The sequence below is a fragment of the Hevea brasiliensis genome, chromosome 4 (assembly GCF_030052815.1).
Source record: "Hevea brasiliensis isolate MT/VB/25A 57/8 chromosome 4, ASM3005281v1, whole genome shotgun sequence".
NCBI classification, from domain to species: Eukaryota; Viridiplantae; Streptophyta; class Magnoliopsida; order Malpighiales; family Euphorbiaceae; genus Hevea; species Hevea brasiliensis.
In genome coordinates this window covers 17,713,567-17,774,514 of record NC_079496.1, presented here as the reverse complement: position 1 = coordinate 17,774,514, position 60,948 = coordinate 17,713,567, and the positions used below count along the sequence as shown (strand labels likewise).

General features: G+C 32.6%; 4 protein-coding genes across 5 annotated transcripts; 2 read left to right on the top strand and 2 right to left on the bottom strand.

The window, feature by feature from the left end:
- Nucleotides 1-11,276: 11,276 nt before the first annotated feature.
- On the top strand, nucleotides 11,277-14,153 carry LOC110666279 (protein RICE SALT SENSITIVE 3). Of its 2 annotated transcripts, XM_021826709.2 has the most exons (7): nucleotides 11,277-11,768; nucleotides 11,865-11,915; nucleotides 12,398-12,526; nucleotides 12,698-12,803; nucleotides 13,000-13,041; nucleotides 13,143-13,199; nucleotides 13,314-14,153. In XM_021826709.2, exons 1-7 carry the CDS (start codon nucleotides 11,638-11,640, stop codon nucleotides 13,992-13,994), a joined length of 1,197 nt encoding a protein of 398 aa, XP_021682401.2. In that variant the 5' UTR covers nucleotides 11,277-11,637; the 3' UTR covers nucleotides 13,995-14,153. The 2 variants fall into 2 exon arrangements, with proteins under 2 accessions (XP_021682401.2, XP_021682402.2); XM_021826710.2 differs by lacking the exons at nucleotides 11,277-11,768; nucleotides 11,865-11,915 and having other exon boundaries at nucleotides 12,400-12,537.
- A 2,258-nt stretch (nucleotides 14,154-16,411) lies between these two features.
- Nucleotides 16,412-17,312, bottom strand: LOC110666278 (probable membrane-associated kinase regulator 3). Its single transcript, XM_021826708.2, has one exon. The coding sequence runs from the start codon at nucleotides 17,275-17,277 to the stop codon at nucleotides 16,540-16,542; it is 738 nt and encodes a 245-aa protein (XP_021682400.2). The 5' UTR covers nucleotides 17,278-17,312; the 3' UTR covers nucleotides 16,412-16,539.
- A 2,891-nt stretch (nucleotides 17,313-20,203) lies between these two features.
- On the top strand, nucleotides 20,204-24,964 carry LOC110666277 (probable protein phosphatase 2C 39). The gene is made up of 5 exons (XM_021826707.2): nucleotides 20,204-20,374; nucleotides 22,292-22,537; nucleotides 23,515-23,791; nucleotides 24,348-24,502; nucleotides 24,632-24,964. The coding sequence occupies exons 1-5, from the start codon at nucleotides 20,342-20,344 to the stop codon at nucleotides 24,767-24,769; spliced, it is 849 nt and encodes a 282-aa protein (XP_021682399.2). The 5' UTR covers nucleotides 20,204-20,341; the 3' UTR covers nucleotides 24,770-24,964.
- A 1,204-nt stretch (nucleotides 24,965-26,168) lies between these two features.
- LOC110666298 (squamosa promoter-binding protein 1) lies at nucleotides 26,169-28,418 on the bottom strand. The gene is made up of 2 exons (XM_021826741.2): nucleotides 27,936-28,418; nucleotides 26,169-26,726 (listed from the first exon to the last, which is right to left on the bottom strand). Exons 1-2 carry the CDS (start codon nucleotides 28,274-28,276, stop codon nucleotides 26,483-26,485), a joined length of 585 nt encoding a protein of 194 aa, XP_021682433.2. The 5' UTR covers nucleotides 28,277-28,418; the 3' UTR covers nucleotides 26,169-26,482.
- Between the last annotated feature and the right edge of the window lie 32,530 nt (nucleotides 28,419-60,948).

Sequence of the window (60,948 nt, the reverse complement as noted above, 5' to 3'; positions counted from 1 at the left end):
TGAGCTCGGTCACTATACATTTTAATTCAAAAACCATATTGGCTAAATTTTAACATGAATGAAGCATGAATATGATACCCAAGCTAACGGATCGATGGAGTATAATTATGAAAACATTTGTTTGCCATGAAAATTCTATCATTTTAGCTTATATATTCATATTTTATGCTCACATCTCAATAATACGACATATACATACACACAACAAAATGTTTCATGTCACGAACCAACCTATGGGCCGGACCGGCACTAGGACCTGGGCCAGCCTAAAGCCCCCAAGGCCCGTAGTAAGCCTAACTGTTCATTAACCCAACTCTAAGGCCCATTTGGGCCCAAATTCAAGAAATCAAACGGACAGAGTCCGGCCATAAAATGGACTTTCCAACGGGGAGTTTTCGGCTCATCCGACCTGTAAACACAATAAATACTCAATTGGGGAGCTCAGCTCACCCTCCACATACTCATCAGCATAAAAATAAATGGGAGCTCAGCTCCCTCATCCAATCCATCAAACATGCATAGAATATTAAGTTTACAGGTCCAAAATAATAATTTAGTTTACAGACCCAAATCAAATAAACATTTCTAACACATGCGGAAATTCTAGGAGTAAATAAAATTACACAAATATTGATAAACAACCTGTGAGGAAAGGAAGCAGGTTAACCTCAAAAATATCCTCCTGTGGCCTGGAAAAATATTGAACAGGAGTGAGCGTTCGACTCAGAGAGTAAAATATCAATTTTAACCATAATCTCTATAACTATCTAAAACTAATGCACCTTGTAGAGTGAAATGCAACATCAACATCATTTTCACATCATAACATCAAAAAGGTAATTTGGAGCACTCACGCACCCTGTAGCATCAATCATAACATATGGGAGCTGATCCCCTATACAGCTCTCTTAAATCCAACCTGCTGCCAGCGAAGAACTCAAGCCGGACTTTCGCTTAATAAACCAAATCGAGGGTCCCAGCGAAGAACTCAAGCCGTGACTACCCCTCGAAGGATCGGGTCCCAGCGAATAACTCAAGCCGTGACTACCCGTCCTATACATAGTCCACACCACATCACACGCACGCCAACGCACGCACACTGCTCCAAATTACCACAACAACATCATGGCACTTTAACAGTTATCAATGCATCATAAATCGTGCCTAGAGTTTAACTACATAAATATATGCATATAAGTGATGCATGGGCATGCTGAACATATAATAATATCGAAATTACAATTAAAATTAATATTTTACTCACGCACTTGACGACAATCACTGGCGGCCGGGCGGAGGAAGAAGGTCCCTTTACTCACCGACAATTTTATTTCAATCATTTAATAAATTTGACTCAATAAAAACAAACAAAAGACCAATACGTCCTAAGTCGTGCGAAAATCCACAGAGTTTCCCTATACCTAGGACCTACCCAACTCGCAAAATGGCTCAAAACACACTTCTATATTTACAATCCATATATCCACAGCTCAATCATATCACACTTCTCCCGGGCCCATCAAATAAATCAACCATCACAGTATGTAAAATTTCAATTTAGTCCTAATAATTAACAATTATTGCAAAAGCGCCCAAATAAGCTCTAAAAATTCTAAAACTTTGCCCCGCGGTCCTTAGCAATATTACTAAGCTATTGCAAAAAGAATCATAATTTTCTAAGCTACCACAAATATTTTATGGATTTTTAACCCTATTTAAGCACTAGAAAATTATGAAAAAGCAAGGTTCGGGTTTACCTTTGCCGATTCTGACTTTGGGAACGCGCTCGGGACGTCTAACAATGGGGGGCTAGCCAAAACCTCGGTCCAATTCGGAGACTTTTCCGGTAACGGGTCTGTCTGGCCGGAATTTCGCAGACCTGGTCAACTGTCGAATTTCCGCGAATCGAGGATACCTACACGAAGCCCATAACATGGGGGTTAGTACATAAATTTTTCAGAATTTTCTAAGCTCATTAAATGCTCGGAAAAACACTGCGAAGTTCCGTGGGACCCACCGAAAAAACGGTGTCGGAAAAATTTGAAATTTATGTCGCCGCGAAGCTCTCGACGAGTGGAGCGTGCTGGTACTCTCGGTTTTCTCGTGGGATTCACGGTTTACGAGAAATCTAGCCCAAAAGTCGAAATGGGCTAAAAACTTCCCGAGCAAAAATTGGACAAACCGCTCAATGGATTTCGGCGTTCTTGGTGTCTATGGAAAGCTCTCGCCGAGTAGATGATTTTAGACACAAGACCCGGTCCAATTGGTGGCCGGATCGACCGGATTTTGGCCGGGGAAGCTGAAACGCAGCGCTCGCGAGGGAGGGAATTCGCGCGTGGTTTCCGGCCGCTCAGCGGCCTACCGTCGGGAGGTCGGGTGGCGCGGCCTACTGGGTGGTGGGAGGTCGGCCTGGCCAGGAGGGAGGAGAGAGAAAAGAGAGAGAAAAGGAAGAGGGAACGACGCGCGCGGGGAAGAAAAAGGGAAGGGAGCCGGTCCGATTCGACCGGTCCGATCCGGTCCGGTTCGATTCGGCCGGTTCGATTCGAAATACAAAATTTTGAATTTTTTACTCTGCCTCGGGACCGAAAACGAGGTCCAAAAATTCTGAAAAAATTCCAGAAAACTTAGAAAAATACGTAGACTCCAAATATATTTTTAGTTTTGCCACGTGGTCTTTAAATTAATTTTTTAAAATCATCAAAGTTTATATTTTCGGAAAATCAAACCCGATTTTTAAAATCCGAAAAATCTCAAAAAAATTCCTAAAATTTAAATAAAATTAAAATACCAAAAATGCTCATAAAATTTAAATTTTTGGGGTGTTACATTTCAATTTTGAATATTTCATTGATTATTGGCAATACTAAAAATGTCCTTGAAATCAATGAAATCTGGTAGTGCGACTTGTTTCTCTATTGATATTTGATAGTTTAATTTCTTCAACGGCCACAAAGGTAACAAGTTCCCGCAAGAATAGTATTGCAGAAGGTTTCTTTGGTCATCCAAAATAAAAAATGATCAATTACTACATGGAAGATTATTCTGCTATACCTAGATCATTTCTTAACATAAAATTTTAATTGTTTATATTTATATATTTTTTTTCTCTTATGAGAAGATTATGTTGTGCCCATCTTATAAATCTTATTAATGAATTCCAAATCTTATTTAAAAAAAAAATCCTTGAAATTTTGCATCAACAAGCTTTAGTTTCAATAACAAAATTTTGAATTTATATTATTTTGCTATTGTAAAATTAGTAGGATTAAATTGCATGTCTTAAAATAAGAGACTAAAATATTATTAATGTAAAATCATTTTTTCTAAAAGAATAACTGAATAATTGAAATACAAATTTGTTGTAGGTGTAATACCCCCATATTAAGTAGTCTATACATTTTACTATTTCGGTGACTAGTGTCTATCCGGACAGTCAGGATGTCTAGAACTATGTCTATGTTATCTAGAAAAGTCATGAATAAAAATTAATAGAAATTATATGAAGGTGAAATATAAATAAGAAAAATAAAGCATAAAAGGTTAAATGAGCTGAAGTCTCGACGATGGGTAATCGAACCGGAAAGTGACTGCGAGCTCATTTGCTACCCTAAATTCGTGTGGGACCCTATGACACTTCAGGCTTAAGGATAATTGCGAAGTTAATGGTAATGTGAAACCACAGAAAAGAATAAAGAATAAGTTCAAACAATTGAAACAGACTTTAGGAAGCAACTCAGTACTATTGAAGAAACTGATCAGACCGATAAGGGGCAATATGGTTAATTCACCCTTAGAAGTGACTCTTGGCCTAAATGTCCATTAAAATGCAGGAAATTAAAATTATGAAAAATAGATTAAAAGTAAAGAAAAAAGGAAAAGAAAAATTTAAAAATTAAAATGATTATGACATCATGTATAAGTAAGCATGACACTATAAAAACTTATTATTTAATTTAATTATTTTGGGATAAGTGTAAAAGGATAATTTACAAATTAAAAACAAAAAAAAATTTAGTCTTCTTCCTTAGTTGAGTCGTCCCATTCTCTCTCTCTCTCACCATTTCTCTCAAAACCTCCATTGATAACCATTTGAAGCTTACAAAACCTTAATTTTTCTTCATAATTCTCACAATTCCCAACATTAATTCTTGAAATTACACCTTAGGGTTGAATATTGAAAGTGAAAGAAAGGAGAAAAGTAAAGATTAGAAGAGTGAGGAAAAGCTCCAATAAAGGTAAGTGATTCCAAGCTTTTCTTTTTGTATAATTAGTTGAGTTTAAGTTGAATAAGTGGAAATTAATGAAGAAATGAAGGACATTTTCCATGAACCCTAAAATTAATTTTCAGCCAGCCATGGGATTTAAGGGTTTTGGTGTGTTCAATTTAAATTGAACATGGAATTGAACCTAAAGGAACTAATATGTATGATTGATGGGGTGAAATTGCGTGGATTAGTAAGATGGCAAATTAGAGTTTATGGAAATTAGGGGAAATTGGGGATTTTTGAGAATTCTTTACCAATTAATGTGTATAATGCTTAATTTTGATTAATTAGTGTGCTTATAAGTATAAATTGATGAATGGAATTGAGATAAATTGTGGATGGTGAATGGCTAAATTCTAGACCAATGAGTCCAGCAAGTTTAGATGGTTATAAGTTGAATTGTGTTGCTCCAATTGGTGTAAGGCCAATTGAAGATGAAATTAAGGTCATAATGCTACATTTTTTATGAAGAAACTTTACCAAAAAACTGACCATAAGTGGGTCTAAAATTGGGTTGAATCCGGAATTGGTGCCCTGATTCTAGGCAGAATTGACTAAATGAACAGTACATGTTCAAATGGTTATAACTTTGTGTAGAGAAGTCCAAATGACCTGATTTTTAAACTATTGGAAAGCTTAGACATAGTAGAACAACTTTTATGAAGAATAGAAACCCAAATTATAACCATAACCTAGTCAAATTACTAACCAAAATTAGGTCACCAAAACTGCCAGAACCAAAAACTTACCCAAAAATCTGGAATTGATCAATCTGGCCAGTTATGGTAAAAATGTCATAACTTGAGCTAAAAAACTCCAAATGGAGTAATTCAAAAAGAGAATTAAACTAGACACATTATGGAACAACTTTGATGAAGAAAGTTTAGCCAAATTTCTACTGTAAATTGGTCCACTGGAACAGTAAACCTAAGTGGTTAAATCTGAAATTTTGAAATTTTATCTAATAGACCTTGAATTGTAATTGGCAACCAATGCCAATAAATTTGTGACCCAAAATGTGGTATGACCATATGTTTAGAAATTATATACCAATTAATTATGAAAAAGAAAAAAATTTGCATGAATAGTAATATGAATAGTAACCACAATATTATCAAATACAAAGAATTGAACCTTTAGGATAACTTATAAGTAAAATTTGGTATGCAAAATTTAATGGTTGGATTAATTAGTAGAAATGAATTGGATGAGTATTGAAACACTTTAAATTATATGTTTTAGCTGGAAAGGAGCCTTCAAGGAAGGAGGAAGAGTAGACTAAGTCAAAGCAACCTAAAAGGTTTATGCATAATAAATTTAAAATTCTTTGTTTCTACTTGACAATTCTTGAAATAAATGTTGTTAATAATTTTGATTGTTATGACTTTGAAAATTTTATTTGAAAAATAGTGTGTTGCCTACTTTGTAAATGAAAAATTTGGAATGAAATATGATTTGTGAATTGTATGAAATATTTGAATGATTTGATTTTGAATTGGACTTTGAAATCATACTTGGCATGACAATATTATTGTATTTCTCCTCCATCTATGGAGTTAAGATTGAATATATTCTTCCCTCTCTGGCTTGCCAGTTTGAGGTTGAGATAGGATGAGTACTTATATAGCTAGCTAGCCACCTCCCTCATTGATTTCGATTAGTGAGATTGTAGATTGCTTTATTGTGGTGTACAAAATGGCATTGATCGTGAAATTTTGTGTTATGACATAAGTTGTGTATTAATTGGCAACACCATTGTTTACAATTTCTTTTGATAAATTGTTATTAAAAATCTTGATATCAACTTTGTGAATTGTGATTGTGAAAATTTTTAAATTCTTATTATCAATGAATGATTATATTTTTGATGATTTTATAAATTATTATTGTGCATCACTGAGTAAATTGCTCAACGATGGCTTCTTCTTGCTGTCGCAAATAAAGAGAAAAATAAAGCAACAGAGTGACCTGCTATAGTTGCAGTTGTAACACCACTTTGGGATCTTTTAATGGTATAATATTTTATACTCTTGTAAATTTCTTTTAATGTAAATTATTGTTTATATGTATTTATAGTACTAGTTGAGCAGTTGTACAATCAAAATTGCAATATTAATATTTTGTTCTCTTTCTAGAATTGCAAAGTTTTGTATTTGAGTTGAATCGAATGTAATGCTATTAAAATTGCTTGAAATTGTGTTGATTGACTTGGATCGTGTTGACTATAAATGGAGTTGTGGGTATTATAAGCATATTGGAAGTATTTTAACAGGTTTTGAAGAACTGTTTTCTCAATTTATAGCCGACATTCTGCCGAAATTTCTATAAAATTTTCGAAATATTAAATTAATCAAAATTTGAGTTCATAACATAAACTTCAATTAAAGGATTTTAATAATTATTTAAAATTACCTACTATTTTAAAATGGATGGAAATTGGTTTAAAATTTATTGTAGTATATTTAGTGGATTATTGGTAGACGAAATTCGATAATTCATTAGGTATACTATAGGATCATGTTATGCCTTACAGAGGGGTAAGACGTGACAGTAAGATTTTCTAAAATTTTAATAGGTAAATCTACTAAACAAATTACGTGGGACCCTTACATTTAATAGGTAAATTCAATATATATTTTGTGTTTTAAATCTATAATAAATCAAATTTAAATAAGAAAAACCCTTAATGGATATCTAGTGTTTAGTTTATTTTCCAAAACCATCTTTGATTAATTAAAATAGGTTAACAATAAGATAATTTAGTTTGCAAAAATGATAGGATTTTTGAACCCCACAAGGCAAATGGCAATTAAAAATGAAAATTTTATTCATATTAATTGAGAATTATGGTTATTAAATTCAAATTAAGAAGAAATTAGGACTCAAAAATAGAAGCTGCTAGAATTTTTTTTTTTTATCAATCTGTACTATACTATAAGTTAATGAAGTAGATTAAAAAAAAAATAAATTGTACAAAAATTAAAGTTCTGGGAAAGTAGATGCAACAAATTTATTAGAAGTTGTACTAAAATTTACGTTTTGGATGGCATCAAATTTATTAAATGTACTAAAGTTTAAGCTTTGGTAATTAATTTCAAGTCAAGCGAAAGAATAGAAAGTCAATATTGTTTTCTTTATCTCTCAAATATAGGAATAGATTATTATGGGGCTGGAATTTATTAAAAAAAATAATATATTTTTCTGGTAAATTTATTAAGTCTCATCTTCTAAACTCACTTTTTCTTCCTCCCTCTAGCTTTGAGATTTCATGTAAGATAATTTATATAGAATGATAAACTAATAGTGTGTAAAAATATAGAAATGAGTGGATCCCACGATATCATACCTTCTAAATAATTTTTTTTAAAATAAAAATTATATATATATATATATGTCAATCTATAATAGGCTTGCCATTCTATATAATTTCCTTACACAAAATCACAATATTATTTTCCCTTTTATTACTATCTATCTTAAAAAATTTTTATCTAAATCTGATTTATTATGTACTAAAAATTTAAATATATAAGATTTATATATTTAATAAATAAGTTTCATCATACATTTTATATCTTAAATCTCCTTCTCTCTCTCTCTCTCTCTCTCTCCATGTCCTATTACTCTCCTCACATCCTTCTCAATTTCTCTTTTTAACTGTCACTCTCTTTATGTCTTTTCTCTCTCTACACTATTACTATATTTATATTCTTAGTATAATTATAATAAAATATATAAATAAATGAATTGATATAAAGTGTATACATTTGCATCAAAAAACGATAAACTTACAGAATAAATGAATTGATATGATGAGTGTATAGAGTGCAAGTAAGAAACTAAGAATATTTATTATTTATAATACAATGAAAAGTATGATACATGAATTCTATGATATATCATATCATAAAAATACTAAAATTTACAGATAATATAATTAACGAATTAAAATTAATAAAATTTTTTAGAAAATAACATTATTTCATTAGGTGTTACAAATTCATTAATTTAGCTTATCTATAAACTTAATATTTGGCTCATAAATTATTTGTATATGTATTTTATTATAATTTATTATTTTAATAAATATATATATATTTATTTATTAAGTATATTAATTTTTTTATGATTATATAAATTAGTCTCCTAGTAATTGTTAACGAATATTATAATTTTATATGGGGTATATATTTAATGAATTAGTATGTGAAATTTTATAATTTCTTTATTTTTTTATAATCTTTGAATTTTTATTTGTTATTATATTTTTTTCCAATTTTTGAATATGAGTTCGATACTTTTTTTTTGAATTTTTAGTAAAAATATAAAAACAATTGGATTTAGTAGATTCAAGTAATATGTGAATAATAATTCATTTATAATAAATAATAACAATAGAATTTAATTAGATTTAGCATAAATTTAAATAATATTGTTATATGAGGTCAAATTTGAATAATTTTTTTTTTTATCAAAAGTAGAAATATCATTGATTAAAAATAGGAAAACAGCACCCCTGAGGGGTGAGATGGGATGGCAAGGGTCATTTCTCTCTTATCCTGTGATCTCGAGCACTTTTAAAACTTGGGAATGAGCGTTTTGTCCCCTTTGTGGGTCTGCTCGATACTAATCTGGAAGTCAGGCCAGTGAGTTTCGGATCCCGAGTGATTTCAACCCAAAAAAAAGGACAAATAGCCAAATACAAGCATAATTCATACAAGCCCATGGCTCAAATCAAAGACAATCCTAACTCTACTTTGCAACTAAAGCTCATTAACCCCAAGGCCTCTTCAACCAACAAACCCTAAGGCACCCGAATCTTGTGACCCTTAAGGGATTCGATGGAAGCTACCATCTAGGTTGCTATTATAACTACTTAATAAGCTCCAAGCAATCACCAAGCTAGAAGATGATCTCCTAGCAAATCATCGCCATGGAGGCAAGAAGACAAATCTAAAACTACAAAATAATTGCAAAAAGGAGAAGGTACCCACATTAAAGCAAAACAGAGGCCATGGAACTCATAAACAGACCAAAGGATGGTTTAAAAGGGAAGCCACCAACCACCTTGACAAAGAATAGTGGGTGATAATGACTATGCACTTTATCATCCCATTCGTGTCCTACCCACCGAACAACACCTTAAAAACAACACTACTCTCACACCTCTAGCTTGACAGATGATGGTACACAGCAGATCTATGCCTGGCGGCAGCTTCCTCCTCACTATTTAGCACAAAACCCTTGACTAGCTACTCGATCTGCAACATCACAAACAAAAAAAGATCCCAAAACTATTTGCACCCCAAGTGATGGTGGGGAAGGTGAAACCCGTGGTTGGCCAAGGATGAAAGCTTTCCCTTGTTTGGGATGGGCAAGGGAAGGCCATAGAGGACCGGCAAGAGACTCCTTCAAGCAAAAATCTGACGTCAAAATGAAAGGAAATTCTCTTTCTAAAAACTTAGAGAGAGAGAAGATAATTGCATAGCATTATGCAAAACTAAGTTAACAGACAAGAAAAAAAGAATCCTAACCCAAGAAGCACCACCCTAAACTAAGAATTCCCAACAAGAAAAAAAAATTGCCCTTGGCAACAAATCAAAGCCAATTTTTCTACCCCACCCGCGCTTTTCTTGTGTGTTGATGGTGGAGGTCGCCGGGTTGGAAATTAGAATTTAATTAATAAGGTTTTTGGTTTAGCTGAATACAGTTGGTAGTTGATATACATCCAAACAGCTAAACCTAGGTGTTTGATAAAATTTTAGAAAACATAATAATTAGATGACAGACAGCAACAACTGATAGGATGTCTATCAGCTGTTTTTTATATTAGCTCTAATTACATAGTTGTTCATGAATAGGTGTATAATATTTTCATTGTTTGACAAAAGTAACCCTTACTCATTCATCCAATAAAACTTAAGATGTTCAAATCTATATTCAAATTTTTAGATATTAAAAAAAATAATTATATTTTTGGAATGAGTTTAACGATACATACTTCAAATATAATTTATAAATATAAAAATTTATTCTTCTTTGATACCTTAAACACTGCAACATGCGAATCTACAACAATGATTTTAAATTTTATTAATAAATGTTATTTACTACTATTTTAAATTTAAATTATATATATTTTAAGTGCATTTAAATAATGAATTATTTTATAATTATATTTTTTATTATTTAATTTTTATATATTTATATAATAAATAATATGATATAATAAATCAATAAGTATATATTTATTTTAATAATAAATAAATAATATGATATAGTAAATTAATAATTATATGTTTATTTTAATAAAAAAATATATGTTAGTAATAAATTAATAATAATAATAATAATCGATTTTAATAGTAAAATAAAAATATTTTATATACCCTTATTAGTCATTTTACTTATCAATAGTAATAATTATACATAATTTTATCAAATACTTAACATAAATAAATTATTATCAATTATTTATGAATTAATTATGTATTTATACCAAACAAGTCAAAAAATTAATTTAATTTCATTTGACTAAATTTTGAATTAAAATTAAAATATTCTTTTTAATTTCTTTTAAAAAATTAACTATTAATAAAAATGAAAATCGATATCAAAACTAAAATTAAAGAGATCATTAGATCAATATCAATTTTCCTAAGTATGAAACTGAAATTATCAGTTTTGGCTTAAGTCAGGGTGAGGGAAAGAAGATAAATAATGCCTATATTGAAATTGAAGTGTCAAAATTGTTTTTTTTTTTAAATATTATTTTAAATATTATTAAAAAATTATTTTATTATTTAATATTATTAAAATTAAAATTTATTAAATTTAATTTTAAATTATATTTTAATACTCTTTAATTAATATATTAAAAAAAAAACTATTCTCAATGACTTGAATGCCACCCTTCTCTCTCTTTCTTTCCCTCTTTTTAATTCTCCTCTCCTTGATCAAGAATTAAGATCACTTGTGGACAAACAAAGGGAATAGGAGAGAGAACATGAAAAGGTCCATTTACCTTCGTGGTTGATAAAGAAAATTCATTACAGAAAGTAACATATAAGCATATATAAATATATAGGATGATGACGAGGCAACTGGGTTAGAATTATAATAATATAAAGAAAGATAGGAGCGGTTGCAGTGTGAATTGTGATTTAAAGGCGTCAAGAGAAATAGAAACAGAGTTCTTTTAGAAAAGAAAACAAAGAAGGAAAACTTCTGAAGGGGTTTCTTAGGATAATTGTCAAGTGCGAAGTATAAGTTTTAAGGGCTAAATTTAGATGCAAAGGAAAGAATATACAGATAATTTATACATACATATAGACAGACCCAAAGGAAGACTTTTGGAGAGAGAGAGAGAGAGATGGTGGGCTCAGGAGGAGCAGATAGGAGCAAAGAAGCTGTTGGGATGATGGCCCTTCATGAGGCCCTTAGAAGCGTCTGTCTCAACTCAGACTGGACTTACTCTGTCTTCTGGACTATCCGTCCTCGCCCGTACTCTCTCTGTGAAACCTTCACTTTTTAATCTGCATCTGCCTTTGATTTGAGATCTTTCCTTGAATGGGTTCTCATATTTTTCTTATTTTGCAGAAGAGTCAGAGGTGGTAATGGTTGCAAGGTTGGAGACGATAATGGGAGCTTGTGAGTATGCTTGTTTATTTGTTTGTTTGTTTCTCTACTTTTGTCTTATATCTTCTATTTCGTCACGGAGAAAACAGAGCAAAATGGGGGAAGAAACTGTAATTTAACTATAATAACTTGCAATTCTCTTGGCTTTTGAGGGTAAAAGATTTTACTCATGTTACAGCTTTTCTGCTTCTTTCCTTTCTCTAGTCGTTTCTCAGTTGACGAACAGAGCAGTACTAGCTTTTGCCTCCCTCTCGTAATAGGGTAAAAACGTAGGAAAAGAAACAGTGACCATTCAATTATTGCAAATGTTTTCATGGACATAATGAGTATGTAAACGGTAACGAGAAATGGGTTTTTGGTAATTAGTGATATGGAAGTTTCTATTTTTCAAACAATTTTTTTTCTCTTCTTAGTTTGATAAGGATTTGTTGAACTGATACACACACAACACAGGCACACATATAATTAATAAAGCTTTGTGAAATTTTGTGAAGGATGTTAATGTGGGAAGATGGTTTTTGCTGGGGAAGAGGAGGAGATGGTCTGGAAGAGATTGATGGAGAAGATCCTGTCAGGAAAGCTTTCAGCAAAATGTCTATCCAGTTATATAATTATGGAGAAGGGTGGGTGCTGGGTAGGTGTTATTGTTTTGGTTTCAGTTCTCTCTCTCTCTCTCTCTCTCTCTCTCTCTCTCTATGGAAGCTTTGTAGGAAAGTGGTTAAGGTGTGAAAAAGATGTTAATAATTGAAGCCTTGCATTTTGCATTTTTTTTTTATTTAATTTCCTTTGTGCAGGTTAATGGGAAAAGTTGCTTCAGATAAGTGTCATAAATGGGTTTTCAAAGAACCTTCTGAATGTGAACCTAACATCTCCAACTACTGGCAGAGTTCTTTTGATGCTGTATGGAACATAACTTTCAAATCTAATTTTTCTTCACCTAAGTAATACTGGTATTTGAGTTGTATTCAACTTTAGGGAAAAAAAAAAAGAAGATCTGCAAATTAATTGTGCTACATTATTGGGTATACTTATTGGATGGTCGGAACCTTATTTATGATTTGATAGTAACTTTCCCAAATTATGCTATTAATTGCAGCTTCCTCCAGAATGGACTGATCAGTTTGAGTCTGGCATTCAGGTCAGTGCCCATATGGCCAATCTCATTGTTGTTAGTGTTGTCCTTTTTCTTCACTCCTTTCTAGTGGTAATATTTTTCCTCAACACTTTTATGTCTACTAGACCATTGCTGTCATTCAAGCTGGCCATGGACTTCTACAACTGGGTTCTTGCAAGATTGTGAGTTACAGTATTTGTTTCAATTGTTTGCATATCGTTCAATATGCTCAAGAACCATTAGTTAGTTAGTTGCATGGTCAAGTAGAATCTCACCAATACATTGTCTATTTTCAGATACCTGAAGACCTTCATTTTGTGCTAAGAATGAGGCATACCTTTGAATCTTTAGGTTACCAATCTGGTTTCTACCTTTCCCAGCTCTTTTCCTCAACCCAAAATACTTCTGCATCTTCAATTCCTTCTAAGCAATCTGTCATTCCAACCTGCCTACCTCCACCTCTCTTCAACAGGGGTCAAATGCCACTCCCATCTGCAGCTTCTATGCTTTCTTCGCCAAATTTTCAAAACCCAGCAGCTAGACTTGGATTTCCACAAGCCAAAGATGAGCCCCATATGTTCATCCTTCCTCATTCAGCAGAAACCCGAATGGAAGAAATGATAGGAGAGCCTGAAAATGACATTAAATGGCCTAATGGGTTGTCTCTCTTCAATGCTTTAACCGGAAGAACTAATGATGCCAAGCTTTTGTTTAACCCTGAGGGCTTGGGGAACAAAGCAGACCAAAACCACCATAGTGCAAGCAGTGCAAATCCCAACGAGTTCTTGAGCTTGGACAGCCATCCAGATAGTGCACGAAAAATGGAAAACAAGTTCGAAAGGAGCTTTACTTTGCCTGCAAGAATGGCCACATTGTCTTCTTCCACTTCAATTGATCACCATCAGCAACAACCTGCTGAGTACAGGAATTCCGAAGCAGGGATGTATACGGATGTCATGGAGACTTTCTTGGAGTGAAATCTACAGAAGGCCTGTATTAGAGCGAGAAAGGGTGAGGAAGTTGTATCTAGGAAAAAGCTTTTGTGAACTTTTGCTACTGGGATTCTTGTGTTTGTTTTCATGTTCTTCAAGTACATTGTGTTCCTTTTATCAGTTTAGTACTGAACTTTTTGATCATTTGTTGTAGTTGATCCTAACATAAGTTTTTCCTCTCAAATCATTTAGGATTGCATAGGGCAGGTTTAGTTGTCAATTCTCCCTCTACCTCCGCCGTTCTTCAAGATCTAAAATGCCCCAGCAATCCATCCATCGACACCCATGGCAATCCCTCCAAGCAAAACTCTTCCATCGATGTCCAATAGAAGAAATTTGCCCAAGTAACAGTCATCGTATGCTCACAATCGAAGAGATAGAGAACAACAAAGATCAGAAAAGGTAGCCAAAATACTTTCAACCAATATTCCGAGGAATTGAGAAATTGAGAAATTGTGAAATTCGAATTCCTTGCTACATAAAGTACAAATCTGTCAAGCTTCCATACTGAAATTTGAGAGAATTGTGAGATTGAGTGATTTCAAGAGTCAAATTGCAAGGACAAAATTTAGGAATTTTGAAGATGCATCAACTCTAGAAAATTTAAGCAAAGGAAAACAAAAAGAAAGCTCAAGATCCAGTTGGATCTTGGTTCATTGGGGAGTAAGGGGGTGATCATCATTGGGTCAAAATTAAAACACTCCTTACAGTGAAAAAAGTTGGCCAAGTAAATATAGAAGGAATGGAGGCAAACTTGAGAATAGAGGCAAAATCAAGGACATGAAAATTAAAAAAACAAACGTACTACCGAGGAAGGGAACACCCGGAAGAACAATCAACAGATGTGATGGGTCATTCTAGGCCAAGCTATCCCACGAAAATCAGCAGCTAACAAATCAACAAACTTCCCTAGGAGGGTCGCGCAAAATATGAAAACCAAGCTCAGATCAATTCACTTTCAAGTTAGCCAAACGGTCAGCCATCACGATAGCAATGCCTTGAGGAGACACCTTATGCCCGATTAAACAACTGACGGCATTGACACAACAAATTGGCAAACCTAATATAATATTCGACCCATCATTCCCAGAAACCAAGCATAAAGAAGCTTGTGAGTCAACCTCCTCCTAAACCTGCCGAAAGCCCAGATTCCAAGCCAACTCCAGCCCATGAACCAGCGCTTGAAGCTCCGCTTGCATGGCACCTCAACCAGCCCCGCTTGGCGCTTTCACATCAGATTGCTTTCTACATTGGATAAATTATTTTATTTTAAAATAATTTTCATGCATAAATTTCTCTATTCGCTAACATTTTTTATTGGGATTTTACAGTGTAATTTAAAAATAAAAAATTTAATTCATTTGATTTTAATTAATTAAACTCATTTATAAGAAGGAACTGTGGCAACACTATAATTAATTATATACTTTTGAATTTGCCAAAAGTATATGTCTATGTATGGCTTTGCAAATCTAACAACACACACCCATCAAATTATCCACTAATTGTAGGATATTTTACAGCACTCAGTTAATTAAACAGAGCTACTATATATTATTCTCGTAGATCTACACTTTTTAATTTAAATAAAATTTTAAATTCAAAATTTTCTTTTCTTTTACATTATTTTTTCTTTATAAATTTTTAATCTTTCACAAAAAAAAATTGCCCTTCTATATCTATATATATAATAATAATAATAATAATAATAATAATAATAATAATAATAATAATAATACAACGCTCAACAAAGGCTCTCACTCACTCATAATTAATGATTTTTTCACATGACAAATCATGCCAAAATCATTCCACAAACCATTAATAATGTCTTTTGTCTTTCTTTTTACAATATATATATAATCATTCTTTAAAAAAAATATATATATATATATATATATATATATTTTTAGTTATAATTTCAACCTAGCTCGCTAGATTACGAGAGTTTAGAAGCTGAAAGCATCACTAGCATACACTTTGATTCAAGTATTATGGGGCACATGGGATCTCACGTGAATTAGTAAGGACTCTCTTATAAGGCTAAATACTTCTAAGTGATCGATGATCGATAATGAAGTAGTATCGTGAATGAATAGTAAAAAGAATCTCGGAAAGTGAAATAAAACACCGTAGTTCTTTTTTTTTTAATTGATTTATGTGTATTTATAAGTATTATAGGATGAGATAAAAAAATAATTAAAAATTTTTTATTTTTTCAAGTTGATCCTTTTTTTGTTTTGAAAAAAAAATCTCGTTATTATTATACTCTTTCTTTTAGACAATTTTTTACAAAGGATTTCAATGTCACAATTAAAAATCAACATTTTTTTAAGAAAAAAATAGATTAAATTCACAAATTAATAATAATTAAAATAAAATTACTCAAAATTCCAACCGAATCATGTGCCGATTCATCAATACTCTCCAAGAAAATAAAGGAAAAGAGAGAGAGTGAGAGAGAGAGAGAGAGAGAGAAAAGCCCCATTAATATACTATAATACAAAAGTGAATAATATAGCCATAACTATTATAACTTAACACTTCCCTGGAAGATATCATCTTCTGTTGAAGGTTCCATGGCATGGCATTCTCTACATGCAACCAAAAATGACCTGAAAAATCTCTGGCAAATGCCCGATGACTTGTCTTTTTTCCCTTGTTGATGATTACCTTCTTTCTTGTTTCTCATCAACCCTTGTTTCGCCGCAACTTCACTACCTTTTTTTCTCTTGGAATCCTCAGGTTTCAGGGCTGGAATAGGCGTGACATGTTGCCACCGTTGAGAAGAGCCATACAGCTGCGCCATTACAAGTTTACTAGCCATAGGAGTTCTGCTTGCAAGTTTTGTACTGTGATATAGTAATTTCCTTTCAGAATTGTCACTACTCCAACTTGGTCTTGAGCTGCTGCAGCTAACACTGCTTCTACTGCTATTAACACTATTGCTCCTCGATGACATGAGGGAATCTTTGCTAGACACGCTGCTGGTTCTGCTCGATGCTCGAGAGATAGATTCGATGAGAACCATGGGGGTTGTTGGTGTTTGTTGTTGCTGTTGAAGTACAACTGGGAAAGAATGAGGCAAGAGACGGCCATTGTAGAAAAGATGATCAGCCGGTGAGGTCTTGTAGGAATCAACAGTCGAAGGAAAATCTGGTGTGAAACACCCGAATTCGAATTCAGAATCTTGGTCTTGACTTGGAGTGCTAGGGAAGGAGAAAGTGTCTCTAGAGCTAGTCTTTTGGTGGTGGTGGTGGTGCTCCATGGGAGGTTTTTGTACGAGTTTTGGTGGAAGGTTGTTTTAAGGTTTGTATTTATATCAAAGGTATAATGTAAACGATGAAGACCAATATAAAAGAGAATTTACATTATATTAATTCTAATGAAAAATAAAATAATAAAAATTTTTATATGCTTTTTGGTGGGTGCAAATCATGAGGTCAATACTTGCCAACTCAACCTTGAATATACTTACCTTAAATATACTTAATTAATATAAATGGTTGGTGGTGTTGTATAATAATTTTTTTTAGTGTGGGATGTTCCTAAGACTTGGTGAGCTAAATGATAGTGCATATGCAAATACCTTATAATTTGGAAAAAAATATTTATTTTATGGGAAAATTCTTATTTAGACCTAATTTATCATTATCAAAATATAATAATGTAAGATTCATATTTAATAAATAAATTTTATTTTATATCTTATATCTTGGGTTGATAAACCAAATTTGGAAGAAAAAAAATCTTGTATATTGACATGAACACTTAATTATAAAACTAATTAAAAGATCTAAATATTTACTAAATAGTAATTAGTTAATATCAATATCGTTTAATTCAATATATGCTTTTTGGGTAAATTTCAATAACTATCCCTAAACTTATATGGTTATAACATTACAGTCTTTAAATTTTAAAACGTAATAAAAAACCCTCTAAACTTTTAAATTTTACACAGTAAAATCTCTCTAATTTTCAATTACTGATTTTTTAGTTAAAAACTGATGAACAGCTCCTGCATGGCTCTTAGTCAACATTTCTCTCTCCTCTCTTATTCAAATTATAAAATTATTCTCTCTGCACCTGAAAAATTATTCTGTTTACAACGAGAAAAAAGATTCAATTTACACATAACTTGAGAGAGAAAAGAAAAATATTGATTAAGTTCCACGCTAGAACTGTTCAGGTCAGCGTCTAACTGAAAAACTGACAATTAGAGGTTAGAGTGATTTTACTCTACAAAATTTGAAAGTTGAAGGAGTTTTATGTTATATTTTTAAATTAAAAGATTATAATATTATACTAGATAAGTTGCGGACGGTTATCAAATTTTATCCTATGCTTTCCTTTACTCGATGTCCACAGTCCACTTGCATTGGTTTTTCTTTTTCTTCAAGGACACAGCCTCCCAAATATACTCTTCCATATATAAAGCAAAAAAGACTAGATGGGGATTAAGATAGGAAGGTGGTCAAGCTACACGAGTACCAACAACAAATTGGGGTGTTTGGGCTTTAACTAGGGCATAAGCTATGATGGGATCAACTAAAGGATTTTCTTTTCTTTTATTTTCTTTATGCGGTGGGGCAGTGAGAGCTACAAGAGAGAAGAGAGCACACAAATAATAAGAGTTTTTAGTAGGAATTTGTTGATCAATGACACTTTTGATCCCTATCCTCAAAATGAGGACAAAGGAGCTCTTAGAAAAATCTTTTGTCTCCCATTTGGGTTTCTAGGGAAACCTTTAGGTCCCATCTCAGCTCATCATGCCTTAAGGACCACCTATCATCCAGATTTAGTCTTCATTTCCCTCCCCACCAAGCAAGTTCTTTGTTGGTTTCCTTTGTTGATACTCTAATTATGTCTTGTAGTAGGTCTACATTATATTATAGATTTTTGTTACAGATAATTTGTTTGTCCCATGGACAAATTTTTGACTTGAAATCCTATTATTATTATATTTTATATTATTATACTAATTATCAGTATGCCTTCTTTGGGTTATCAAAATTATAAAATACAACTATTATATTACAATAATTTTAAAAAAAAAAGTACACTTTAATATTTCGTATTTTACATATATTTTGCTTTGTTGTAATTAAGAACAAAAATTTTAGTGCCATTAATACTTTAAGGATAAGTAGTTAAATAGCATTAAGGTGATGTGATGCTGACACTGTATATTGATATGGAGCACATGTACAGCATGGCGCTGATATAGCATATTGATGTATAGCCCATGTGTAGTGTAGCATTGATATGGTGCGATGAGATGATGTAATGTATGACATGGTATTAACATGACATAATGACGTTAATTCCACATCAATAATTTTTGTGCTATTATTTATTTTGTAATCTAAGTTAAAAAAAAAATGAAAATACATATCTGAATTAAAAAAAAAATAAAGTTGAAGCCCAATGTAAGGTTGTATAGAATATTTTATACCTTGCTTTAGATAAAGAATGTTAGCAAAAAAAAGTAATTTTTTTTTAATGATTTTGTGACTATATAAAAATTAAGATTTTCCTATAATGTGCATCCGCAGGGCGACACTTTTTCAATGATGGGTATATAAATTTACCATACACATGCATTTATTTGAAACTTTACTGGACACATGGTAAACAAATTAAATTATATATAATTAAAAGAATACTTGATATACATGTCCCATATATTTTTTATGTACACTGGACATACATTTGACTCTACATAAGTTTATTTTTTTTAAATAATTAATATTTTTTACATATATAATAAAATAAAAAATATCGTTAAAAAAAATAACACTTAAAAACCCTGACAAAATTGTACTGAAGAATAAAGGTGGAGGAAAGGTATTGACAGTGGATTAATTAATTGATTTTGATTTGATTTGGTTTCGATATTGTTGGACTAATTGGACTTGTGAATCGAATCGAGTTGGAATTGAGGGGTGTTGAAGTGTGAACTTAGGATAAAATTCCCATATGGTGATAAAATATAATGGGCATGGGGTCAAACCAAAATGGCTTGTGCAATTCAAGTGGAGGCTATCCAATTTCAAGGGACTAGCATGAGGAGGCCCAGGCCCAATTGTGTTGATCCACACTCTCAGGCCCGGTGAAATTCAACGGTATGGGTAGGTCTTTCCTCCATGTCAATTAAGTCAACTGTTGGGAGATCCTCATTTCTTCCTTTTTCTCTCTCTCTCTCTCTCTCTCTTCTTCCCTTGTTTTTCTTTCTTTCTTTCTTTCTTGGCCACTGTGATCTTACCAGCATTTCCAGTTCATTACAAATCCCATATATATATTTTTAGCTAAGCTTTACCAAGAAAGCAATGGCTGGCAGAGAAATCTTAAACAAGATGAAGGTATGTTTGATCTCACTCACTCCCTATTTTACAATATGTTAGGAAGTACCTTATCAACCCTTGAACACTGTCTTGGTAAGAACGGATATGGCGAAACTGAGTTGCGAGATTTTCTTGAATCTTGATATTTCTTTCCTTAGGATCTGCTTGATTTATGGTACCTGTGTAGGGAATTTTGTTTGTTTGTTTGTTTGTTCTGTTTTAAATTTGTGAGGTGGAAAGTGTGTGCTTGAGATTGAATTAGGTGATCTTTAGATTTGTTCTATTTTTTATGATCACTGCCAGATGGGTTGCAGATAGTGTTACTATCATTAACCTATATTGCTCCATACCTCCATTATTATGTGATTCATTTTTGTGCTTTTGTGGAAACCTTACTGATGTACCAATTAAGTTATTTTTCCCACTCCATTAATCTCAAAATGTGAAGGATTTGATCAATCTGGAGCCTAGAGAAAATTTTTAAAATTTTTTAACCTTGAGAATTCGTTTCTGGGAAATACCATCTACTAGATGACTTTTGTTTCCTGAATCTGAACAACTTGAAACTACATTCAAGTACAAGAATAGACATCAATGACTCTTGTGAATACTTATCTTACATTGAGAAAATATAAAGATGAAAGGGTAAATATGAGTAATTGGGTTGCAGCATTAATTTGGCTACTCATTTGATGTGTAAATCAATTTAATCATTTATGTAAGCCTAAATTAAATGAATTAAATTATAATTTGATCAATACTCTCTCCGAATTCAACATGGTATTAGAGTAGGTTTGACTCGATTCAATTCAAGTGCTAATGTTTTTGATATTGCCGCTGCATCAAAGTTTAAAGGTTTTAAGGGAGAGAATTTCAAATTTCAAGTATCAACCAAAATGGTTGTCACTTGAGCGGAGTGTCAAGCATCCCACATTGATTAAAGTAATTCAAAGGGCTCATAAGGGTATAAGCTTACCTACCTAATTAATTAGTTCTAACCTTTTAGCCTAGGTTGGCCCTAACTCGAGTAAGTCCATCTCACTTGTCACGGACTCCTTCGGTCCATTCACTTGCCTCCGCCTGTTCAATTCGAATTTGTAGCATGGTATTAGAGTCCGATTTAGGTTGTGAGTTTCAGCCGCCCATACGGTTGTATAATTGGGCCCGTATTGGGTTATTACTAACTAATTGTCAAGTGACAATCATGTGGTTGCACTTGAGGGGGGAGTGTTGTGAATACTTGTCTCAATTTGCTGCAACATTAACTTAGCTAGCTATTTTGATATGTAAAGCAATTTAATTCTCGAATTAAAATCAATTAAATTGTAATTTGACTAACACTTTCTCCGAATTCAACAATGACTTGTATAGGTGTCTAGCAAAAATTGTTTGGCTCCATCTAGTTTGTACAGAGCTTTAGCTTTTATTTGAGCTTTGTCTTTCTTTTTTTGGGCGATCAATTTGATTTCTTGCTGATGGAATGGGATTTGTTTTATCATCACACAGACAAAAAAGAAGTTTCAATCTTGACTATAATTTATGTTTCATTTCACCATTCGCAGATGAGGTCATTTTAGTATTGTTATTAAATCTATGGGCTGTCCAAAGCTAGATAAAAATAATCAGGAGCGAAGAACATGCCATTTTTTATTTTTCCAATTGGCTCTCTTTATGTGTCCATGTTCTTTCCTATTTATTGCTGTACATTATATTGTTACTTTTAATCAATTCTTTTCCTCTTCTCCATTTTTTCTTGAACTTTCATTCTCCTATGAGTGCTAAACAAGGGTAGGAGTGGACATTTTTAGATTTCTGGAAGTGCTATATTTTAGCTGGCTTTGCTGGGTTTCAGCTGTGTTTTTTATTTTATTATGCTTAAATTTTCCACTGGAGTGTTTTTTCAGGTGAATTACCTTTTGAATATGCATATCGCAGGAAAAAGTGGGATTAGGTTCATCTGCAGACTCTGGAAAGGGCAAGAGTAAGATATCAAATAATGTAACCCATGGTTATCACTTGGTGAAGGGAAAGTCACATCAGGCCATGGAAGATTATATTGTTGCACAATTTAAGCAAGTTGATGACTATGAGCTTGGGTTGTTTGCAATATTTGATGGTCATCTGAGCCATGTTATTCCTGATTATTTGCGATTGAATTTGTTTGACAATATCTTAAAAGAGGTAAGTCATGCTGTTTGCATTTTGTACTGCTTTTGAACGTCTTGATTACTGTGAACGCTGTTTTATATCTTTGGATACAAATGGAGAGCCAAACAGCTCAAACCTAGGATCTCTAACCAAATCACCTCCCCCTTTCCCCCTCCACCAAAACTACCTGAACTAATTAGTTATGAACTTTGAACTCTGATCTTGGGTAATTGGGTTTCTCTCTCTCTCTCTCTCTCTCTCTCTCTCTCTCTCTCTGGGTTTTGAACTTTGCACTAGCATTTGTGCTGTATGGAGCATAGGATTGCCATTTAAATTAAAATTATACAAGTTCTTACTAAAAATGTAGATCACTTCATAATTTTGTGAAGTCTTTAACTTTTTTGCCCAGATTGAAGCTCTATTTGTTTTTGCAGAAACTCATGTCTTGTACATATTTTCTGAGAATCAATCAAATTTATTTCTGGCATTTCAAGTATGCTAGAAAAAGAAAAAAAATTGCTTACAACAAAGAAGACCATAACAATGTTTTGACCTAGAGGGTTCTGTATTTTCTTTGATTAAGAAATTCGTGAGAATGTCTGGACCTAGAGGGCTATATGTTTTTCAAATTGGTTTAATCTATTCTAATGAAGAGAAAATTATACAAAATAGAAGGTAAATTGTTATGGCAAGTGATAACAACTTGTGATCATTGAAGGTAGTTAGACTACTTGTGATCATTGACGGTAGTTAGACTAATGGGTACTTGCATGCTTATTGACTTTCTGTTTGCAAGTTCTACTAAGAAAACATATTTTCATCAGTCAATTTTCCTAGGTTCCTAAAACACTGGAAGACACAGAATATTTTATCAAAATATTTTCCATGAAAGTGTTGGAGCCTACAAATGATTACTAATTGTCATTTTTGTTCTTTCAGTATGCAGTTGGTATAGCTAAAATTGAGGAAATAAATATATTTTTTCTTTTGCAATTTTTTCCTGCGAGTAGCCAGACTTCTGGGCAGAGCCAGAAAATGCCATGAGGAAAGCATACCGAATAACCGATACTACTATTTTAGACAAAGCAGCTGATTTGGGTAAAGGGGGTTCAACTGCTGTCACAGCAATACTAATCAACTGTCAGATGTTGGTAGTAGCCAATGTTGGTGATTCTCGAGCTGTAATCTGCAAGAATGGCGTGGCCAAGCAACTGTCAGTTGATCATGAGCCAAGTGTAGAAAGGAAGGATATTGAGAAGAGAGGTGGTTTTGTATCGAACTTCCCAGGTAAGAACTTCACCAAGATAAAGGGAAACATTTCTGAGTGTTTGACTCCCAAATAAACATGATTATTATGCCATTGTAAATGAACCAAATCAGATTGTTAGCATCATTAGCACTTTCCAATGTGCCTCGTTGATCCTAGTAGTTGCTACACACAATGCACATTGGAATATAGAGAAATGCCTTGCACTTGATGATGATTGTCTTTAACAGTAGAACAGATACTATAGAATGATAAAATATGTGTTGAATTGTTATGCTTTTTGTTGTTCAATGGTTGCGACTAGCTGGGGTTAGTTATCTTTTTGGTATTCGATTTGAAAATGATCTATGCACTTATAGCAAACTGGTGAAGCCCTTTATTCTGAGTAATACTAACCAAACTTGCATGGTTGCACCCTTTTCTTTGGTGTTCTTTTATTTATTCACTATTTACTTATTTCTCTCATGGTTGTGACTTTGGATACTATAAATTGTCAACCATGTGATTGGTTGTTTCTTTTGTGGTTTCTCCTATTTTTTGTTGGCTAGTGGTAAGATATAAAATTTATGAATTCAGGGGATGTTCCACGTGTTGATGGGCAATTGGCAGTGGCAAGGGCATTTGGTGACAAGAGCTTGAAAGAACATCTCAGCTCAGAGCCGGACGTTGCGAAGGAAGTGATTGATGATGATACAGATTTTATTATCTTAGCTAGTGATGGGTTGTGGAAGGTTGGTCCTATAGGGAACTTTCACTAAAAATGTCTTGTGCTCTGACCTTTGTTGCAAAGATGCAACGTTCTTTTTTTCCGCTGGAAAAAGTATTAAATGAAATCTGTTTTTGGTGTATGATGATGCCAGGTGATGTCAAACCAGGAAGCAGCAGATGCTATTAAGAACATAAAGGATGCTCGTTCTGCAGCAAAACACCTTGCTGAAGAGGCACTTAATAGGAAGAGCAAAGATGACATTTCCTGCATAGTTGTAAAATTTCAGTGATCTCTGGATTCCTGTTGGATTTTTGTTTGAGCTGATGACAAACTCCCTGATACCTGTAATTATTCAAGGAAAGTTACATTTTCTGCCTGTTCTGTGGTAGCTCTGGTCTTCTATTGCAGGAAGAGCTTGCCTGATGTCCAAGATTTACGGTTATGGTAAAAGATTAATAGAAGTAGTTGAAAATTTTTATTTAAACTATTTTTCAATTTTATTTTAAATAATATAAAATGAACTCCTATAGAGTGTTTGAGTCGTGAACATGCAAACTGAATAATCATGAATATTTTAAAGTTGAAGCTGCTATAAAAGGAAACAGAAGTCCTGAGTTTTTCACGATTACTGCATTTGCATGTATATGATCAAATATGCGACGATTGCTGATGAATACTGACTACCATCTTTCACCGCTTTCTCTCATTCAAAGTTGAAATGGCCTCATTCCCGAGATGTAAGATGTCCCACCTGCATTCGAACGTGGAATGCTTAGTTTAACAATATTACTTCGCTTCCCCCGGCCCTCTGTGGTATTTGTGAGAACGACTCTCGTCTAATATTAAGACCTTCCTTGGTTTAAAATGCTCTATTTCTCATACTTTTCAAGAAGTACACTTCCATGAAACTTATTATTATTATTTTTTTAAAGTATGATGTAAATGTAAGTTATTAAATTCTATTTATGCAACTTACTTTCCTTCTTACTTCTCGATAAATTGGTTTGATAAATGTAAACTAGACAAAACTCCGTTATGCACTTTTCTACTTATTCTATTTACCCCAATTAAATAAGGTCTAATTCAAACTTCTAAGGATTTTTCCTTCTGTATGGACTCAGTCCATGGTGGAGAATTAGAGATTTAGAGGAGGGTCTTTGATCATCTATAAAATTTGTTTGCTGGACATTGAGAAATTCTTATTTAAACATGATCTATTAGGGATTTAAGATATATTATATATGACGAACCCATAAATTAAAAAGATGAGACGCACAAGTTTATTTTAAATTTATGATGGATAATATCTAAATTTTTTTTCCCATCGAAAATATATTTTATTTCTTAATTTTAAAATTTTAAATAATCAGCTTATCATTTAAATTTATTCCAAAAGGCAATAAGCCCTTCAAAAATAATCAGGAAAGAATAAAGATATTCGGAGTTCGAATTTCTCAACTCTTGCACTGTGATGTACACTCCATCACTAAATGATAGACATATTACAATGTCGAAATTTAATGATGATAAATGTCAACATTTCATACCAACTTGAGTCTGAGTGGTGTCCATCCTGGAAAGGATTCCTCATGATTGTAGCAATGAAAGGATGGAGAGCTTTACCAAATACATATACACCCCAATTGAAAGTTGAAACTATAATAGTAGCTAGGCATTCCAAAGCAACATTAATCAATAGTGTTCTTTATAGAATAACAAGTACAAGCTGGGGAAATGCCAATAAGCACATGGAGAGATATAAAGAGCAATAAACATCATATCAAAGACCATCTAAAGGTCTAGTTTGCATAATGTAATATTCAGGAAACAATCACCATGATATAACAACAACCGGAAGTGAAAGCATACTTGCTTCAACTTCTACATATGATTTATGATATATTGTCCTTGTAGATATAATATTTATAGCATATTGAAAGTGCCTGAAGCCAGCCATAACAAGATGACAGAAGAGAGGGAGCGTGGTGGGGTTTTTGTTCCTTCACCGGATTTGGGATCGTTTGTAAGTAGCAGAATTCCCTGGTATGGTTATCTGATATTTGCCTCTTTCATCAGCTTGCCTGAACTGGCTATCCTTTAGCTGAGCTTGACCACCAAACGACCCTTTGCGGCTCGACCCTTCCCCGTAGGATTCAGCTGAGCTTTTCCTGCGCCTCTCATTGTGTCCTGCTAAACGCCTGCGGCAACTCCTTTTTGCTTCATCAAACTCTGATAGCTCATGGAACCTAAACAGCTCATATAACAATTCAGTAAACATAATATAACATGAATTTACTTCTCTATTCAAAAGCACTTTTCAGCATGCATGTATTTAACAGATAGATAGTTGTTTTTTTGCAAAATTGTGAGGCTTCGATCTTGAACCCGACTAGAGTCACAAATTATAAAATGACAATATAATTACGTGTAATAGTAAATACCAAATAGGCCTTATATACCTTTACTAAAATTATTTATTAAAATTCTGTAAAAAAAAAAAAAACAATTTTACTAAGATTCTTCAATGTTTCCTATTGAACTATTATACTAAATATCTTAGATGTTGAGATTATAAGGACTCTGGATCATGATTTTGAAGTTGTGCTTAATTAATTGCTTACCTCATTAAATACCATTACTAAGACTAGGTTTATGCCTATTTTGCAGATTTCTTGAAAACAAGAAAGCCAGGAAAGTATATAAAGATAAGGTTCTCATCCTCCTATCTACTTAAGTAACTTTCTTACTTCTCAATTTCCCACAATTAATTTCAATGCTTTTAAATTAGGCGTCATGAGGGCCCACTAAGAGTAATCTTGATCTCCTGATGTCATCAGAAATATGAAAATTTCTTAGGTTAACGACATTCTCAAATGTCATCGAAAATATGAAATTATTAATTTAACAACATTCTTTAAGAAAACTAATGTGAAACTTTTAGATGAATATAGTATACTTTAAACAATGAACATGAAAACAAAAATTTATGAGACTAAAATGTAAATCTTCCATATTTTATGGTAAATCAGGTTTCATACATCCTAGAATGAGAATCCCTGTATATCCATAGCCAAAGGCAGCCAATTTTTAGTTTCTTATTTGCCTTGTGGTGAGGGTACTAATAGAAGTGAAAAAGATTTCAGTATTTTCCTGAACAACTTGTTATATAAGAAAAGAAAAGAGGGATTTTTACCCAAGAATTTTATTTCAATGGTACAGAAGTCGTCTCTATAACTGTAAGATGTCGAATACTAAAAGAAAAGAGGGATGTTTGGTTGTTCTTGGCCCCATTACTATTATTTTACAAGGACATGCATCCAAGTAAATTCCACTGATCCTACAACTTAATTACACAGATCCTAAAAGGTCCTTAGCAAGAGAAATCACGTAAAAGATCATGAAGCTGATTGTAATTATAAATGAAAATGTACTTAAAACTAATATCAAATATTTACCTGCTGCATTGTTGACAAAACCTCTGCCTAAGGCCAGCAACAATTACGGCTGGTGCCTTTGCATGAATCTCACAAACTTTATGTCGCCTATGGTACCTTTTAGCCTCAGTTAAATCAGCTCCACATTTCTCCACCTGGCAAGACGGCGGCGATGCCCCACCGCTACTCCCTCTCTTCCCATGCACCATACCAACTCCTTTCTTCTTGTCATCATCAACAAAACCACCACTTCCCTCTTCCTCTTCCATATCGTCCTCTAAATCTTCATCAACAATGCAATCTTCTCTGATGATCACTTTCTCTTTGGAACCGCGCTTCCCTTCAAGGGCTTTGGCATCCATTGTGAAAGAGCTGGCTAGGCAAGTGATGTGTGATACTTGAAGTACTTAATGAAGGTTGCAGAGAGAGAGAGAAAGAGAGAAGGGAGGGAGGGGGCAACAGTGGTGATAAAAGATGGATGGAGGACCACAAAGTTACACATATATATTCTTGTGTGTTTGTATTGTGTGTGTGTGTGTGTGTTTTGTGTCCGTGAAAATAGTGAATCATTGCAATTTTTGAAAGAAAGAAAGGGTTTATAGTTTGGCTTCTTTTCTACCTAATTCTTGTATTTGGTGGTTAGAGTGATAGTTTCTTCTGGTACTAAACCTTGTGCGGTTCTCACTCTCAATTATTGGTCCCATAGGTGGTCCTGCCTCTGAAAATTATGTTTAAGATTTGTTATTTATATATATCTACATATATATATATATATGGGTTTTTAGGTAATCATGCATTGTTATCAAGGCGAGCCTAAGCCCTAAAATGAGTATCAAGTTCTGGTAAATATACCTAAATGAATCAATTATTTCAAGACCCATATACTTTTTGATAGCTAATCCTTGTTGGATACCATTTCATTTTCACATTTTCTTTTGTATGTGCGGATATAGTCTAGTGATAATTGTACATATTGAATTTGAAAGACTGAATTCGACTCTCCCTGTACTGATATAATAAAAAAAAATTACAATTTCTATTTCTTTATTATGTAGAAAACCATAAAGCCCAAGTTGATTGAATATATATATATATATATATATATATATATATATATATATATATATATAAACCGTAAACACCTTTTAGTTTTTATGAAAATAAAAAATGAAAAACTTGCTCTAATATCAAGCAAAATTCTTATTTAAACTTAATTTATCGTTAACTTAAAACACAAACATAAGAACTTATATATTTAATAAGTAAATCTCATATCTTAGATTTATGATTGACCATTGTAATCAAGAAAAATCTGTGTCAACACATCCCTAATTTTTTTTTTCTGCCTAATTTGGTCTCAACTCATGAGTATAACAGCTTTATAGGTTAGATAATTTGTTGAAGCAAATAAAAAAGAGGCAAGAAAAACATGAAATTATAAGGTGATTTTTATTTCATTTGACAAATTGAGTAACAAAATGAATTGAGTGGTTATACATGTAGATTATGTTGCCAAATGTAGAACATGAGGCAACACATGGGTTTGAGTGACTTGACAATTAAAAAATATATATTATCCAAAACTTTGATATAAATCACATAGAAGGATGAATGATGCTCACAATTAAATAGAATTAACCTTATTTCCACCATAAATATGAGGTTTCGTGTATAATATTATGATGTGATCCAAGTAATACACATACTTTAGCCTTTGTTTAGTTCATTAGTTGTGCAATGGAAATAAAAAATAATTAAAGAGAGGGAAAAAAAAAAAAAACAAAAGAAAAGAAGTAAGTTTCATTGCTTTATCTGAGAAAATGGAAAAAAAAAAAGATAAGTTTATAAAATATATTTATATTTTTACTGCTATATCTTAATTTTGCAGCCTTAAGCAAGGGTATATTTATAATTTTAGCCTCTATAATTTTTTACATTTTTATTTTCTCATTTTCACTCTCAATTAGTGACAAATTTTTTAAGATTTAAGTTGCATTTGTTTTGTTGAAAATAATTTATATATGGGAAATATTTTTCATGAAATATATTTTTTTTGTTTGGTTACGATATTAAATTGATGGTGTATGTTTATTTCATGTATGTGCAAATATTTTCACATTTTAATAAGGTTATTAAAATTTAACAAATAGAAAATGACTTTCTCTTTTGAAAAAAAAAAATCATTATTTTTAAAAATAATTTAATTTTTTTTATTAGAAAAATATTTTTTATTGATCTAATTTTTTAGTACCCTAAATACTAAAAAAATAAAAAAATACTTTAAAAAAAATATTTTTCATAAAACAACCAAAGTGTTATAAAAAAAAATTAAGAAATTTATTTTTCATTTTCTTCAAAAAAAAAATAATTTTTTTTTCTCCTCTATTTTTTTCTCTAACTGCTATGCTTATATTAGAAAATAGATAAATAATTTTTCTTCTCTTTTCTTTTTTATTCATTTTATTCAGAACAAGGAAAGCATTAGAGAATGCTCAACATTTTAATGGAACTAGTTCCAAATTGAGATTACAATTGCTTAGCATTAGTTGATATATATGAAGGTAGAAATTTGATTTTTTAAGGAAATTTTTATTTTGTGAAAGAGCAAGGAGTGAAAGCAATATTGTGAAGTGACGATAGTGGTGGCAGAGGTATGAGAAGGACACATCAAATTTTTAATTGCACCCTTTAATGAGCTGTACGGCACCAACGCTTTGCACAAAATTCTGCTTCTTTGAGTTGGACAAGCAGCGTGCTGTAGCAGAGTACCCTATGCTTCTTTTCTCTTCAAATTGGCTAATACCATCCATCATCTCTACTCTTTTGCTCCCATGCCAAGCTTTATTCCCTCTCTCTCTACTTTGTCTTCTTGTGTCGTTACTAGTGCAAGGATCATCAAACATCAATTCAATTATTTGCACTATTCTACTGTAAACAATGCTATATAGTTTGTGGAGGCATGTCAAATGAAGTACTTGGTGTTTGTTTAAGGTACAACACCATTACACTATGCATGGATGTGATGGGGAGTGAAGGGGAAGGGAATTTTATGGGAGGAGAAGGGAGGTATGCAAATAAAGGACACTAAAAAAAAATAGTAATTAATTGAATTAATTATTAATTTATTAAAATCAATTATTAATTAATTTATTAATTGATTTAGCAATCGATTCAGTTAGTTATAAATGAGTCTGATTATAAATAGTAATAGATAATTAAATCGATTGTAAATACAAACTGATAATCAAATCAATTATTAAATTAATTAAACTTAAAAAATAAAATTTTTAGTAAAAAATTATTGATTGCTAGTAACAATCGATTTAACAATCGAAATCGATTGTAAAAAATTTGGTATCTTTATTTTTATAATTTTGCAACTATTTTATAAATCAATTGGTATTTATAACTAATTTAGCAACTAAAAAATAGTTGCTAATTTTAAGAAAATTATAAAAAAAAATTAAATTTTCAAATAAATAAATTTTTAAAAATTACTAAAATAATAAATTATTAATGAAAATTAGTACTAAAATTAATATAAAAATATTATAAAAAATTGAAAAAATATTAATAAAAAATTAAATATAAAAACATATTTATAAGACAAATTACTAAAAAAATTACCACATATATATATAATAACAAAAAAAATTACTAAAAATTAATACTACAAATAATTTACTAACAAAAAATATATTTTTACAAAAATTTTTATTTTATGCAAAAAAAAACAAATTAAATAAAAAGGATGAGAAAGAAACAGATGATGAAGAAAATAGAAGAGAAAGAAAAATATGATAAAAAAATAAAATAGATGAGAAAGAAAAAGATAAAGATAGATGAGAAAAAAATGATGAAAAAAATAGATGAGAAAGAAAAAATAATAAAAAAATATGGTACAAAAGAAAAGATAATAAATAAAAAAGATTAGAATGAAAAAGAAGAAAAAAAGTGTAAAAATGGAAGAAAGAGAGAAAAAATGAGTAGTGGGAAAGAAAATGAGTAGTGATTTATGTAAGTAAATTAGCAACCAATTTTAGCAATCGATTATTGATTGCTAATTTCTTTTAAAAATTGAGTGGAAATTTTTTGGGAGAAAATTTTGTAATCGATGTACAATTAGTTGCTAATAACAATTGATTTCAATCAGTTGTAAAAATCAGTTGCTACTAACAATTGATTTCTAAATAGGTTGCAAATCAAAACAAAAAAAAAAAATAAAAAATATGCTGGAATTTTTAGAGGAAAAAATTGGTTACAAAATTGATTGTTAATAACAACTGATTTTAATCGGTTTCAAAAATCTATTGCTATTAGCAGCTGATTCAAAAATTGGTTGTAAATAGAAAAAAACAAAAAAAATGGACAAAAATTTTTAGAAAAAAAAATCGATTGTGAAATTAGTTACAAAAATTAGTTACTATTAGCAACTGATTCACAAATTGGTTGCAAATCAAATAAAGAAAATAAAAAAAATTGGGAAAGCATTTTTAGTTGCAAAAATCAATTGCAAACAAAAAAAATTGGGCAGGAATTTTTTGAGAAAAAAATTTTAATAACCTATTTACAATTGGTTGCAAAAATCGGTTGCTATTATCAACCGATAAGGAATTAGTTACAAATAACAATCGATTTTAGCAATCGATTACAAATCGGTTGCTAATTTTTTACAACTGATTATAAATTAATCGTTAACTCTGGAGCCAATTAAAATAATTATTTGATTTAGCAATTGATTCCCTAAATCGGTTGTTGTTAGCAACTAATTTTAAAATCAATTACTATTAACAACAATTTTAACAATTAATTTCTTAATTAATTGTTAACAGTAACCGATTCTAAAACCGATTACTAATTATATATTTAAGGTTTTTCTAATATCAATTAACAACTGATTTAACAATCAATTATAAATTAATTTTTATTAGTAACTGATTTTAGTAACCAATTATAAATTGATTGTTAATAACAATCGATTTAGTAATAAATTCTTGAATTGGTTGTTAAATTTTTTTAAAATTAATTATTTTACTAAAAAAAATTAAAATCACAAATCGGTTATAAAATTGATTGCTAATAGCAATCGATTTCAATCGGTTGTAAAATTAAATTTTTTTTTTTTTTTAGTGGGAGAGAAGTGTTTTTGTTTTATATGAATGTAAGGGATGTAAAAGGAGAATTACAATTGTAAATAAAGGGAAGAAATGATAAATTTAGACTATTTTTATATTAATGATGATAATGAGGTTTCTCAATGGGAATTGAATTTTTTTTATACCTTTATTTGAGGGGTAATCAATAAATGGAGGGGAATAATTATCATTTCACTTAGAGAAATTCTTATGTAGGTCATCCTCTATAAGTCAACAAAATCCAAAACAGAATTACTCAAATGGTGAGGGCATTTTTTAATTATAAAAGTCATTAATGAATTTTAATTTAATAATACTGAAATTATTTTTAAAATTATGAAATCTTTAATTAGGGTGTAAATAGAAATCAATTGTATGAAAAATTAATTAAAGAGGCTAGCTAATTATGGAAAATAACAGAAAAGAAAATGGTTGATGGAGCGATGGCTAGTTGGCCAGGACATGATATACATGTAAAACTTAGTACTTCTACAGGCAGACAAAACTTAATGTGATATGACCCAACACTAGTTTTCACATGGCTATTGTACCATGAAACCTTGGAAGACTTGAGCAGGTGCCTGCGATACACAACAATTTTGCATGGATCCAGATACGATACTGACATGATATGCACAATAATTTTTATACATTTATATACATAAAAATTTATTCATGATAATTAAAAAGAAAAATTCATACGTAATATCTAATAAAATATTTAAAAATAATTTTAAACTTTAGAATTTTTCATTAAATTTATAATAAAATTAATGAAAACCAATATTAATACAATTAAATTTTCATATTTCATAGTCGTCCCATCCATTAATTATGAGATTTATCATATTTATGGTTTTCCTCTCATCCCTTGAACCTGATATTGAAATCGACGATTTGCGGTTCCATTCATTAGGGCTCCATTCATTAGTATTGTTCACGTTCGAGCATGTTGGAAGAAAAAAAAAAAACTCAAAATATGCATTCAGATTGGCAGAATTCAAATGGAAAATTTGGGGTGACAATCTTGCTCTTTAAATTAGTCCTTTAAAATTAAATGGAATAAATTACTTTGCTAGATCAAGGTCTTATTTACTGTTTTTATTTTATTTTATTTTTTATATAAGCATTATTTACCATTCATTTAAGCTCAGTTTTAAGTAAGACTAACATTATATTTCAATAGGTATTGCAGTTGATTAGACTTTTCATCATTAACATAATGTTTTTATAATGTAAATAATTGAAAGATCAAATTTATTCAATGTTAACTTGAATTGAGCTCGATGATAAATTAATTTAGCAGCTCATAATTTAAGTAGGACGACTTTATTTATATGCTTGAAGCTTCTAAACTCTCTATATAAAATTTTTAGAGTTGATATTATACCAAATTTTTTCATTTAACATTTTAAATTCTTTAAGTATATTGAAGGGATTTGTTGACTGACAGTAGTTTTGAATATAATTTATTAAGTTTTTTTCTGATCATTATTAATAAATAATACTTTTAAATGTATCAAATTGATATAAAAAAAATACATCTTTAATATTATTTAAAGAGAAAATGTAATTTTAGTGAATGTAAACTAACGTGAAGTTACTCTTATCATAAGTTTAAAAAATCAAATCAAAAGAAATCAAATTCATATGTTAACATTCATGTTGAGAGATTAAAAAAATTTGGGAGAATCATAGGTCAGCCTGGATTGGAAATTGGGATTTATGCTCAAGATAGGATTCCTGACAATCATTAGAGTTGAAATTGCCAAAACACCAATCGCACTAAAAAAAAAAAAAAAAACCAACAAAAAGTCATTAAAATCTGGGACGAGTTAAAAAAAAAAATAAAAAATAAAAAATGAAAAATGAAAAAAATATTCTATGGTCCTATGATCATGACGTGCCTACCTTTCATTTCACCTCCCCACTCTTCCGCGTCGCTCTTTTATTTTTTTGTTTCGTTTTTCTCAGATGCAAAATAGGACATCTCTGTTAAGCTGATTACAATGTAAATTTAATTACCATTTTAATTTTATATTTTTTTAATTCTTTATCCTAATTAAAAACCACTATAGATATATATATATTTTTTCTATTTTTTAAGTTTTATTTGATTATTTGAGTAAATTAAATAATAAAATATTTAAATTTATGTTAAAATTTTAATTATTTTAAATACATATCTATTCCAATGGAACCTTATTGGTACAGTTTTTAAAATATTGATAGGATGTTACCTTAAAAGATTTTCACCACCACACAGTGGCCATCACTCTCAATATTGAGTTGGATTTTGGTCCTATATTCTTGAGCTCTTTTGTTTGTTTGAGCTTGCAAATATATTCTTCAACTCTCGATCGATGTAGGTCCTTTTATTATTATTATTATTATTTTTTTTTTTTTTTAAAGTCTGGTGGTACCTTGCATCTGCTTTCATGTATCAAAGTACATAAACCTCTCCTATTCAATACAAGATAAGACACTGAACCAAAGGATTCCCAAGAAAATTACGGAAATTTGTCACATTTGCAGAAGGACCCATAATTTTAATTAAAAAAAAAAGTGCTTTTGCTAGTGAAGCTGAGAAGGGTCATAAAATTATAATTGATTAATGTAGGAAAACGGGAAAAAAAAAAAAGTGAATGCTTTGGTGATAGCTAGTGGAGAAGAACCATTCTTAGTTGTTCGTAAAGATCAGAACCAAAACAGCTGTTTGATGAGACAGAGATTTTCCTAGTCACTTTCAAACTAGTTTTGGACTTGGTAGGCCAAAAGATATATGCATGGTGCTTTTATATGTGTACGAATTGTCAATTCAGCAAAGAGATTAAAGAGTGAGATTCGAACTTTAATTTGTTAGGTGAATAATAAGTCTTTAATCATTGAATCAAACCAGACTAAGTGAATGAATAAGTAAGAATTTACTTGATGGGATGGTTGAGAAATCGCGCCAACGGGCAATCGAATAAGCTCCCATTCTATATTTTGATGAGCATTTAATAAAATTGGAATGTCAAGGCATAACACATTATGTGGTGATAAATTGGTATATAGATTGTTTTTTTGGTTACATTGAAAAATAGGTGCAGAGGATATGAATGAGCTTTAAGTTAGTGGTATTAAAATAATATTCAAAATGTAAAGTCTTGAGTTCGAGTTTCAATTGTACCCAATTAAAAATAAAAAAAGAAAAATAGGTATAGTTGATAAATTATTATATGTCTATGTATCTATATGATCCTATATGTATAGGCTATGAAATGTATAGGTCATTTTCTTTATGGACGTTGAAAAAAACCTTTGTTGGAATTATGTTTGGTTGCTTTTTATCATGTTTTAATCAATCTTTTCCCAAGTGGAATTTTATTTGGAAATTTATGGGCAAAGTAGAGAGCGTATCAGATTCTAGCTAGGAGTCTTTGTTTTTTGGTTTCAAACGTGCAAATCGACAAAATTTGTGCACTTTGTATACTGAGGATAGAATGCTGTAATGACCAATTGTGAGACAGCTATCTCTCTCTCAGTTTGTTCACTTCACTTCCTCTTTAATTCTATCATTATATTGTAACCAACTAAGCATACATATTTCAAATATTTTTTTCTTTAAGAAAAGATTTTTATTAATAATTAATACATCTAAACTAAACCCAAGTCAATAGACCTCCTTAAAATATTCTACCCAGAGCATGACATGCTACACGATATAAAACTAGATGACATGATGTGGCTCAATCACAAGTGCACGGGTCGTTCAAGTAGTATAGAAAAAGATATCACTCCTACGAAGATGTGTTTTCCATTGAATTTTTGATGTAAAATAAACTATGTTAAAATTGTATTTTAATCAAATAAATAAAAAAAATCTGGGAATTTGAAGTTTAAGGTATGAAAATGCAAAACTCAATTCAAACAATGACTAATTTAATAATTAGGTAAATAAAGAAATTGAGAATATTAATAATGAAAATTGATAAAATGAGATTAAACTAAGCACGTAAAAATAAAATTTTAAGCAAAAATTGATAAAAGACGATTTCAGAGTTAAGGATTCATATTTAAGTCAATTTGGAATTTTCCTAGTCAGTCCAATTTATGAAATTTATGGGTTTAAAAGAGATCAATTCTAAAATTCTTCGAAATTTCTTTCGAGTAAATCAAAGAGTGTCTTGGTTAATTAAATCATACTTTCGCTGAGTTTAAAATTAATTAAGACCCATTAGGTTATTTAATCAATCTATTAAGCTCTCTTAATCCTTAATCTATTTCTAGTTCTAAGCTAATAAAATCCAATTTTTTGATTATGTATCACTTGGTCTTCTCCTTTTGATCTTTCAACCAAGGATTAAGAACATAACTTAATGGAGCTCTTCACTAAGCATGTAAATAAGCATACAAGAAATAGATTAAACTTCATAAATTTTATTAAATTGAGACTAACCTAGTTCAATTCATAAAAATAACTCAAATATTACATCTCTAACTCCAAAATCTTAGAAAACTACTCACAATTCATGTTTGATACAAGAGATCTTGTGTAGAAGAAGAAATAAAACATGAAAAATAAACTAAAACTGAAAAACTCGATATTTAACATGAAGAAACGGTGAAGAAGAAGAAAAATCCAAGCTGTTATAGTAAAAAAACGGTGTGTATCTCCCTTTCTCTCTCTTTTTTCTTCAAAAATTTCTTTTTGCAAAAAGTGATGTGAGGATGTTTAAATACCCATTGACAAAAACTCTAGAATGGTCTAAAAATAATGTGTATGAGGTCACTACATGCACGAGAATATTTTCTCCTTCAGCTAATTAATGAGGAAGTGCACAGCTTAAACAGTGCCTGTGCAACATCATGTGTAGAGTTAAGTCTAAAAAAGATGAGTAAAATACAGGTTCCTATGCACATTTTGGCAAGCTCCAAAGGTTTTGTGTGATATTGCACAGACAATTGTATAGGCTGTGCAAATTTTCAACAAGTTTAGATTGTTTTGTGTGAAGGTGCACAGGCTGATGTATAAGCTGTGCGACATCCTGTGCAGGTCTCAGCAAGTTCATGCTTTCTCCTGTGAAGGTGCACAGGCTGTGCAACATCCTATGCTATTTTTCTAGGTTCTCACATATGTGTAGGCAAGTGCACAGATTGTGCACTATCTTGTGGAACTTTTGGTAAGTTCAAAATTTCTTCTAATTTTTATACACAAACTGCATATACTGTGCATCATCTTGTGTAGATTTTGGCAGCCTTCAGAATCTTAAATTTTCAGGCTTCATTTTGGCACTTTTAGATCTGGAATTTACTCCTCATTTGAATAATTACCTTTTAGTCCTTCAAGAATACCATTTTATCTATAAAACAAAAACAAAATTAGAAATTAATAAAAAAATTAATAATTATGAAAAATTAACTAAATAATTAATAAAATTAATTAAAAATGACAAACAAATGAATAAAATGACTATGAAATTCAATATAAATGACTACATGAAATGCATATATCATGACACATAGGAATAGCTTAAAAAAGGTCAAAGCTAAAGAAATTAAAAGCTTTGCAAGACAAACAAAAGGCAGTAGAAACTACAACTACGCTCAGATGTAAACAAAACCTCAAACAAAGTCCGCAAAACAGAGCAAGTCAAAGCCACAGAGTCAAGTTGATAGGTGCTTCTGTGACACCCCTTACCCGTCTACAGTGTAGCCGAGCAAGATATGCCACGCAGTGTACCGGAACACCCTATTTAATTCAATCATTTTTATTCTTCCTAATTTTTTTTTCATAGTTATAAAGTACAATTTGTGAAATATAATTCATTTAAGTCATTTATTGAAATTATAATTTATTTGAGGTTTCGCAAATTTTATAAAAAATCCGGCAGAGTGCCGGCTAAAAATGGATAAAACAGTTCTTCGTAATCTATGAAAAGCACTTCCAAAATTTTCAATCATTCTCAAACTTCATTTCATCAACAAAATCCCAATATTTCTCATATATACTCCCATTCTCATTCATTCATTTTATATGAAATTCCTATTCAAGTCATACATAAATATTTAATTTTTTTTTTCATTCATAAACACAATTCTCACTATTTACATTAATACCAAAATACATTACATGAGTTTCAATTGCACATGAGAAAGTAAAAGTTAATCACAAAATATCAAAATAAAACCTAGTGTCCTACTAATGCACTGATGACGGTGAGGTGACATGGACACCATGCAGAGCTGCAGAAGGTCTCACCCAGTCTGTGGTCTACTGGGCTCTCGGTCGGTCTCTCCAGAACCTACGCATGGCAAAAAGCAACGCGCTAAGCAATAATGCTTAGTGGTGCCAATAATAAAATAAAAAGAAATAACAGAAAATAAATATGCAGTGCATGTCCTGATGTCTTATGCAGACAATTTTTCGATCATTATTGGTAATCATATTTATTTTGTACTTGTTATATTCATAATTTCATTAAATTTATTTACTTTCATTTTTGATTGCCCAAGTAACCTATACTGGACGACTGAACTGGATAAATGGGTAAACTGGCATTGAGTATCAAGTACCTCGAGCTGTCACACCATCGGTCACATATGTATCTCCCGGTGTGTAACTGAACAGCTAATAAGCTGTAATAACATTAGACACAAGGCCAAGTATCAATATAGTGTCAGAATGGCTAAAAGCCATGAAATCACAGAATGGCATAATGCCATGTGCAGTACTGCTAACTGAACCCGATTGGCATGCCAACCTATCCAAACCAATCTTGCTAGGTATACTAGGTCATGTTATACTCTTAATTTATATAATTCTTGAAATTTAAGTTTAGGTGTTACTATTTATTCCATTAGTCAACAAAAATATTGACTTTTGCATAGACAATAGGTACATTAGTTTTAATACTCATAACATACCATATTTTGCATTCTAAAATTATTGGTATTAGTTGCCAATACCATTTCTAAGCTTAATGTTAATTGTTCAAAATTTTTAGATTTCAAGCTTTGTGTTTACTGTTCTATTAGTCATTTTAATAGTGAGAATTTGACAAAGTGATTAACATGAAAGTTGTTCTTTTTTTTGTCTAGTTACATTTCTTTTTTTAAATCACTCAATTTGGAGTTTTGTAGCTCAATTTATGGCCTAAAAACCATAACTGGCCGGATTGGACAAAATCCAAAATTCTGGGCAAAACTAGTTCTGCCAAATTTAGTAACCTAAGTTTGATTGGCAATTTGACTAGGTTATAATCAGAATTTGGACTTGTGTTCTTCATGAAAGTTGTAGGTCTATGTCTCAGATTTTTGATGGTAAAATTTCAGGTCATTTGGACCTTTTTACACTGAGTAATGACCAAATGAATAAACACTGTTTATTTGGTCATTTTGCCCAGGCAGACTGCAGGTCACCCAGATTAGGGTAATTTTTAAGCCAACTTGATTTAGTTTTCTGGGTAGGGTTTCTTCACCAAAGTTGTGCCATTATGTGTCTAGTTTCATATCCAATTGGCCTTGCACCAATTGCACCTACACCTTTCAAGTCAGAGCTGTCCAAACCTGCTGGACTCACACCTAGCCCTGCAGGTCATCAAGGGCAGCATATCTAACTTCAATTCCATTGTCCTAAATCACTTCAATTCCTCATCACATATAGTTAAATGGTCACTAATTGACCATTACAATGTTCCTATACCATTACATGAGCAAACCCTAATTTTGTTCAAGTCTCCAAGTTCTCAAAGTACAATTTATGCATTAAACTTACAATTTCAACTTATATCATGTCCTTAAACATGAATTGAGTGAGAGAGAGAATAAATTGGGCACTAACATTGATTTAGCTAATTCCCAAAGCTTGAGAACTCTTCTTTTTCTCTTGCTTTTTGCTGCCCAAGACTTGCTCTAGGTGTAAGGATAAATATTTGTGAAGGGAAGCTAGGGTTTTGGAGTGATTTGTGTAGGTTAGCTCAAGCTTGATCAAGCTTCCATGGAGTTTTCTTTCCTCTCTCTCTCTCTCTACGTTTTTTGGTTGCCCAAAGGTTGAACAAGCAACTGATTTTTCTTTCTTTTTTTTCTGCCCATTAAGTCATTTTAAATAAGTTAATACCATGTGTCAAAGTTTGATTTGGTGGGAGGATTTTTAATGACATCATAATGATGTCACAATTCCAATTCCTTTAATTTTCTTTCCTTTCTTGTCTACTAAATTTCAATTTAATTTTTAGCAGTATTTATTTATATATTATGTCATAATAATTATTTAATTAACTGGACAAGTTAGCCAAAAATCATCTCTGAAGACGAAATGACCAAAATGCCCTCCATTTGGCTTATTGAGCCAAAATCATTTGTACCGATTGAAAAAAATTTTCTAAGCATTTTTTTGGCATTTTAATGTCATAAAAACCTCAATGACCCTTCTCTGGAGTCCCAAAAATTATTTTATGAATTTTTCCCCTAGTCTAGGGCTCCTAGTTGCGAGAATCGCAACTTCCCACTAGGTTACCCATCGCTAGGGCACCGGCTCATTTAATTTGGTTGTATTTTATTTCTAAAATTTTTCCTAAATTTCTCTTATTAATATTTGAGTTAATTATGGTTCCTCACTTTAGTTTAAATATTTTTTCGGACGTTCTAGCTGTCCGAACAGACACTGGTTACCGGAACAGTAGAATATACGGAATTGCTATAGTGAGGGTGTTACAACTCTTCCCCTTTAATTTAAATTTCGTCCTCAAAATTTACCTGATGCAAACAGTTGAGGAAACTGTTGCCTCATCGTCTCTTCACTTTCCCAAGTTGCCCCCTTAGTGTTGTGGTGCCTCCAAAGCACTTTCACCAGTGGAATCTGCTTATTCCTCAACTCTTTCACTTCCCGAGCCAGGATCCGTATGGGTTCTTCTTCATATATCAAATCCGGTTGTACTTCAATTTTCATGGAGATGACATGTGAAGGATCTGAGCGGTATCTTCTTAGCATAGATACGTGGAATACATTATAGATCTTATCCAGCTCTAGTGGTAAAGCTAGCCTATAGGCCATTGGACCCACACGTTCAATGACTTCATATGGGCCAATAAACCTAGGGCTTAACTTACATTTTCTTCCAAACCTTAGTACCTTCTTCCACGGTGACACCTTGAGGAACACTTTGTCACCAACCGCATATTCTATTTCTTTTCTCTTCAGGTCGGTATAAGATTTCTGTCTGTCTGAGGCAACCTTCAAATTGGCTTTGATTAGTTTTACTTTCTCTTCAGTCTGTTTCACCAGGTCTGGCCCTACCAATTTATCTTCAACTAATTCAGTCGAGCACACTGGAGTTCTACATTTCCTCCCATACAGTGCTTCATACGGAGCCATTTGGAGGCTAGCTTGGTAGCTATTGTTGTATGCAAATTTTGTCAGTGGGAGGTATCTATCCCAACTTCCCTCAAATTCAATGACACAACTCCTCAGCATATCCTCAAGAACCTGACATATATTTTATGTTATTATTATCATTTCAGTTCAATATTTGTATTAATTTAATTGATTTCAATTATTTACCTGGATTACTCTTTCTGATTGCCCATCCGTCTGAGGATGGAAAGCTGTGCTGAAGTGAAGTTGTGTACCCAAGGATTCATGCAACTTCTTTTAAAATGTCGATGTAAACCTTGGGTCTTGATCAGATATAATGGAAAGTGAAATTCCATGCAATCTAACTATCTCACTGATATACAATTCTGCTAACTTCTCCAAAGGAGTAGTCATCCTAATCGGCAGAAAGTGTCGACTTCACAATCTATCTACTATCACTCATACTGCATCATGCTTCTTCTGGGTGAGAGGTAGACCACTTACAAAATCCATAATGACCCGATCCCATTTCCATTCAGGTATGCGTATAGGCTGTAGCAAACCCGATGGAACTTGATATTCTGCGTTGACTTGCTGACATGTCAAGCATTTAGTCACATAGTCAGCTATGTCCTTCTTCATACTAGGCCACCAATAATGAAGCTTCAGATCATGATACATTTTTTTACTTCCTGGGTGCATAGCATAAACACTGGTGTGTGCCTCTTTCAGAATATTGGCTTTTAATTCCCCATTATCTGGTATATACAGTCTTCCTTTGTAGTACAAACACCCATCTACTTTCACCTCATAGTCAGTTGCTTTACCTTCTGAGATTTTACTCACAGTAGTCATTAATTTCTCATTTATCTTTTGCCCATCTAAAATCTACTGTAGCAGGTTTGGCCTCACTTGTAACTCAGACAAAATAGCTCCATCTCGAGCCAAGGATAGACGGGCATTCAATGATCTCAAAGCTGTGATAGATTTGCTGCTCAAAGCATCAGCAACTACATTTGCCTTCCCAGGATGATAGTCAATCACACAATCATAGTCCTTCAGGAACTCAATCCATCGCCTCTGTCTGATGTTAAGCTCCTTCTGATTTGGCAAGTATTTCAGACTATTATGGTTTGTGTAAATGTAGCACTTTTCACCATATAAGTAATGCCTCCATATCTTTAGTGCGAAGATAATTGCTGCAAGCTCTAGATCATGGGTAGGGTAATTCTGTTCATGTGGCCTTAGCTGCCTAGAAGCATAAGCGATCACTTTCCCCTCTTGCATCAGTACACACCCTAACCCATTATGAGAGGCATCACTTTAGACCACAAAGTCCTTTCCCGACACTGGCTGTGTTAACACTGGTGCCTCTGTCAACATGGCTTTCAACTTCTCAAAACTGGTCTGACATTTGTCATTCCAGTCAAATCTGACATTTTTGTGTAACAACTTGGTCATTGGAGCAGTTATTAAAGAAAATCCCTTCACAAATCTTCTGTAATACCCAGCTAGCCCCAAGAAACTTCTAACCTCAGTTGTATTTCTGGGAGGCTTCCATTCCATCACTGCTTCTATTTTCTTGGGATCCACCCTAATCTGATCAACTGACACTATGTGTCCGAGGAATGCAATCTCATTCAACCAGAAGTCACACTTGGACAACTTAGCATACAGCTTCTTTTCTCTTAGGGTTTGCAGAACAATCCTTAAATGCTCATCATGTTCTTCCCTGGTCTTGGAATACACCAAAATATCATCAATAAAGACCATTACGAACCGATCTAGGTATGGATGGAAGATATGGTTCATAAGGTCCATGAATGCTGCTGGTGTATTTGTTAGGCAAAAAGGCATTATCAGGAACTCATAATGCCCATATCGAGTCCTGAATGCAGTCTTTGGCACATCTGCATCCTTCACCCTCAACTGATGATATCCTGATCTGAGATCAATTTTAGAAAATACTCCTGCTCCCTTCAACTGATCAAACAGATCATCAATTCTAGGCAACGGATATTTGTTCTTCACTGTCACTTTATTCAATTGCTGGTAATCAATGCATAACCTCAAAGTCACATCCTTCTTTTTCACAAACAGCACTGGAGCTCCCCATGGTGACACACTGGGGCATATGAACCCCTTATCCAGTAACTCCTGTAATTGGATTTTCAATTCCTTCAATTCTGTGGGTGCCATCCTATAAGGAGAAATAGAGATTGGTGCTGTACCCGGCAGTATCTCAATAGCAAATTCAACTTCCCTTTCTGGTGGCAAGCCAGGCAATTCTTCAGGGAACACATCTGGGAAGTCTCTTACTGTGGGTATGTCACACAGATCTGGCTTAGCCTGCCTAGTATCCACCATATGTGCTAGGTAGGCTTCACAGCCTTTTCTCATCAGTTTTCTTATAACTGTGGCTGAGATGACATTGGACAAGAAATCTGTCCTTTCCCCACAACTGTGATCTCATTACCCTCAGGAGTTTTCAAAGAAATTCTCTTCAATTTACAATCAACCATTGCCTGATATCGTGATAACCAGTCCATTTCCAAAATCATGTCAAACTCATGGAAAGGCAACTCAATCAGGTCTGCCAAGAATTCATACCCCTGAATCCTTAACGGGCAACCTTTGTACACTTTGTTCACCACTACATTGTGGCCCAATGGATTAGTGACTAGAATGTCTTGGTCACTCTTCCCTACTAATATCCCCCTTTCTATGGGTAGGTTGATGTAGATGTATGAATGAGTGGATCCTGGATCCACCAATACATGCACAGATGTATTGTAGAGGGAGAACATACCCTGATGACGTCCGGGGCATCTTGCTCCTCCTGAGCTCTTATGGCATAGGCTCGCGCAGTGGTCCGCCCTCGTGCCTCTCATCGGCTCAGATGCAGGCCTCTGTGATGGTCCCACTGCCTCAGATTTGCCAGATTTCCTACCCCTTTGTGGTGCAGGAGCAAGTCTATCTGCTTGTGTTGGAGCAGCTGTAGCAGTTCTGCGTGGATAGTTCCTCAACTGATGCTCTATTTTTCCACACCTTAAGCAGGCACTAGTAACTCTCTAACACTCCCCCTTATGCCACTTCAGGCAATGTGGACATGCAGAAGATGCTGGGGCTGGTCCCCTGAACCCCGTCCCTGGAGAGCTACCCACTGATGGTGTGGACTGACCTCTCCTAGGGGTGAACTGTGGCTTGGGCCCCTGGGTCTGACCCTGACTTTGTGGTTGACCTGAACTCTGTGCAAGTGGACCTTTGAACTTCTTTCCTGGTGCAGGAGATGAGCTAGACTGACCCGGGCCCCTCTTCTGCTGTCTCTCTCTTCTGGTCTGCTCACTTATTCTAACCTTTTCAACTTTTATTGCAGCTTCCACTAACTTGGTGAAGTTTGTGATTCCTAAGGCAGTGATCATGGTCTTTATATTATCATTTAATCCCTCTTCAAATCTCTTACACCTTTCGGCCTCATTAGGGACTATCTCCCTTCTATAGCGGCTCAGTCTAACAAATTCTTTCTCATACTCACCATCACCACACTGCCTCGCCAAAGTTAATGAATTCTCTTCTTCTCTCTTCCAGGTATACACTACCCACATACTTTTTCTTGAATTCTGAGAAGAAGAAGTCCCAAGTTATTACTTCTGGCTATACTTCACTGGACACCGTATCCTACCATTCATATGCATCATCTTGCAACAGAGATACAACAACTTCTAGATTTTGTTCAGGAATGCAGTGGAGTTGTTTTAAAACTCTGCCTGTTCTGTTCAACCAGTTTTCTATTGCAACAGAATCATCTTCTCTCTTGCCAAAGAAATCCATTGCTCCAAATTTTCTCAGTCTTTCCAGATGTGATTTCTGCTGTGGAGGTGGTAGTGGTGGTGGCATTACCTAAGCCATTTTTCTGAAAAACTCGGCCATTTGCTGGAACATGGCCTGTGGAGGCTGAGCAGGCTCTGCTAGAGCTGGTGGAGCAGGTTCTCCCCTACCTCCAGTCTCAGCTGCTGCAGGTGGAGCATGACTCTCCACTTCCTCCTCAACTGCCCTCTGAGATGTGGGGTCCATATCCTATTCAAAATAACAAAGACAAACAGATTTGCATTAGTGTCACCTCAACTCTTACAAATGCAATGCATGGTATGGACTCAATTTAGGCTCAGAAATGCCTAAACCGTGCTCTGATACCACTAAATGTGACACTCCTTACCCGTCTACAGTGTAGCCGAGCAACATATGCCACCCATTGTACCAGAACACCCTATTTAATTCAATCATTTTTATTCTTCCTAATTTATTTTTTTTCATAGTTATGAAGTACAATTTGTGAAATATAACTCATTTAAGTCATTTATTGAAATGATAATTTATTTGAGGTTTCGCAAATTTTATAGAAAATCCGGCAGAGTGCCAGCTAAAAATGGATAAAATAGTTCTTCGGAACCTGTGAAAAGCACTTCAAAAATTTTCAATCATTCTCAAACTTCATTTCATCAACAAAATCCCAATATTTCTCATATATACTCCCATTCTCATTCATTCATTTCATATGAAATTCATATACAAGTCATACATAAATATTAAAATTTTTTTTTTCATTCATAAACACAATTCTCACTATTTACATTAATACCAAAATACATTACATGAGTTTCAATTGCACATGAGAAAGTAAAAGTTAATTACAAAATATCAAAATAAAACCTAGTGTCCTACCAATGCACTGATGACGGTGAGGTGACACGGATACTATGCAGAGCTGCAGAAGGTTTAACCCAGTCTGTGGTTTACAAGGCTCTCGGTCAGTCTCTCCAGAACCTACGTGTGGCAAAAAGCAACGTGCTAAGCAATAATGCTTAGTGGTGCCAATAATAAAATAAAAAGAAATAACAGAAAATAAATATGCAGTGCATGTCCTGATGTCTTATGCAGATAATTTTTCGATCATTATTGGTAATCATATTTATTTTGTACTTGTTATATTCATAATTTCATTAAATTTATTTACTTTCATTTTTGGTTGCCTAAGTAACCTATACTGGACGATCGGATCGATAAATGGGTAACCGCATCGGGTATCAAGTACCTCGGGCCGTCACACCATCGGTCACATATATATCTCCCGGTGTGCAACTGAACAGCTAATAAGCTGTAATAACATTAGTCACAAGGCCAAGTATCAACATAGTGCCAGAATGGCTAAAAGCCATGAAATCACAGAATGGCATAATGACATGTACAGTACTGCTAACTGAACCCTATTGGCATGCCAACCTATCCAAAACAATCTTGCTAGGTGTACTAGGGCATGTTATACTCTTAATTTATACAATTTTTGAAATTTAAGTTTAGGTGTTACTATTCATTTCATTAGTCAACAAAAATGTTGACTTTTACATAGACAATAGGTACATTAGTTTTAATACTCCCAATATACCACATTTTGCATTATAAAATTATTGGTATTGGTTGCCAATACTATTTCTAAGCTTAATGTTAATTGTTTAAAATTTTCAAATTTCAAGCTTTGTGTTTACTGTTCCATTAGTCATTTTTGCAGTAGGAATTTGACAAAGTGATCAACATGAAAGTTGTTCCTTTTTTGTCTAGTTACATTTCTGTTTTTGAATAACTCAATTTGGAGTTTTGTAGCTCAAGTTATGGCCTAAAAACCATAAGTGGCAGGATTAGACAGAATCCAAAATTCTGGGCAAAACTGGTTCTGCCAGATTTGGTAACCTAAGTTTGGTTGGCAATTTGACTGGGTTATGATCAGAATTTGGATTTGTGTTCTTCATGAAAGTTGTAGGACTATGTCTCAGATTTTTTATGGTAAAATTTCAGGTCATTTGGACCTTTCTACACTGAGTAATGACCAAATGAATAAACACTGTTCATTTGGTCATTTTGCCCAAGCAGACTGCAGGTCACCCAGATTAGGGCAATTTTTAAGCCAACTTAGTTTGGTTTTCTGGGCAGGGTTTCTTCACCAAAGTTGTACCATTATGTGTCTAGTTTCATGTCCAATTTGCCTTGCACCAATTGCACCTACACCTTTCAAGTTACAGCTACCCAAACCTGCTGGACTCACACCCAGCCCTGCAGGTCACCAAGGGCAGCATACCTAACTTCAATTCCATTGTTCTAAATCACTTCAATTCCTCATCAGATATAGTTAAATGGTCACTAATTGACCATTACAATGTTCCTATACCATTATATGAGCAAACCCTAATTTTGTTCAAGTCTCCAAGTTCTCAAAGTACAATTTATGCATTAAACTTACAATTTCAACTTATATCATGTCCTTAAACATGAATTGAGTGAGAGAGAGAATAAATTGGGCACTAACCTTGATTTAGCTAATTCCCAAAGCTTGAGAACTCTTCTTTTCTCTTGCTTTTTGCTGCCCAAGACTTGCTCTAGGTGTAAGGGTAAATATTTGTGAAGGGAAGCTAGGGTTTTGGGGTGATTTGTGTGGGTTAGCTTAAGCTTGATCAAGCTTCCATGGAGTTTTCTTTCCTCTCTCTCTCTCTCTATGTTTTTTGGCTGTGCAAAGGTTGAACAAGCAACTGATTTTTCTTTCTTTTTTTTCTGCCCATTAAGTCATTTTAAATAAGTTAATGCCATGTGTCAAAGTTTGATTGGATGGGAGGATTTTTAATGACATCATAATGATGTCATAATTCCAATTCCTTTAATTTTCTGTCCTTTTCTTGTCTACTAAATTTCAATTTAATTTTTACCAATATTTATTTCAATATTATGTCATAATAATTATTTACTTAATTGGACAAGTCGGCCAAAAATCATCTCTGAAGACGAAATTACCAAAATGCCCTCCGTTTGGCTTATTGAGCCAAAATCGTTTATACCGATTGAAAAAAAATTTTCTAAGCATTTTCTTGGCATTCTAATGTCAGAGAAACTTCAATGACCCTTCTCTGGAGTTTCAAAAATTATTTTATGAATTTTCCCCCTGGTCTAAGGCTCCTAGTTGCGAGAACCGCAACTTTCCACTAGGTTACCCATCGCTAGGGCACCGGCTCATTTAATTTGGTTGTATTTTATTTCTAAAATTTTTCCTAAATTTCTCTTATTAATATTTGAGTTAATTATGATTCCTCACTTTAGTTTAAATATTTTTCCGGACGTTCTAGCTGTCCGGACCGACACTGGTCACCGAAACAGTAGAATGTACGAAATTGCTACAGTGAGGGTGTTACAGCTTCAAACCAAAACAATCAAAAACTTAAGACCTCACAGTCAAGAAAGTTTTTTTTTACTCTAATTTTTCAACTTTTCCTCTTAAAATATTCTCCATTTCTCTCACTTTTTGACTTTCAAAATGGAAATTGGGATCACTTCCAACTTTATTGACGAAGAAGGTTTTGGAAGATTAGAGAAATTGACGGTGGTGGACCATGAGCAAATATAGGAACATATTGCCCAAGCCCATCTACCCTTTTGATCCCCTTTTTTTTTTGGTTGTTTATGTCAAGTGGGAGTGTATTTTAATGTTTATTTGATTGGGGTGAACTATTTTAGTTTTTCCTTCAAATATGATAGTAATTTTATAGGGAATGCCATTAATTAACGGCATATTTTTTAATTATGGGATGGATTAGTTGCATGTATATACCAATTAAGAGTGGATGGAAGATTAGGGCAAGCAAGGACTTTAATGATCAAATAATACAAATCAAGAATACTCGTTTACATCACAGTTGTGGCAAGGTTTTTAAGAATTTTCATGTGATAGCAAAATAGGAACTAAATGGTTATACCATGCGATCATGCATATGCATGCATATATGAAAACAATGAACAATCTAAAGACTTGGGAAATATTTGTTATAAAATTGAAACTTATATGACAGTCTTCAATCATGCATTTAATCCTAATATGGCCAAACTCTGATGTCCATGGTTAGGTTATCCCGGCCTCATCACCTATGAAGAAAAGGAGAGGCAGGAAGTGGATGCAAGGAGAAAAGAAGCTGAAGAATTGAAGAGGACAGTAGCAGCAGCAACAGCAGCAGGGGGAAGATTGTCCAAAAAAAGTTTGGTGTCCATGAGATGCAATATAAGGCCAAAGTAATAATAACAAAAGATTTCATACTGATGATCCTTCATAGACAACAGCCACAACCAAGTTAATTAAGTTTTCCTTAATCTCATTTTAGTTGTTTTAGAATATTGTAACTTCTTGATATTAGACTAAATGTTTTGACTTTTAGGGCAAGAGGAGCTATAGTCTCGAGTTCGAGTCTTAGTCGGGGTTAAATATACCAAAAAAAATGCGTCGACATCCATGGATGCTAATACCGCAACTGGTACAAATATAACACTAGCGGCAGTCCTGTGAAAGTTCAACATGGATGATGGAAGCAGGCATCATCCACTTTTCCCTGCTCTCTCTCTCTCTCTCTCTCTCTCTCTCTCTCTTTTTATTTATTTATTGTTCTTGAATTGAATCGATAGCAACCCACCAAACAATAGAAGGTAAAATGCAGAGCAAGAAGTGTGAAATCAGAGAAGATAAGTGGGAATTAGTTTCAATGAGTAATTGTTTATTTGCAAAGAAGACTGCCTTTTGGCAATTAGTTATAATATGGAATAAGGTTCAATTTGCTCTCTATACTTGTTGGGAAGGTTCAATTTAGTCTATTTTTAATTTTTTATCCAATTTAACTCATAAATTTTAATTTATGCTCAAATTAATCCAATTAATAAAAATGTGCAATTATTTAATTATTTTTTTAAATATTAAAATATTATTTTTATATTGTATAATTAATTAATAAAAATATTATTTTTATTATTTAATATTATTAATTAAACTGAAAATATAAAAAAATTATTTTTATATTTTCATATAATTAATTAAAATTAAAAATTATTACTATTCCAATTAATAATATTGAATAATAAAAATAATATTTTTATTTAATAATATTTTAATATTAAAAAATAATTAAATATTAAATAATTTATTTAAATAAATTGTTTGATATATAAACAAATCAATTAATTAATTATACAATATTAATATTATTTAAACAAAATAATTAAATATTTTAAAAATGATATCAAAATATTATTTTTATATTGTATAATTTGTATAATTAAAATATTAAATAAATTATTTTTATATTATATTTTAATATTAAAAAAAGATATTTTTATTAATTGGGCTAATTTGAGTATAAATAAAAATTTATGAATTAAATTAGATTAAAAGTTAAAAATGAATTAAATTTAACCTCCAGTAAACATACGGAGCAAATTAAACTTTATTCCATTATATTATTAGCTTCTTAAATAATTAGCTTGCAGAAACCAAGATATATTGCACGATTTCAACTTCAATAATTGCCCTTTTTTTCCCACTTTTATATTGAGAAAAGATTGCATCACTAAGATGGTGTTTAGAAAATTGAAAATTAAATGCTCAAAATATAAAAGTTAAAATTTGTGTTGAATAAGATAACTATTTGAAATTTTAAATTATAAATTTATTTGATATATGTTGAAAATAAAGTACTAAATTTTATAAATCAGTTTAAAATGTAACACCCCTAATTTTTAAATTTATTATTTTTGGGTAAATATTGTTATTTTATTTTATTTGAATTTTAGGAAATTATTTGAAATTTTTCAGATTTTAAAAATCGGGTTCGATTTTTCTAAAATATAAACTTTGATGATTTTTAAAAATTAATTTAAAGACCACGTGACAAAACTAAAAATATATTTGGAGTCTACGCATTTTTCTGAGTTTTCTGAAATTTTTTCGGAATTTTTAGATCTCGTTTTCAGTCCCAAGGCAGAGTAAAAAATTTAAAATTTTATATTCTGAATCGAACCAGCCGAATTGAATCAGACCGGATCGGACCGATCGAATCGGACCGGCTTCTTCCTTTTTCTTCCTCCCCGCGCGCGTCCCGACCCCTCTCTCTTTCTCTCCCGTTTTCTCTCTCCTCCCTCCTCCTATTGCCGCGCCGCCGCCTCCCCAGCCACCACAGCTCGCCCGCGCGCCTCCCCAGCCACCTCCCCTCGCTGGCCGCCGCCTGGAACGCCAACAAAAGGCGCACGAAGCGACGCGACGCACAAGCGCACCGTTTCATCTTCCCAGCCGAAATTCGGTTGATCCGGCTGCCAATCGGATCGGGTCTTGTGTCTAAATCCATCTACTCGTCGAGAGCTTTCCATAGACACCAAGAACACCAAAATCCATCGAGCGGTTTGTCCAATTTTTGCCCGGAAAGTTTTAGCCCATTTTGACTTTTGGGCTAGATTTCTCGCAAACCGTGAACCCCACGAGAAAACCGAGAGTACCAAAGCACTCCACTCGTCGAGAGCTGCGCGGCGATATAAATTTTAAATTTTTTCGATACCATTTTTTGGTGGGTCCCATGGAACTTCGTAGTGTTTTTCTGAGCATTAAATGAGTTTAGAAAATTTCGTAAAATTTATGTACTAACCCCCGTGTTGTGGGCTTCGTGTAGGTATCTTCAATTCACGGAAATTCGACAATTGTCCGGGTCTGTGAATTTCCGGCCAGACAGACTGATTACCGGAAAAGTCTCCGAATTGGATCGAGGTTTTGGCTACCCCACCATTTTCAGATGTCCCGAGCGCGTCCCCAAAGTCTGAATCGGCATAGGTAAACCCAAACCTTATTTTTTCGTAATTTTCTAGTGCGTAAATGAGATTAAAAATCCGTAAAATATTCATGGTAGCTCAGAAAATTATGATTCTTTTTGTATTAGCCTAGTAATATTGCTAAGGACCACGGGGCAAAGTTTTAGAATTTTTAGAGTTCATTTGGGTAGTTTTTGCAAAAAGAGTCAATTATAAGGACTAAATTGAAATTTTACATATTGTGATGGACGACTATTTGGATGCGCCCAGGAGGGACTGTGTGATGTGATTGAGTTGTGGATATATGGATTGTGAATATAGAAGTGCGTTTTGAGCCCTTTTGCAGGTTAGGTAGGTCCTAGGTATAGGGGATACTCTGCCGGATTTTCAGCATGACTTAGGACGTATTTGGTCTTTTCTTAAGTTTGTATTGAGTCAAATTTATTAAATGATTGTAATAAAATTGTCAGGTGAGCCGGGACAGCCTTCTTCCTCCCCCCAGCCGCCACAGTGACCGCTGTCAAGTCTGTGAGTAAAATATTAATTTTAATTGTAATTTTACTATTATTATATGTTCAAGCATGCCCATTCATCACTTATATGTATGTATCTATATAGTTAAACTCTGGGCACGTTTTATGTTGCATTCATAACTATTAAAGTGTCATGGATGTTGTTGTGGTAATTTGGAGCAGTGTGCGTGCATTGGCGTGCGTGTGATGTGGTGTTGACTATGGATAGGATGGGTAGACACGGCTTGAGATCTTCGCTGGGACCCGGTCCTTCGGGGTAGACACGGCTTGAGTTCTTTGCTGGGACCCCGATTTGGTTTATTAAGCGAAAGTCCGGCTTGAGTTCTTCGCTGGCACAGGTTGGATTTAAGAGAGCTGTATAGGGGATCAGCTCCCATATATTATGATTGATATTAATGGGTGTGTGAGTGCTCCAAATTACCTTTTTGATGTTGTGATGTGAAATTATTGCTGATGTTGCATTTCACTCTACAGGGTGCATTAGTTTTAGATAGTTATAGAGATTATGGTTAAAATTGATATTTTACTCTCTGAGTCGAACGCTCACTTCTGTTCAATATTTTTCCAGGCCACAGGAGGATATTTTTGAGGTTAACCTGCTTTTCTCCCTCGTAGGTCGTCTATTCATGTTTGTGTAATTCTATAAACTTCTAGAATTTCCACATGTGTTAGAAGTATTTATTGAATTGGGTTTGTAATATAAATTGTTATTTTGGACCTGTAAACTTATTATTTTATGCATGTTGATGGACTGGATGAGGGAGCTAAGCTCCCATTTATTTTTATGTTGCTATGAGTATGTGGAGGGTGAGCTGAGCTCCCCACTTGATATATATTGTGTTTACAGGTCGAGTGAGTCAAAAACTCCCCGTTGAAAGGTAAATTTTATGGCCGGACTCTGTTTGGTTGAATTTTTGAAATTGGGCCCAAATGAGCCTTAGAGTTGGGTTAATGAATAGTTAGACTTACTATGGGCCTCGAGGGCTTTAGGCTGGCCCAGGTCCTAGTGCCAGTCCGGCCCATAGGTTGGGTCGTGACATTAAAATCTATCACTTTTTATTTTAATTTAAAATTTTTGACTTGTTATTTTAAAAAAAATTTAACTTATCAAAATTTTAAAGTGATATGTATATAAACATAATCAAATAAATTTGAAATAAAAAAAAATTGCTTAGTTATGTTTATCATAAAAATTCACATAATTCAATTATACCTTCTGCTGTTGATTTAATAATTTATTTTTGTTAATTAAATTTTAATTAAAAATTGAATTTATAATCTTAAAATTTTAAAAATTGAAAAAATATTAATAAATTCCCATTGATTTAATATTTCAAGTCTAACACTTCATTATTAACCTCAGTTCAAACGCGACATAAATGATAATATTATAGTTATTTTTTTTTATTAATATTATAAACAATCAAATTGTCAAAATCCAATTTATGTACCGTTACTTGATTATATTGAGCTAATATATAAAAAAGAAATGGTTAAATTTAGGTAACATGAAATAGGATTGTAAACAAATCAAATTATTTGCAAACTGTTGTAGGCTCGACTTGATAAAAGTTTAACTTGATTAAGTTCATTTAGAAAATGAGCTCAATTTGAGCTCAATTTTGCGGTATTCAATTTGTTAAAACTTATGTGCCGATTTATTTACAGACTCATGAGTATTTCTTTAAATAAGCTTGTGAATAGACTTGTTTGTAAAAATATTAATATTAATATTATATTATATTATATTATAAATATTTATTACTTTATTTATAAATATTCTAAAAATAATATATTATTTAAAATTATAATATAATTAACATATAAAATATATTTTATAAAATATAATTATTTATAATTTAAATTTAGTGTTTACAACTAAGTAGATTGAATTTTATAGTTCTAAACTTAAAACTTACTAGAGCGGTAAGTCAGTCAAGCCATTCATAGTTGCTCGAGATTTCATTCGATAAAAGTTCGGCTTGGCTCAACTCGACTATATATATATTTGTAAAACCAAACTTAATCTTATTGATATTTGGCTTAAACTCAAAAATATTTTGATGTACTAAGTCTGAGCTTTTCAAAGTTTAATTTGGCTCAATTAGTTTTATGCTTATGAAATAATTTTTTTAAAAGATTTTTTTAAAAAAAAAGAATGAAAATTCATTTATTAATAATAGAATATAGAAGATAAATGAGTTTTAGCTAATCATGTTTAGAGTTTTTAAGTTTCGAGTTTTAATTCTAATTAAAATCAATTGTGAAAAAAAAAAAAAGTAGAATGCAAAGATATAACAAAAAATATATATATGTAAACCCTAAAAAATCCATAGCAATGATATTCCAATAAGTTGAGAGAGATAGAACCAACAAAAAGGAAAAAGAGAACTGCATGAAACAGGCCTAATTAAAGGGGTGCCGTGGATCAAATCTAGAAAGCTTGAATACTGGATACCATATAGCCCAGTTTTATCCCGGCGTTTCCAAAAGGCTCCCAGGGCTCTCGCTCTCTTATTGGGCTATATCATATGGGTCAATTTAAAATATATTTGCAGTCTTCCTTCAATTTGCATTAAGAATAGCTTTCTGGCTTTTGCTTTGCCAAAGTCTTGCTTTAGTTTGCTGGGGAGTTCACAATTTGGTTTAGAACATCAATATGAATCTAGTTAAATTGATTTTGATAGTTTAATTTGGTTTTCATCGCTTATCAGATTTGTTAGTATTACGGTCCACATATTCTTTTGGAATTCCTAACTATTCCTTCAATAATGTTGTCTCCAATAATTAAACTTTAAGTTCTCTCTTTAAGAGCATAATGAGCCTTACTATCATATCAAACACTTGTCAATACAATCTCATCTCAAATTTAATAACATAGAATCTAATTCCAGAATCAACAAACACAATATCAACAAATTCAAAAACTTATCCTAAAATACAATCAATAATATATGTAATAATTTCACAATCAACCATTATGAAACCAACTAGAAACTATTAAGAGATCACCAATATTAAATTTGATTCTCCATTTTGAATGAACTATAGCATTAGCAAGTTGGTTGTACGAGAATTGATAGTTCTTTTGAGAAACCTTGACTAGTATCTTTGAAACTCGATTGTAGCGCATATGACGAGAAGATTCTGATCTAGAAACGAATTAGGATCACCTTAGAATTGAGGATTCCTATGCAATTGCATGCCATCAGCAAACCTCACTTAAAATCCAATATGCAATTGCTATCTATGCAAGTGTAATTGAAGACTCGATTGTTTTTTGTTACAGCAGTGTAGCTCTAGCTTGGGCCATGTGCAACAGTGACATAGGAGCAGCGACAACAACCTCTTCAGCATATTTGGTCATTTTATAGAACAACACCAATATGAAAAATTTTATAGATTGGCAAACTTTGATGAGAATCCTCGGCCTCTTAAGCATTGTTGAGAGTGCCAAGCTTGGCTTGAATTCACACCAAGGAAAGCACTAAGGGGTGCAGAACGGGGTCTCAAGAACTTGGACAGGTCGCAGGGGGTGGGTGTAGGAGAAGAGAAAGTGGCTAAATAATTATACAATATAATCATGATTCTATGCTAGCATTTGATATTGAATGACAAAATAATATAATTTTTTTTTTATAAAACAAAAAAAAATACTAGGTGGTTATTATTAAAACCCACTATAAGATCCACTTATTCATTTATGTCTTTTTCTATTGATTTGTTATTTCATGTAAGATAATATATATGGAATCTCCGTGTTATTATGAAATCTCTTGTAAGGTAGAAGGAACAAGGAAAGGGTAGAGAGTTGCAATTTATTGATTGAAATGAGCTTCATTTTGTTGAGTTTGGAGATTCTGTAATGGGAAGAGAGAGATGGGGGAGAGAAACTAAAATGGAGAGAGACAGAGAGAAGAGAGAAAGATAAGGGAAAAGAGATAAGAGTAATGGGAAGGGAGAGAGAGGGCACGAGTAAAGTAGGAGTAAAAAAAAAAAGAAATTGTCTTCATTATACCGTTTTTTAACAAAATTGACTAACCGCAGAAATTTTTAAATTTGGATGGAAGGACCATTTAATCGACAGAATAAAAAGATACGAATTTTTTAATCTAATTATGGCAAATAATGGAAAATCCTAGAGAAATCAGGGCAGTTCGCCCAATATATTAAATGTAAATATGTATTTTGTTTTAAGGCTAATTAGACTAAAAATGTTAAACTTTTATGTCAATTCGTATTTATATTCATAACTCTTCTAATTTTTTGTGAAAATAAATTTTTAAAATTTATCACGATTATATCCAAATCAGTGAAATTAAATTTGAATGTTAACGATAACTTACAATATAGTACCTAAAGTTTTATTTGATTAACAAATAAAAGTTTTTGATATAATTGTGATTTAACATAAACAATTGACATTTATAGTCCATTGATTAAACTTTATATTTAAAAATAAAATATATTTTATATTTACTTTTAATTAAAATTTATATTAAAAAATATTTTATTAATTTAAATTAACATAATTATCTTTTGATTTAAGCCAAATAAATATATATATTCGAATATAAAATGTAAAAATGAACTCATACTTTTTTATAAAATAATTTTAAAAATAATATATAATTGAAAAAAATTTATCATATATGAATTATAATATCCATTAAACAAAATATGTATTTTATATATAGTTTACTTTAATTAACATGTTTATTCTATTTAATAGATGTTATAATTTATGATAAATTGAATTTAAACATAATTTTTTTCACAATTTTTTTCCATTTTTTTTTCTTTTTCATTGTGGAGAGAAGTGTATAATCATGAATATAATTGCATTTGAGTTTTTTTCCCCCTTGAATTAGAATTCAAACTCATTGGTGAGTTTTTAAAGAAATTAGTGAGTAATAACTGTAAATATATATATATATATATATATATATATATATATATATATATATATATATATATATATATATATACCCAATTTATCATGTTGATCAAAATATATGATATATAATATTAAGACATCATTTTCACGCTAAATTGATTTTACTCTATTTGAGCATGTCAAAAGTAGATATGACTTTTTTCACACGTGTATGTTGGATTGTGGGCGTACCAGGGATGCGTATGATCCCATTTATAAATGTATTTGCGTTTGTCTAACTTCTAATCGAAACAATTAGTGGGAACTAAAGGATTGAATTTTCCCTTGGGTTTCTTAACACCACTAGAATGTGTTTCGTCAAGATTTCTAATTGATCAACTTGAATAATTTGAGAACTAGAATTGATTGTTGAGAAATTAAAAGATCGATTATGCGTGAAAGAATACAGGCTCTGCTTGAAAAGTAAAAGTAGTTAATGATTAATTGCTTTGAAAAGTGTAACAACCATAAAAAAAAAAAAAAAAGAAGATGAGACTTTGGCTTGTGACAGTGGATTTCCACTGTCACTGCCAGCTTTTTATAAAAAAAAAAAAAAAAAAATTTCAAAAATTGGGAGGAGGACCCCCTCCCCCCCCCCCCCACCCCAATTTCTCTCCTCTCCTCTCCTCTCCTCTCCTCCTTCTTCTTTCTTTCTCCGGTGACCGGCCGGCGACCTCCCAAGCGGCTTCTCACCTGGCCGCGCGACCCTCCGGCGATGGCCAGACACCAGAAACGGCGGCAAGAGAGGGAGAAGAGAGAGAAAACGTGCGCACAGTGGGCAGTGGCTTTCCGGCGCGATTCCAGCTTCATTCGACGTCCGATCGAGGCGATTCAGGTGGCGTTGGAAAGCTTGTTCCGAGACCTTTCTTTTGATACCAATTTTGCAGCAAATGGAGGTCGGATGAGTGAGATATGGAGGGGAGAAGTTTCAAGTTTTTCAAGCTTTTTCGTCAGATCTAGGACGATCCGACTGTTGGATCGACAATCCGAGACCACATATGGACTGAAGAAGAGGAGAGGAACATGATGGTATGATCAGATCCGACAAATGTCGCCGGTGACCTGCAGCCGGCCACCGTGCGCGGTGGTTCCGGCTGTGGCTCCGGTGGGCTTTGGAGATGATTCAACTTCCAGAGGCTTCCTCATAAATTTTTGGAATTTTTGAGACACAGATAAACTTCGGATAAGATTATTTTTATTATTTTTCTATCTGTGGAGTATAAATACAGTGTTTCTTAAACAGGAAAAATTGGAGAAAAATTCTAAGAAAAATATATGATGAGAGTAAAATTATTAAAGATATTCTATAGTGTTTGTTGAATTTTTGAGTGATTGTAGAATATTTTTGAAAAATATAGATGGATTTTAGTTAGATTTTTAGCATATGGGCATATAAGATTATTTGAAATTAAGATATTTAAATTTTATATAATTGGTTGAAGCTTGAGGATGGAGGTTTAAATATGTGAATATTGAGTTGGGTTGAATTAAGAATATTTTAGCTGTTCGAAACTTATGGAATCAAGTAAAATTCTTGGATAAAATATTCATGGGTGATTAGAAAATTACAATTCATTTTGCAATAGCCTTATAATATTATTAAGGATCGCGGGGCAAAATTTTAGAATTTTTAGAGCTTGCTTGAGTGAATTTTTACAAAATGTCAATTATAGGGACTAAAACGTAATTTTTAAGGTTTTGAGTATTGCTTGGTTTGGAGGGCCTAGGAGGGGCCATATAATGATGATGAGATATGAGTTGAATTTAAAAGTGTTATTTGAACCTTTTTGCAGGTTGGGTAGGTCCCTGGTATAGGGAAAACTCTGCCGGATTTCTGGCATGAATTAGGCTGTCTGTTGCCTCTTTAGAGTTTTACCTTAACTTAGTACTAATAAATTTATAATTTAATTATTAGGTGATCGAGATCAGCCATTTTTTCTGCATCCAGCAGCCACAATAATCATCGGTGTACTGTGAATAAAATATTAATTTTAATTGTAATTTCACTATTATTATATGTTCAAGCATGCCCATGTATCACTTATATGTATGTATCTATGTAGTTAAACTCTAGGCACGTTTTATGTTGCATTCATAACTGTTAAAGTGCCATGAATGTTGTTGTAGTAATTTGGAGCATTGTGCGTGGGTTGGCGTGCGTGTGATGTGGTGTTGACTATGGATAGAACGGGTAGACATGGCTTGAGATCTTCGTTGAGACCCGGTTCTTCGGGGTAGACACGGCTTGAGTTCTTTGCTGGGACCCCGATTTGGTTATTAAGTGGAAGTCCGAACTGAGTTTTTCGCTGGCATAGGTTGGATTTAAGAGAGCTGTATAGGGGATCAGCTCCCATATATTATGATTGATATTACTGGGTGTGTGAGTGCTTCAAATTACCTTTTTGATGCTATGATGTGAAAATATTGCTGATGTTGCGTT

Excerpts from the sequence above, each read along its gene's own strand:
- LOC110666277 (XM_021826707.2), top strand. The coding sequence starts at position 20,342 with ATGGCTGGCAGAGAAATCTTAAACAAGATGAAG. Across the intron at positions 20,375-22,291 it reads AAATCTTAAACAAGATGAAG|GAAAAAGTGGGATTAGGTTC; the intron begins GTATGTTTGATC and ends TGCATATCGCAG. Across the intron at positions 23,792-24,347 it reads TTTTGTATCGAACTTCCCAG|GGGATGTTCCACGTGTTGAT; the intron begins GTAAGAACTTCA and ends TTATGAATTCAG.
- LOC110666279 (XM_021826709.2), top strand. The coding sequence starts at position 11,638 with ATGGTGGGCTCAGGAGGAGCAGATAGGAGCAAAGAAGCTGTTGGGATG. Across the intron at positions 12,527-12,697 it reads TTATATAATTATGGAGAAGG|GTTAATGGGAAAAGTTGCTT; the intron begins GTGGGTGCTGGG and ends TCCTTTGTGCAG. Across the intron at positions 13,042-13,142 it reads AGTTTGAGTCTGGCATTCAG|ACCATTGCTGTCATTCAAGC; the intron begins GTCAGTGCCCAT and ends TATGTCTACTAG.
- LOC110666298 (XM_021826741.2), bottom strand. The coding sequence starts at position 28,276 with ATGGATGCCAAAGCCCTTGAAGGGAAGCGCGGTTCCAAAGAGAAAGTG. Across the intron at positions 26,727-27,935 it reads TTTTGTCAACAATGCAGCAG|GTTCCATGAGCTATCAGAGT; the intron begins GTAAATATTTGA and ends TGAGCTGTTTAG.
- LOC110666278 (XM_021826708.2), bottom strand. The coding sequence starts at position 17,277 with ATGGAGCACCACCACCACCACCAAAAGACTAGCTCTAGAGACACTTTC.